The sequence below is a fragment of the Mytilus galloprovincialis genome, chromosome 7 (assembly GCF_965363235.1).
Source record: "Mytilus galloprovincialis chromosome 7, xbMytGall1.hap1.1, whole genome shotgun sequence".
Classification (NCBI taxonomy): domain Eukaryota; kingdom Metazoa; phylum Mollusca; class Bivalvia; order Mytilida; family Mytilidae; genus Mytilus; species Mytilus galloprovincialis.
In genome coordinates this window covers 89,108,843-89,180,931 of record NC_134844.1, presented here as the reverse complement: position 1 = coordinate 89,180,931, position 72,089 = coordinate 89,108,843, and the positions used below count along the sequence as shown (strand labels likewise).

General features: G+C 32.5%; 2 protein-coding genes and 1 long non-coding RNA gene across 3 annotated transcripts; 1 reads left to right on the top strand and 2 right to left on the bottom strand.

Moving 5' to 3' along the window:
- Positions 1–17,709: 17,709 nt before the first annotated feature.
- LOC143083951 (uncharacterized) lies at positions 17,710–23,715 on the bottom strand. Its single transcript, XM_076260371.1, has 2 exons — positions 23,486–23,715; positions 17,710–20,973 (listed from the first exon to the last, which is right to left on the bottom strand). The coding sequence occupies exons 1-2, from the start codon at positions 23,495–23,497 to the stop codon at positions 19,459–19,461; spliced, it is 1,527 nt and encodes a 508-aa protein (XP_076116486.1). The 5' UTR covers positions 23,498–23,715; the 3' UTR covers positions 17,710–19,458.
- A 14,964-nt stretch (positions 23,716–38,679) lies between these two features.
- On the bottom strand, positions 38,680–52,327 carry LOC143084308 (uncharacterized). Its single transcript, XM_076260720.1, has 6 exons — positions 51,607–52,327; positions 44,006–44,422; positions 43,417–43,505; positions 41,910–42,041; positions 40,774–40,893; positions 38,680–39,687 (listed from the first exon to the last, which is right to left on the bottom strand). The coding sequence occupies exons 1-6, from the start codon at positions 51,620–51,622 to the stop codon at positions 38,680–38,682; spliced, it is 1,782 nt and encodes a 593-aa protein (XP_076116835.1). The 5' UTR covers positions 51,623–52,327.
- Positions 52,328–53,604: 1,277 nt separating this feature from the next.
- LOC143083950 (uncharacterized) lies at positions 53,605–55,412 on the top strand. The gene is made up of 3 exons (XR_012980951.1): positions 53,605–53,708; positions 54,861–54,976; positions 55,281–55,412. It is a non-coding gene; the product is annotated as an uncharacterized LOC143083950 (long non-coding RNA).
- The last annotated feature ends 16,677 nt before the right edge of the window (positions 55,413–72,089 follow it).

Genomic DNA, 72,089 nt, shown 5'->3' with positions numbered 1-72,089 from the left:
TGTCCCAACTAGCTGCTCAACCCGTAAAAAAACTTCCTGTCTTCACTTTCATAAGATATAACGGACGAAAATGGATTTTTAATAATATCAGAAAAATTATACATGTCCCAAAGAAGCTATCTGAAGTCATCATTATGTAACTGCGGTCTTATTTTAAAAACATCGTCATTTTTCCCGTGTCCAATAAAATGTCCCGATGGACAAAATAACACAAAGAATAATTGAGAGGCTTTTTATCAAACGAAATTCTACTACATCTCAAATTTTTAACACCTGTTAACTGATATGAATGGAAAATACATTTAATTTACTTTAAAATGATATATGTACATTTGTTTGAGTTGCTGGTAGAAAATCCCAAACGCAATGACATGTCCCCGTAACCGTAATTTGACGTTCGCGTTATAATAACGTTAAACTGTATACGACTTTTTTTGCATATTTGGCATAACATAATTTCATGAAATGGTCTGATCTATATAAAATAAAGTTCCCGTTTATATGCATTAAAATATAGATCTGCATTGTTTCAAGGATATAAGATGTCGAAATATTTAACTCGGAAACTTCATAAAGACAAGGCCCCGGAGCTATAACAAAGAGAAAACTTACAAATGACCACACTCCCACTTTATAAAAGCAAGATACATTGAAAAAGAAAATACGATCAAAAGTGAGATCTATTTAATAATCCTCCCCAGACAGATAGTATCTGTAATTCCTAGCGTTGCTATTAAAAGATTCGAAGCTATACACACGAATGAAAATCTCACAAAAATCTTATGAGAAAAAGTACTCCTTAGTCGTGAACATTTAAGTAAAACGTGCAATAATTTTTTTTGTCGCATCAACTCATCTGACAAAAAGTTTTATCAGAGAAACACTTTTATGTCATAAACATTTCAGTATAGTTAACGATCATTTTTTTTTATCTACTGTGAGTAGAACAATTCCTAGTCATCTACCTAGCAATATGTGTATGAAAAATAAGGTTATTACATTTAGAAGTAGTGTGGCAGAATGAAGTTTATTTTCTCGAATCTCCAACAGAATTGCCTGGTACATAGGCATGTGATGAAACTAGTATTTTGAAATTGAAACTTTTCTTTTACAAAGAACGAGAGAGAGAGAGAGAGAGTAGTTGTCCGACATATATGATGGATGGCACACAAGCATGTAGCAGCTAGATCTAAGGTATTAATTTACAGACACTCCCAACTCTTTCGAGGAAAAAAAATCAACCAATCAATCTGCTGTGTGCAGATTATTTTTTTTGTGTGTAAAGTAGACCTTTTTTTTATCTTCGCAGAACGCCACAAAACTTACTAGCTTGAATATTGATTTTTACATCGCGATGACCGTGAGGGCATTCCGATGTAGTGTTGCCATAGAGATTTGACTTTCGTCTTTGACTGGTAACCGATCGCATAAATACGCAGATATCATCGAGTGCAAAAAAATAAAAAAATAAATTTCTTGTTATAAATTCAAAAATTAATAATACGAAAATATTTTGTCGTTAGAAATATTTATATGCATTAGAATATATGCACACGTACAGAAAAATTGTGTTAACGCATGTGGAAGAATATCGCAAGAAAGTTTTGTGGGAAAATATGAATGTCTACTCAAATCCAATCTATTGGAAAAATCGAATTGTTATAGAAGAGTGTCCACCATGCACTTACTTGTACAACACTTTTATTAGAATCGTAGAATAGAATGATATACAATGGATGAAAATAATACATACATGTAACTGCTAAATACAAATATTAATATAATATGTAACAACAAACCAGAGTATACTGATTTGTATCACATCAATATAATAGATAATAAAGCAGTGAGGTTGAATTCCCTGTCATTTATTCATCATCCACGCACGAACTTGTCTCAGAAAAAAAACATATCTCTGTACATAAACCTCAGTTTCAGGTATACAAATGTGATTTCTTTTTCTGAGACAAGTGCTTGTGACCATCCACAAGAACTTGCGGTCATCCGATGTTCAGAACTTCAGTACTTTGATTATTCTTGTTAAAACAATTTTAAAAACGAAACCAAAAAGATTGAAACCGAAAACATAAAAATAATCAGTTTGGAAACGGTTTTAAAAAAATTGTCAAAGAAGATGTAGTGTAAACCGATACTCAGTTATATGTTAAAAATGAAGGCGCTGAACCAAAAATAATGTATAGTAAAGTTGAAGTGCATGAAAAAACACTGATCCATGTGAACATGCACAGATAGCAGATACTTAAAAATCACATCTAGTCAAATAAAAATAATTGTATTATTCAAAATCGCATTTCGACCTGCTGGTAATCTGTGAGGTAGGTATTGGTCTGTGTAAGAGTTTGCCATACTTTGCAAAATTCTATAATTTCAAAGATTATTAAAAAGTATTGATCACCGACCCTTTTTGCTTGAGTTTGTGAAAAAATATCAGATGAAAGAATAGCTCGTAAAATATGTTTCCGAAAGCAAAAACAAAACAATAATACATAATCTCCGTTCTCATTTTCATAATAAAGTAGAAGATGCGGCCGTATAAGACCAATTAATAATTTCTATATGCAATCAACAATGAGCAAAACCATTACCTTATAGTCAGCTATAAAAGACCCCGATATGACAAATGTAAAACAATTCAAACGAGAAAACTAAGGGCCTGATTTATGTACGAAATGTGAAAAATCCTACATAACATGAATTTTCTTATTTTTTGTGCCTTGGAAAACAATCCTGATTTAAAAATTGTAATCAAAGACAACATTTTCTTTTTAAAAAAATATTTTAGACCCCAACAAACTTTAACCATTGAAATTTGGCAACAGCAGCATAAGAGCACGTATTTCTTTTGCAAACTTGATGCACATTTTATAAAGTTTTTTGTGAGAGATTTTTGAAAATATGCTATTTATAACATTTTCCATAAAATTGGGATTGATGTTAAGATTGTGGACCTACTTATACATTAAAATAAATAATATGAATTATAATGTAAGTATAAGTCACTGTTTAAGAAAAATAAAAATAAAACCAAATTCTGGGACTATTATATTAACGTTAGTAGAATAGTCCCAGGATTTATAAAGTGTTGATAAAATAAGATTATGAAAAGAAAAATAGTTGGCGATATGCTAACTACATCTTTCACAAAATCAAAGACAAATCAAGAAGCATTTGAACATTAACGTAAATTGAGGGAGCGAATTACAAATTACAACAAACATATATAAACGTGTATTTGGGGAAAAGAGACAGAAACAAGAACGCGGGTATGTTAATGCTGTATTTTCGAAAAAATGAAAAAGTGTGACTTAAATTTCAACTTTTAATAAAAAGACTTTTTGACTCATTTATAGTGTAATTTGTTATATTTTTTTGTCTTGCTAGTATATTGACAATATAAATTTTCGTTTTCACAAATTACATTCTCAAATTATCACGTGGTTATCACGTGACACTCAAAATCTATTTATAAATGTGAAAACAGTAAACTCAAAAGTGCTAGCGTGTAGACACTCTTGTTTTTCTAAATATTGTTATCTGTGGATAGCTTATATACTAAAGTATTAGAAAAGTGCTACTCGCCTCTTTGAATAAAAAGATTTATTAAATAAACGGAGATTTTCGACTGAATTGCGCCAAAAATACTATGACCTTCAGATATTACAACGTCTAACACTTAAACGGTATAAACAACATGAACCGAGTAGCAGTTTTCGTTAAATATTAATATTCAGCTTTCTGTACGTTAACTTGAATCGAAAATTCATCATTTCTACACGCTAGCACTTTTGAGTCAAAAGTAACGTGTTTCACAAGTTTTCAGGTCCGTCATTGTTTACAAACGCACAAGTGACTTTCAAAGGGAAGTAATTCTGTAATACGAAATAAAATTCAGTCATCGGGAAATTGTTGAGCGCTGATCTTTATTTAAATGTAATTTTGTTGCATCTTCTCCATAACCAACTTATTTAAAAGAAACAAACTATTCAAATATATATTTTACTCGGTTTATTTATGATTATAATTACACATCGGCTTCAGCCTTGGGGTACCGTATGATGAAGCCCCTTGTCTTTCTGTTTGGTATTTTTTCTACGGACACTGTAGCCTTATCTACCAATAAAACATGACCTCCGTGTATTCGTACAACAGTGTGGGAAGTGTTGTTATTAAAACACCATTCAATCAATCAGATAGTTCTTTGTTCTATTTTATCAGATGAAGTGCCTCTCATGTTTGGGTTTGCCTCTTGTAACAGTGTAAACTGTCAGAGTGTACAATAAAATCTTGAATCTTGCTCATTCTTCATAAATCATGCAGACCCATACACTACATCATTCAGTAGTTGGTCACAGTGGCAATCACGGCATATGTATAATTATGGCAGCTTGGAATATATATTGCTATATTCAATGTCCTGCTTATTTTTTTCTCTCAATAAATTTAATTACCACATACTGATAGAAAACATAGTATAAAGATAGATGTTGATTTCATAAAAAAAAATAAACATGATGGTCATTAATATGGGACTATTAAATCAATTTATACCAAATATGATAGCCCAAAAGCTAATGGAAATTTAATCATTTTCAAATCATGCAACATTTTTTTCACTCATACCCTTACACCATGTACACATTCAATGAACATTCTGTGTCTCATTCAAGCATACTTAAAACTCCAGAATATGTATTTATTCTACATTGTTCTATGTATGTTTATATGTACCATTATCTCTGTAACTAAAATTTGTATTTAGTTTATGAGAATAAAATATTCTAAAACTGCAGAATATTTTCTTTTACAGCTAATTTCCTACAGCTTGCAGAGTAAAACTTTGGTTGGCTTGCTTGTTTTGTTTGTATAAACATTTACCCAAGCTTAAAGCACTTAAGATTGTCATATATTCAAACAATAAATATAGGCAGACTTAAACCTGTAAATATTATAGTAAAATTCAATTGGATGTTATTTAAATTATTATTGTACTATATACAAACAAAGCAAGCAAGGTAACCAAAGTCTTGCTCTACATGCATTAGGAAATTAGCTGTAATCTGTGCCTTTTTACTTTGTAAGGTACAGGAAACATAAATATAGGTATATCTTTATAGGGTGTAAAGTTTTTGAAAGAATATATAATAATAATTTTGCAGGGTAAAGAAAAGATGCTATTTGAATAAAAATAATAGATAAAAATTATCTTAACAACTAATTGACCCCCCCCCCCCCCCCAAAGTACAGACCCCCCAATTTATGTATATGTGGCCTACATCTGTATATTAAAATTAAAAAATCATGAACTTGAACAACTGTTTTAATTATCTATTTTTTATTTATATCAATATAATATCATCTATTATAATTGCAATGCTAACCACCAAATTGAATGAGGTCTTTATTTTTTAAGGATAAACAGCATAAAACTAGCAGACATCAGTTGAAAAGTTAAAGTTATAATATTTATCATCTTTCTAAGCTTCATGTAATTAGATAATTGAGTTAATATTGATAATTGCTCTTCAATTTAAAGCATTATTTGGTACTTTCTGAAAAGGGGGAGTGAATGTTTTTGTAGGGGAATATATGATTAGTGTCTGACAGAAAACACTACAGGGCAATCTCAAAGTTGTTTCATTTAAGCCAAGTAATTTAAAAATATACATTCACTGATTGATTGATTTTAAATTGTGTTTTAAATGTGCCATTGAACATGACTTATTTTACTTCATATGGTATGTTTTCCAATGTGTCACAACTTACCATCATAACCAAATAACATAGAATTTTTTGTTTTTGTTATTAAACATGTTTCACAATCATTGAAATTAGGGAATGGGTGATCCTTTTGATGAATCTATTTGCTAATTTGTATGTGAAAACATTTCATCATTCCAAACACTTTTGCTTTTGTTTTACATTATTATTAATAAACAATATTAATAATTTTGATTTTAATATTCCATGGAGCACAGCTAAATATATACTTTATCTGCTGAATGAAATCACAATTTGTACACAGTGACACATTTATGAAGTAAAAGTTCTGTGAAACATCCTCTCCTCAGTGATCATAATTAGGACACAATATCACATACTATATATTCCACTTTCTTATAAATTTTTCCTTTGTTTGATCATGAACTAACACATGTTCCAGAATCATTGCAGTTAGTTATTCATTCTTTCAACATATTTCCTCAAAATTTTCCTGTTGTTGAACCTGCTTTTTCATACAGTAATTTTTTTCTCACTTTTTTTCAAGACAGACAATTAACTTCTAATTTGTATTCCTTTTAGCACAGTTAAAACACTCTTGATAGCATTCATTTTGTCACACATATGTATCAGTAAAGAGTTGTCTTTTCAGGAAAATTTAGTTAATCTCATGTACAGCCTTCTAATATAAAATAATATCCTTGTTTGGGTTTCATTTGTTGAAATTCCTCAGAATGACAAGTGCAGTCCTTGTGGTTTATTCAATTGAACAAATGTGCTATTGTATTTGAAATAGCCATTGTTTCTCATTCTTCTTAGAATCCTGCAAAAAAATGATATTATTATACACAATATAATTAATTTATAAGTCCCATTGCTATATATATATAATGCATAATATCTATTACTTCAATCATTGTACTTGATTTATATATGCTCTTTATGTGCCCTGTTATTAATATTTTGAACATAAAAATTATCTTATTTTTATTATGATACAAAAAGAGAACTTCAATATAATCAAATTTTAGTAAGCTTTATATCCTAATTTAAGCCCTGAGTATAAGCAGTGGTTGGTAAAACCAATAGTAAACTAACATGTTTGTAATAAAATAATTGCCATGTTTGTTTACTTTCTTAACACATAAAGATAATAGACAGATTAATCTAAACTCATAAGCAATTAATCTTAAATAGCTTTCATATCACTTCATGTGACTATAAAATAAGTGTCAGTAACAATATTATAATATTTAAATGCTTGCATGATAATGCAGACTTCCTACATGTCAAGTCACTTGGAAGCAGTAAAAAAACCATTGAATACAAATTCTACAAAAGATAAATATAAAATTGCATAATCAAAATTTTAAAAGCAAAAGTTTTTTTAAAAACATGTAGGAAATAGGCAATAAAGGAGATATTTAAAATAAACAAAACTGTTAGGTATTTAATCTGTATGATATTGAAATATTTACATCAATGTAGATTGACAACTTTTAAAGTCACTTATTTGGATTAAAACATTTTAATAGTTATCAAGCAAATCCTACAAGTAATCAATAGTCTTTAGACTATGTCAATTGAATGAAAGTGGTGATCAATTAAACATTTTCATATCTATTACTAAAAATTAAATTGGATAATATATTAACTGAGATGAGCAAATTCTCTCATTTTGTAAAATCTCAGTAGCCTGTTAACTGAAATATGACTTAATAGTACATTTTATTTGTTTGTACATGCATTTATAAATTCTTTGTCTTTGTGTGACTGGTATTTTCTCATAAACTTAGAAATGACAATGGATACATAAATACTTTTTGTGAAACAAATCCAAGTTTTATATTTATAAAATTCATGCTTAAATCACAATGAAAAAAAAATGATTCTGAATTGAAACAATGTCATTCTCTGTTTTTAAAACATTTAAAAAACAGCAACACTGTTCATTTGTGTGGATGGTGTATAAAAGAATAAAAAATGACTTAAGCCTAAGGAGAGGTAGACTGGGTATATATATATATATATGATAATTTAGGGGGTGCACCCCATACTGCCAAAGTTAAGGAGCTATGTATACATAAATGAATAGTTTTAATTCATTGCATAAACCAAGGGTGAATAAAAAAAAAGGGGGGGGGGTAATTATCATGTAACAGTTAGGTTGGAAAAATCAAGTCTAATATAATTAATATTAAAACAATCTTTCTCCGAGCATCGAATTTTTTTCATTTAGCTAACGTTATTAATTCATTGATTGATTCATAGGTCATCGGTTTTCGTCGTCGGTTATCGATAATAAATGACGAATTATGAATGTTTTGATTCATTTCAACAAATTCAATAAGAAGAAATGGGTACCGGTGATAAAGAGTTACAATTCTATGTCAAGGTGCTCAACAGCTGATGATAATGAGTGTGACGTGACAAGCTAAACATTGACGTTGATGGATCTTAGTTTTTGGCGTTTTTCTTACTTAAAACTGTAAGTGTTCAAGGGAACAATGGTCATGTATAAAGATATTGTTAATGTCGCAAAGCTCTTGTCGAAAATCAACAAGTTGATAAATCTTTGACTTCGGTGTAGCCAAAAAATCACCACTCCATAGCAAATTCTCCCAACGTCCGATTTAGCCAATCAAAATTCGTATAGTTTCGAAAATGACGTAATAGATGAGATTTCGATGCAATCACCAAAAATCGTCAAAAATGATTTGAAACCGCATTAACCTACCCGCGAAACGAAATATTTACAATTTTACTAGCAATGATAGGAGACGTCTTCTGGCAGAGAGAACATTGCGTAATTTTAAGAAATAGAAGAAACTGATAATATACACAAATAGTAAAAAAAGAGAAGAAAATAAGACATATATATAAGCACGCTCGTCCTAAGAGTAAAGAGGTTAGCCTCAGATTTGTCCTGCATTTGTTTCACTCATAGTATCAAACTAAGTTTTAAAGTTTTAAAACATTTTGAAGATAAAAAAAAAAGCCAAAAAGTATACAAAACAGACTTTTTCGTTCATTTTTTAACATAAATTAGGCAGTTAGTTTTTTCGGCTGATTTTTTTTTACGTTGTCATTTCGGGCTTTTTATAGCAGATTATGCGGTATGGGCTTTGCTCATTGTTGAAGGCCGTACAGTTGTTAATTTCTGTGTCATTTTGGTCTCTTGTGGAGAGTTGTCTCATTGGCAATCATACCACAATCTTCTTTTTATATATTTAAATCCTTTTTACATGACAACAAATTGTTATTTTGTGTTATTGTTGCATGTATTTAAAATTTTGTTTTAATTCAATGGAATTTTGCAATTGCACCGGCTTGAAAAAATAAAACCATATAAAGAAGCAACTTCGAAAATCTCTTTACTTTAAGCGGCTTTTTCACATGAGTAGAATATAAGTTCAACGTTTGAAACTTTCCGTGGAACAACGTCAAAATCGTCGTTTTATTAGGAACGTCGTGTAACGCTAAGTGGCACCAATACCGTGCGTAACGTCTATATATTTAGAGAATTACAGGATGAGAGTTGCTGGATAACTTGACATTAGAATCTAGAGGCTGACAAATGTCTTCACAGGAAAAAAAGGAGAAAGAAATTGAGATGTGGTCACAATCTGCCACTAAATATTTTCCAACTACTAGTCCGCTGACCAATATTCCGACATTCTGCTTATGTGTAAACAATTTTGTTGCAAATACTTACTTATTTGAATATGATTTTACTAGTCTGGGGCATCGGACTAGTGGCTAACGTGCAGACAGTTGTCATCAAGTTAGTTATATATTATTGTTACATGGCAGTCATAACAAGTTTCATATTTGTTGTAACATTGTGTTATGGTATACAAATGTAGTTACATATTTTTGTGACCGCGTAAATTTACATTTTTATTACAGAGTAGTTACATATGTTTGTGACATGGTGCATTTATATATGTAGATCTGTGATAGGGTTGATGAGTTCTGTGACAGCTTAAAGTTACATATTTCTGTGATAGCGGAAAGTTACATATTTCTGTGACAGCGTAAAGTTACATTTTTCTGTGACAGCGTAAAGTTACATATTTCTGTGACAGTGTAAAATTACATATTTCTGTGACAGGGTAAAGTTACATATTTCTGTGACAGTGTAAAGTTACATATTTCTGTGACAGCGTAAAGTTACATATTTCTGTGACAGCGGAAAGTTGCATATTTCTGTGACAGCGTAAAGTTACATATTTCTGTGACAGTGTAAAGTTACATATTTCTGTGACAGTGTAAAGTTACATATTTCCGTGACAGCGGTAAGTTACATATTTCTGTGACAGAGTAAAATTACACATTTCTGTGACAGCGTAAAGTTACATATTTCTGTCACAGCGTAAAATTACACATTTCTGTGATAGCGTAAACTTACATATTTCTGTGACAGCGGTAAGTTACATATTTCTGTGACAGTGTAAAGTTACATATTTCTGTAACAGCGTAAAGTTACATATTTCTGTGACAACGTAAAGTTACATATTTCTGTGACAGCGTAAATCTACATATTTATGTGACAGCAGAAAGTTACATATTTCTGTGACAGTGTTAAGTTACATATTTCCGTGACAGTGTTAAGTTACATATTTCCGAGACAGCGTAAAATTACATATTTATGTTACAGCAGAAAGTTACATATTTCTGTGACAGTGTAAAGTTACATATTTCCGAGACAGTGTTAAGTTACATATTTCTGTGACAGCGTAAAGTTACATATTTCTGTGACAACGTAAAGTTACATATTTCTGTGACAGCGTAAAACTACATATTTATGTGACAGCAGAAAGTTACATATTTCTGTGACAGTGTAAAGTTACATATTTCCGTGACAGTGTTAAGTTACATATTTCCGAGACAGCGTAAAATTACATATTTATGTTACAGCAGAAAGTTACATATTTCTGTGACAGTGTAAAGTTACATATTTCCGAGACAGTGTTAAGTTACATATTTCTGTGACAGCGTAAAGTTACATATTTCTGTGACAAGGTAAGTTACTTATTTCTGTGACAGGGTAAAGTTACATATTTTTGTGACAGCGTAAAGTTACATATTTCTGAGACAGCGGACAATTACATATTTATGTGACAGCAGAAAGTTACATATTTCTGTGACAGTGTAAAGTTACATATTTCCGTGACAGTGTTAAGTTACATATTTCCGAGACAGCGTAAAATTACATATTTATGTTACAGCAGAAAGTTACATATTTCTGTGACAGTGTAAAGTTACATATTTCCGAGACAGTGTTAAGTTACATATTTCTGTGACAGCGTAAAGTTACATATTTCTGTGACAGCGTAAAGTTACATATTTCTGTGACAACGTAAAGTTACACATTTCTGTGACAGCGTAAAGTTACATATTTCTGAGACAGCGGACAATTACATATTTCTGAGACAGCGGAAAGTTACATATTTCCGTGACAGTGTTAAGATACATATTTCTGTGACAGCGTAAAATTACACATTTCTGTGACAGCGTAATGTTACATAAATTATTCATGTGACAGCGTAAAGTTACATATTTCTGTGACAGGGTAAAGTTACATATTTCTGTGACAGGGTAAGTTTCTTGTGACATTGTTTTTTACTGTGTTAAACACCGTAGAATTTACTTACCTGTGCTGAAGCCTGGTCAAGTAACTGTGATGTTTTTGATTTGTTTATCTGTGTCATTATATGAGGGTGTTGATTGGGATCCCGGTTCATTTCTGTATTCTTTAATATTTTCGCTCTTTATTCTTTATCTTTTAAAAATAATGGCTATTCTGCAACTACTTCTGGATTCTGGACATTTTTCTTTTCTGTAATCATTATATTTTTACCCAATTTATCCATTTGAATGCCTTGAAAAAAATTGCTCGGTGACCCCCATTTTTCTTTTAGTAAATCTTTTACATGTATACTGATATGCCAACTGTAAAAGTCTTATAAAACTTTAATTACTTTTTAACAGAACTTTAACTTGTCAATGATAAAGCTATGAAAAGTCAAGAGAGAATATTTTCCTGCCAAAATGTCAATGGCTAATATCGCGAAAACAAGCAAGGTGACCTATATATACTTGTTTTGCTCTTTGGATTCCTTTATTAACCCCCTATCTATATAAACTAGTGTTTTGAAAAGTTAATTACTTTGAAACTGAGAAGCGAGCTCCCTTAACGAAGCTTTTACCAGGGGATAACTTCTTAGCAAACAGAGGATTTGACATATCAGAAAGTGTTAAGACTTTTGTGTTCGGAAGTGTAAATCCTGCATTTACCAAAGGAACAGGTCAATTATATTTTTCTTGAAATAAAGCCAACAAGAAAAGTACACATGACTGTGTTCGCATAAAAGTTGAAATTGTGCAAAACAAATATACTATTCTACAAAAAACATAGCCAATTGACATCTGAAACTACATGTGTCACTGAGGTGACGAAGAAAAATGTGACTTTCTGTAATTACATATGTCACTGATGTGACGAAGGAAAATGTGACTTTCTGTAATTACATATGTCACTGATTGGTCAGTTGTTCAACGACTCCCCCCCCTCTTCTTCTTCTATTCAACTTTCTTCTCTTCTTCCGCTTCAGAAAACCATAAAAAAAACTGATGTTTACTTTCCGGCGCATGTCTGGTAAATGTTTCCAAATTTATAATTTATTAAGTATTAGTAATTTTGTTTTGTTTTCCATAATAAATAATTTTGTTATGTTATATATTTGTTATATATAATATAAATTTTTACAATTTTTCTTCGTTTTTAGATTTTTCTTTGTTTTTATTTAATTTTTCTAATATATTTTTTCTATATAAAGGTTTCTATAGTGGTGTTTTTAGTTATGTCGGAGGATAATTAGTTCCAGTCTTTGATGGTTTGAAGCTTGATGCAGTCGTTTTGAGATTAAATTTGTCTGTAAATTATCCTGTCATCTGCGAAGAGTCTGATGTTGATATTTTGGATGTATTCTGGAAGGTCATTTAGGTAAATAAGGAAAAGTATAGGTCCTACCACTGTACCCTGTGGGACACCCGATATGACTGGTATTTTTGAAGATGACAAAGTCATGTTTTCTAAAAGTACTGTTCGAGTTCTGTTTGAAAGTAAGGATTCGACCAAGTATTGATTTGTTCTGATATGCCAAAGTATTTCATTTTGTAAATTAATCTTTTGTGTGGTACCCAGTTGTCAAAAGCTTTAGCAAAATCCATGATTATGAGATCTGTTTGTATGTTCTTGTCATTTTTTGTGATAGTTCATGAATCAGAGAGATAACTTGGACTCACATGATCGCTTTGCCCTAAATCTATGTTGTACTGAATTCATAAAGTGTGTTATTGATTTATAGATGTTGCATCATGCTGCTTGCAAGAATATGTTCAAGTGATTTGCAAGCTATGCATGTTAAGGATATAGGTCTGTAGTCATGTTTATTCCCTTTTATAATACAGGTGTGACGCGGTTTGTGTGGTTCCAGTCAGATGATACCGTTTGCCTGTTTCTAATGATCCCCCAATTCCAGACCCTCACTCACGGAGGTGGCAAAGTAAAAGATGCTCCTGTTGGGGGAATTGCAGCAATCAGTCAATATTCATTGTCAAATTTATGTGAATCAATGGTTCCGTTTGACATATCTTTTTATAATACTGATTAATAATATAATAATTAATAATAATAATTTATGTACATGTAATAAATGAAATGAGTGGAGATACACGATTCTGACTGATTTAACTCGTTTGTTCTCATTTCATTCCATTCGCGTGTTCGTTCCGTGTTCGTTCCGTGTAAGAGGGAACGTTGAGTAGTTTAGTAGCTGTATAGACATTTATGTATAAAGCATTGACAGTCTTTCAAAATCATTTTAAGACAAGTCGGATTATTTCTTTTAAGACCAATCACACTAAAGTCTTGTTTAAAAGACGGATCGGATCAATGAAACGATGTGCCGGGTCGTACGTACCGGGTGTTGCTAAACGGTGGAAACGGAAAACGGAACGGAATACGGAACGGAAAACGGAAACAGGAAGAATTAACATCTTTTCTTTTTGGTTATTTTATCTACATAGTCATGTTTTATATAGTATACACATGTTCAAAAGGAGAAAAAAAAAAGGAATAAATTTAAAATAAAAGATTTTAAAGCAAAAAGTATTGAAATAATTACCAGATGAGGAGACTATATACACTGTAGTATGTTTTTGAAATATTTGATAAGATCATGTGTAATCGTTCGTGCGATTCAGGATAGTCTGTTCGACTTTTCTTTTTTTTTATAAGTTTGATCAATGTCAATAGCAACCCAACAACACAAAAAAAAAATATATAGGCCTTAACAAAGATTTACATCGGCCTCAATTCTTATAGGTTGTAAAGTAATAAACTATAGGCCTAAAAACATTGACATCGGCCTCGATTCTTATAGGTTGTGAAGTAATAAACTTTTAATAAATAAGTAATAAACTTTTAAGAAATAAGTAATAAACTTTTAAGAAATAAGTAATAAACTTTTAAGAAATAAGAAATAAACTTTTAATAAATAAGCCTAATAAATCCTTTGCATCTTTTTTTTTGTGCTTCTTTTTTAATTGCCTTGATTCAAGATTAGTGATGTGGTGTATCTTGTTGCGTTGTTCTGCAAGTGGCTGCTAACTTGAGCTGGGTTGTTCTGTACTGATGATTTTCGTTGTATCTTTTCTTGTATAATGCGGGAAAGAAAACATAAAAGAAACAGGACAATGTTGTATGGAAAAAATGCAATATGGAAACCAGGGAACTAGAATAGAAACTTGTATGTACTTTATTTTTATAAGAAGAAAAAATGACAAAATCTCTCACTACACAAACTCTTTCTCGCTCTTTTACAATACTCAAGGATTTGTATAGTAAATCCTTGCAATACTGAAGTATGCTGTTTGGGATTTACATAGGAAAAGTATTATATCTTCTTGAATTTAAATCAATAAATACGAATTAATGTGCAAAAAGTGGCTAACAATTAAAAGCCTACATGGATATTTACGATTTGCACAGTGCCCTCACCAAGTTAGTCGTAGTAATATCCTAAAGTTTTCAAAATCAAATTGTCCACGCTGCTTTAAATATCATGCCGCTTAATTCTACTCTGAAAATTCAGTTCCTCTCAAGCAGCCGTGACTTTTGTTTCATAATATTACAATTGTAAATAGTGTCCCTTATTCGGTATGCTGTTCTACTATAGTAGAAAACATACACAGATAGGCGAAAAATACCAAAGGGTTATTCAAACTCAGAAGTCGAAAACAAACCGTCAAAGCCATGACTAAAAAAGAAAAAAGGTCAAAAAGACCAAAAGGCAAACAGACAAACAATTAATTGTATACAAAATGCAACACATAAACTAAAGGCTGAGCAACATGAACCCCACCAAAAACTTGGGGTGATCTCAGCTGCTCCGGAAGGGTAAATAGATCCAGCTCCACATGTGACACCCGTTAACATAGACATGTATTCATATACATTCACACAAAAGGAATATTGAAATTTGAAAAGAACTTTTATTACATCGAGATGACCTTGGGGTCATTTCGATGTATTGCCATCGCCTAAATTTCCATTAATGCATAAATTATGCAAATTAGTTTTGGGATTTTAACTGATGTATAAACATGATAACTACGCGAACATAAACTAGTGCAAAATAACATTCCTTATCGTTTGATATAAATACATCTCTTCAATAAATACTGATAAAAATATTTTTGTTAATTAATGATATGCATTATATGAATATATACATGTATATAAGTAAAAAATCATTGATTATATCAATGCACACGTACCGATAGTCTGGGAACCTGACAGAATATTCTCAATATCGTAATCGTACCGGTTCGAATAAATATAATTTGCGGGGAAATATGAATGGTTACTCGTATCCAAACTTTTAGGAAAATCGATTTTTTACAGAAAAGTGTCCGCCATGCACTTGCATTGCACTATATTAAGTAGAATAGTAGAATAAAATGATATACAAATGTATGGAAATCATATATATATATATGTAACTGTTATTTTAATATAATATATAACAACAAATTAGTGTATACTGATTTGTGTCACTGAGTGACTACTGTAACAACATAATAGTTATTACGGCGAAGTTGATTTTCCTGTCATTTATTCGTCATCCACAGACGAACTTTTCTAAGAAAAAAATAAATCTCTGTACATTAATCTCAGGTTCAGGTAAAGAAAAATGTGATTTTTTTTAGACAAATGCTTTAGACCATCCACAAGAACTTGTGGTCATCCGATGTTCAGTACTTCAGTACTTTGATTTATATTGGTAGTCTTTAGTGATTTTGGTGCTATGTCAAGAAAACTGAAAACTCATTCTGCTCTGTTCTATTTTTATGACGGAAATGATACTTTATTTCACGCTACGCATCTGATCGTTTGGATGTTTCTACTGGCCATACACACGATTTCCCAAGATATCACTGATATCATTTACTAAATAACACCTGACCCGATTTTCCAAGATACCACTGATAGCATTACTAAATAAGACCTGACCTAGGACAGTTCCTTGAGATCCCCAAGAATCAACGGCATGTTGGACCTGTTTGAGGTTGTTCAATTTACCACGACTCTTTGCTTGCGTACGGCCTTCAACAATGAGCAAAACCCATACCACATAGTCAGCTATAAAAGGTCCCGAAATGACAATTTTTAACAATTCAAACGAGAAAACTAACGGCCTTATTTATGTACAAAAGACAGGCAGCCTGCAGTAATTCAGTGGTTGTCGTTTGTTTATGCGTTACATATTTGTTTTTCGATTTTTTTTATGCTAAGTGAGCTTTTCTCGTCACTTGGCGTTCGTCGTCCGATTTTGCTTTGTTAACTTTTACAAAACTTCGCAGTCTCTGAAACTACTGGGCCAAATGTTATTGCCGCGTCTTTTAGGGAGTCGCCTGATAGTTTCGGTTAAACTTTGCAACAATTACCATTGGTGTATCTAGTTTAAAAACTGTATTGGATAACCCTGCCTGTCGGCCAAGTTAGCCGACATAGCTAAAATTAAAACACAGGGATAACATGCAAGTGCTGTCTTTTAAAAAACGCTATGAATAACGAAAACCTGATGTGAAAAACATGTTTAATCTGACATCGGACTCGGACTTCTTTTAAAATGAGTTTTACTGTGTGTATTGCTTCATATGTAGTTTATTCTACATTGGCTAGAGGTATAGGGGAGGTTGGAACCACACAAAACATGTTCAACGCCGCTGCATTTTGCGCCTGTCCCAAGTCAGAAACCTCTGGCCTTTGTTAGTCTTTTGTGTGTTTTTTTTTTTAATTTTTATCTCATTTGTATGTTTTGGAGTTTAGTGTGACGCCCATTTTCACTGAACTAGTACACAATTTTATTTAGGGGCCAGCTGATACCACCTCCGGGTGCAGGATTTTCTCGCTGCATTAAAGACCCATCGGTGGCCTTCGGATGTTGTCTGCTCTTTGGTCGGGTTGTTGCCTCTTTGCCAAATTCCCCGTTTTCATTCTCATGACTTCTTATAAATAGGAGTTATCGACCTTCTATGACGAATTTTCTCACTCGCATGTTCGCCTGTTATATTGAAATAGAGTGCCCTAATGATAAATAGATAGAAACTTTAAAAGCAAAAATTACCATCAAGACAAGATCTATTGATTTTCATAGTTCTTTATTCAGTTCAGTTTTCCGTTTCCGCCGTTTAGCAACCCCCCCCCCCCCCCCCTGAATCAACCACTCAGAAGCGTTTAGCCTTCTCAAAATGGACCCAATCAGTGTTTACCATTACTTCTAGTTGTTTTAGAAAAGGTTGGGACATGAATCATTGAGCTAAGGTTGGAAAGTGATATTTTTTTATTTTCATAAAAATGATGATAAATGCTCAGCTGAAACAAGAATAACACATAAATAAAGTTTTTTTCAATTTTTATCAAATTTGATGGTTTCCATAGCAACTAAATACAATACACTTTATACGGACTAAAAATGCAATAATTTAAACAAAATATACAGCTTTTTCAGCTTTGAAAAGAACAAAAAGCTGAAGCATATGGTATCTTATAAGTTATCATTGCTTAATCATTTATTTTATAAATAAAAAAAAAAAAATTAAGTGAACAATTATTTTTTCTGTTGCTATGGTTACATAAAACTTACAACTTTTTGATAATAATAATAAATGCGAAAAACACCATTTTTCCTATGCCAATTAAAAAAAAATCGCAACAGTTAATTTGAAGTTCTTTCTTATTCCCTGTTCATTTATAGTATAATAATTTATTAAAAAAAAAAAAATGGGTAGCAAATGATTAAAATTTTTTTTTTAGCATTGGTGAAAATTTTAAAAAATCAAAAAAAAATAATCTTATTTTCCAGAATAGACTTAAAAATACTGGTGTTTTATTATACCACGAGAATTAACATATATATAAACAACACTTAATATGTTTCACACATAATCAGATTCAAAATATCAATATTTTGAAGAAAAATGTTGCATAGCAACCAAATAAAGGCCATAGCAACGTATTTCATTATTACTTTTTATCAAGTGTTGAGAACAGAATATCTTTTTTTATGATTAAAGATGGGTATATAATTGTTTACCAATGTCAATTATTGCTGGCTGTACCTTATTCATGAAACATTTTTTTAAAAGTGCTAAAAAGGTTAAAAAAAATCTTGGAGCGATAAAATTTAATAAAAAGTAAGAAGAATTTTGAATTTTGCAACACAAAGCTAAGCCAGATCATTTATATTTCTATCATTCTAACCAAGACAACTTTGATATAGGTTAAAAAATCAAATGGTATTAACAACCTTATATGACAAATTAGAAAAGTGAGGATTTTTCAGCTTACAACAGTTGTAATAATTTACTGAATGATAAACACATACTCATAATCCCATTTCTCCATTCCAGAACATAACCATTGTGAGAAACATATGTATGTTTCATGCAAGATGCAAGTCACGCTTACCCTTCCTGAGCACCATAGATGCCTAACTTTAACTTTGAACTTAAAAAGTCAATGAACCATGTCTGAAGGTGTCGGGTCATATAGTTTCATGGATACTATAGTATATATATACATGTCAATGGTTATTCAACTACATACCAAACATCATAACTTTTCTTACAATATAAACTTATCATAAACTTAAACCATGGACATAATTCAGTCAGTAAGCCATGACTGAGAGTTTTTTAACATAAAATTAACATAGAATATTTATGATGTACCTTATCAAAAGACATGAATTCATAACAATGAATACATTTACATTTTAAGCAAGATTTGAATTGCAGCAGATCAAGTTTACGAGCCTATTCCATCTACGCCAGTGACTTACAACCTTACGACTTTTCACAGTGCGCCAGAGGGTTGCATCCTGTTCTGCAAATCATGTTTTGCTTATTGAATGATTTTTCCCCCAAAAGTTAAAGACACCAAAATAATAATGATGGAAAGACAGAGAGGGATCTAACAATAAATATCATCTTTTTTATCTTATAATAATACAGAAATATTTAAAAACAGGCTATTTTCTATAGACCAATTGGAACCCAAAAGAGTTTAAGAAAGACAATTAAACAGAAATACCATAATTGAGCATAGACTACAAATTGAATAATATAACAAAGTTAGTGGTAAAGTTAGTTCCTGGCCAACACTTGTAACTCTTCCAATGTCTCTGCAGCTATTCCAGCTTCCATATCTTCTTCATCATAAGAATTGCATGCTGTTTTTCTTTTCTCGAAAACAAGTCTACTAAAATATGAAGCAATCTGAGTAGCTGATAAAAATTCATCTTTGGAAAAAAATCTTTTTCCAAGACTGCTTTTAGCACTTCTCATTTCTAGGGAAACCTCTTCTGGGTCACACTTGTGTCCAGTTCTTTCTCCCTTTGAAAATTTTTCCTTCAAGAAAGAAATTTGTGTGGTCGTGAATTTTTTTACAGTTCGTCTTTGTTTTAGACCCCATCCTTCACACAATTTGCAGGAATTTTCACGTTCTGTAGTTTCGTGGCAACAGCTAGGTAAAACAACCAATTTCTGTTCAATTTTACTAGCATATTGTATCTTAGACTTATCAATTAAAGATGAAACCATTGGTTTTATTCTATGAGAACCAACATCCAAATGTCTGACCAAATTACCATACTTGCTAAACGTTGATAGACAATTTGGTTCTGAACAGGTAAACAGGTTGCTCCCAATATCATCAATCTCTTCCTCAATATCAACATCTGATTGATCTACTGCAATATTTGATGCTTCATTTCTGCATTCTTGAACTATAACACCTTGCCTGGCTGTTCTGGATGGAATTGAACTAAGGTGGCCAGCAAAAGCTTCTACGACAGTAATATTACTGCAACTCAACAACTGCAGCTTTAGTGATGAATTGGTAAGAAACTTTCCTTCCCCTACGCCATACTGTCTGAACACCCTTATACCTGTTTGTTGGTAGGCAAAGTTGTTTAGGGTTGTAATATTATTAATTTGAGATTTGATCTCTTTCTTGTTACAGCTCTCTGGAGGAAGTGCAACAACCACAGCTACATTTCTTAAACTGCATACCTGAAGTGCTTTCTTAAAATCAGCTGCAGTGCACACATCATGTCCTTCATTCACATATTTTCTAATTGCTGATTTTATGTGTGCAGCCCTCCTGTCACAGATAGATTTTCCTCCCTGAGGATCAGCAAAATCCATTTGCACAACTTTAATGTTTTCTTCTTCGTTGATAAGTGCTATTTCACTGACTGCCAAAAAACCATGGAAACATCCAGCATTGTCTGACCTTATGTAAGCCTTTTTGAGGGAAGGATTCATTTGTTGAAATTGTTGGAGAGTGTTTCTTAGTACAGCATTTGATGTTCTTGCATCTTGGGAAGCATTATCAAAGACATGGATAATAGTTTGCATTTTTAGGTCATCCGTATCAGAAGTATGATATGATCCTACACTAACATGCCAATTTAACCCTCTTTTGCCAAACCATTTAGACTGAGACTCTCTATAGCGCATGGGCAGGAATTTCATAGCCCAGTCTCTCTCTACCAAAACTTCATCTTTTGATAATTTATGCAGAATTTTGCTTCTTGCTGTGTCCTGGTTATAGGATCTCAGGAGGTGTTTCTTCCACTCTTGGACGGCCTTTATACTCTGAAATATAAAATATTATACAGGTACATGAATATTACCGGTAGTAAATATGTGAAATGGTGCATTTATTTATATAAGTTAAAGTTGGGTTTAGAGCTGTAATTTCAAAAGGAGTTTATTATTTATAATGCTCTTTTATTGTAAAATAAGAACACTATTTGATGGTTCTCACATAGGTGTAAGAAAAATGCTTGCTTGTAGCTAATTTGAAATTAGATTCATTTATATTTCTAGTGATTGACATTATTACTTTCTTTCTTTTTGTAATGAATGTATCATTTTGTAATTCACTGTGTTTCATGGGGATATTAAGGTATATGTATTACACAAAAAAATGTTGATGATAGATAACCTAATTTGTTTGATCTCTTGCACTATGTGAATTCAGTATTTCCCTTTACTTGACGTGTAATACAGTATGTTTTCATTTAATACAGTTACTCAGTTCTTTTTTTTGGAATTTGACTTTTAGATGAAGATAAACAATGATATCGCAGCATCATTTCATACCAGTTTTATCTTATCCTGGTATTAAGATTTCTTGCTACATTGAAGACCTGTTGGTGACCTTCTGCTATTGTTTTTTTCTATGGTCGGGTTGTTGTCTCTTTGACACATTCCCCATTTCCATTCTCAATTTTATTAAGATGGACTTTTGTGTAATAAACATTTACCCTCATTCATATTTTTTTTTCATTATGATATATGCAGTATAGATATACATATACAGATGAATACTCTGCCAAATATTATTAATGAACAAGTGTGGACACAAACCAGCATGAATAGTATCCACCATTCTAAGACTATAACATGGCAATAAATAGTTCCTAAGGATTGACAATTTATTCTACCAAAACAAAATTGGAACTTGATGTATCAGTTGTCATATTTAAACTATATTATATACCAAATATAAAATCAAAATCTTTAAACATCATGAAAAAAAGTGTCAAAGACTGATTACGTTTTTTAGTTCAAGAACCATAACTTTGCAAAAATCATCAGACCACAACAGAATTGGAACTTTATCTGTAATTTGTCATGGTTAAACTATACACCAACTATAAAATCAATATATTCAAGAATGACATAAAACTAGAGGCTCTAAAGAGCCTGTGTCGCTCACCTTGGTCTATGTGAATATTCAACAAAGGACACAGATGGATTCATGACAAAATTGTGTTTATAGTGATTGTGATGTTTTTGTAGATCTTACTTTACTGAACATTCTTGCTGTGTACAATTATCTCTATCTATAATGATTGGATTCAGTGGAAAATGTTAGTAAAAATTTACAAATTTTATGAAAATTGTTAAAAATTGACTATAAAGGGCAATAACTCCTTAGGGGGTCAATCGACAATTTTGGTCATGTTGACTTATTTTTAGATCTTACTTTGCTGTAAATTATTGCTGTTTACAGTTTAACTCTATCTATAATAATATTCAAGATAATAACAAAAACCAGCAAAATTTCCTTAAAATTACCAATTCAGGGACAGCAACCTAACAACCAGTTGTCCACTTCATCTGAAAATGTTACAGCAGATAGATCTTGACCTGATAAACAATATCAACCCCTATCAGATTTGCTCTTAAAGCTTCGGTTTTTGAGTTATAAGCCAAAAACTGCATTTTACCCCTATGTTCTATTTTTAGCCATGGCAGCCATGGCGGTCGGTTGGCCGGGTCACTGGACAAATTTTAATCTAAATACCCCAATGAGGATTGTGGCCAAGTAAAGTTTAATTTGGCCCCGTAGTTTTAGAGGAGAAGATTTTTGTAAAAGATAACTAAGATTTACGAAAAATGGTTAAAAGTTGACTATAAAGGGAAATAACTCCTAAAGGGATCATCTGACCATTTTGGTCCTGTTGACTTATTTGTGAATCTTACTTTGCTGAACATTTTTGCAGTTTACAGTGTATCTCTATCTATAATAATATTCAAGATAATAACCAAAAACAGCAAAATTTCCTTAAAATTACCAATTCAGGGGCAACAACCTAACAACCAGTTGTCCAATTCATCTGAAAATTTCAGAGCAGATAGATCTTGAACTGATAATCAATTAAACTATGTCAGATTTGCTCTAAATGCTTTGGTTTTTGAGTTATAAACCAAAAACTGCGTTTTACCCCTATGTTCTATTTTTAGCCATGGCGGCCATCTTGGTTCGATTGCTGGGGTTCGATGGCCGGGGTTCGATGGCCGGGTCACCGGACACAATTTTTTAAAATAAATACCCCAATGATGATTGTGGCCAAGTTTGGTTTTATTTGGCTCAGTAGTTTCAGAGAAGATTTTTGTAAAAGTTAACGCAGACGGACGACATACGCCAAGTGATGAGAAAAGCTCACTTGGCCCTTCAGGCCAGGTGAGCTAAAAATGTGGAAAACTGATTTATCAGACAGACAGGATGAAATCCCTAAGTCTACTTCAGCTTCAACGGTAAGGGGCTTTATGGGTAATTGGAAGATATCAGCAAATATACAATGGGATTTTTTACCTGTTCAACCATGTATATGGTGTCATCTTCTTGATCAGCTGACTCATATAATACTTCATCTGATGATTTCTCTATTTTTACCAGGGTTTCTGTTAAGTCATCACATTTCTTACACACTTGGTTGTGCTCATGTTGACAAGAAGCAGTATATTCTTTTGATTGATCTGATAAGGCAAAGTTACAACAATGGTCTGCAGTTTCAGATTCTTTGGAAATATGCAACTGAAAAGAATAAAAAAGTTCATGTTATAATTATCTTCATTTTTGTTGCAACTGAGAGGAAAGTCTGGAAGTTAAGAAAGAGTTTCTTGAATGTGTAGCTACTCGGTATTAATTGTTAGCACAGTTGTGTTTAACAGTTGCTGGTCTACAATGTCCTCAAATATTGGAGAATTTTTTTTCTATGGAATTCAGAAATTCATTTTTATTAATGGAAAATTTAGATGTGCATAATATTCTCATTTTGTTTTTACATTGATACAGTCCGTGTAACGTAAAAGTTAACAATACGAACGATGCCCGAACCATGTACGGACGATGCCCGAACGATGTACGTACGCTTCCCGAACGATGTACGAATGCAAACGAAACGCTGACCGAACGTTGTACGGACGCTGAACGAATGATGTACGAACGAAACCATGTACCATAAACCATACCATAAACGATAACATAAGCGCCCTTCTGTCGTACATCCTATGATTTTGCGTACATCGTTTCATTTAGCGTATACCGTATCGTTTAGCGTACATCGTTTCGTTTAGCGTATATCGTATCGTTTAAGCGTACATCGTTTCTTGGCGTGCATAGTTTAGCGTACATGTTTTTTTTTTAAATATAAAACAAAAATTGTGTTCTGTTTAATCTTTTGATATAAGTGATAATATGTGTAAAATTTAGATTGGATACATGTTTTAGTTTTTAATAAATAATTTAATAGATAATAATTTAATCTGACTCGATCTTGATCCAACATTATTTACATAAAAAGTTTGAAAAATAAACACTGAAATAAATTTAAACAAATTAAAAGATACAATTATGATTTGTTTTAGCCGTAGAAATACGTACTTGATGAATGTGCGAGTAAACTACAGTCTGCAGAGAATTCAGTCATTTTTTTTTAAATAGCCTAAGGAATCACCATTTTTTTTTCTTTAAATGAACAATGTATTTTAGATGGAATTCGGAATTAATCTGATGTTCTTACAAAAGTATATTCGGGGTCTTAAGGTTGACTTTTTGTTTAAATTTGTTAAGTATTTTTATGTATTCTCTTTTATAGCATGTATTTTAAAATCGATTGAATAGCAGTTTTATCTATATGTCGTAATTAAACCATATGTTTTTAGATTAAAGATATTTTTTATTCATTTTAAAATCAGACGAGGAAAAAAACTATTATTCGAAAAATTTCAAATAAAAACAATTTCTCATATGTGCCTCATCAACTCTAAACATAAATCCCTACCAATGTACAAACGATTGTGTATTATTTATCCTATAAATGCACTTGACTTTAAATAATCATCAACATTTGTCCGGCAAAAAACTAGACCACTCACTCCCTCTATTCTTTAATTTTCTTATACCATTTTCCTCTGATCTTTATTTTGCCCGTTATACACTATTCTAAATTTTTATTTTTTTTCTTTATTTTCCTGTATCTATATCTACTTTATTCGGAGCAACCCACCCTAAATATACATATGATATACACGGTCTATAGGTGATCTCTTGTGCCGTGATACACATGTTTGCTTAACACAGGATGTCCTTGTTTATATTTATTTATTGAATGCTTCTCTTTGTAACTTCATTGGGGTGTAAAAGCGTTGACTGAAGTACATTTTGTATGAAGCGCGGAAGCGCTTCATTCTAAAAATTGCGCACGGTAAACGCTTTTACAACCCTATGAAGTTACAAAAAGAAGCATTCAATACTTATAAATACATTGTTTAGCTAGGATCATGAAAACACGATTTCTACCAAGTTTTTATTTACCTCTGCACTATATTGTGGGACCTCGTGTCATCATGAATGGTAGATTTTATTGTGTAATGAAATTGATTAAGGAATAAGGCAATATTGCAGTGTAGCCAATCAGAATAACGTATTATAATGAGACACACATCTAATTTTATAATATTAACATTGTAAATGTCCTCCTAATGATACATGTAATAGTTGCCACTGGACATTAAACAGCTAACTATAAATTCATCCGTTATATTCTCAGTTTTGTTATAATGTGAAAATCAAACAACTTGATGATACAAAAATTATTGCAGATTTGCACTAGGGAAATAATGGGAAATAATTGTAAACAAAACCACTCAGTCACATCCCTACGGCAAAAAATAAAGTCTAGCCTTTTCACATTAGAATACGTTATTTCCATCTATTTCAATCTATTCTAAATAATTTTAAACAATTTTAAATCAAACGGTCATTTTTCTTATTTGCCATAAAAAAAAAACAATTATTTTCATTTCTTATTTTAACCAGATCGATTGTTTTTCAATGGTCGGTGCCTGTGAGCATTTATAAAACCGTGTTTGCCAGAAAGAAAGCTACATAGTAGTTATCAAAAGGTACCAGGATTATAATTTAGTACGCCAGACGCGCGTTTCGTCTACATAAGGCTCATCAGTGACGCTCAAATCGAAATATTTATAAAGCCAACAGGAACATAACAATGTCTGAGAAATACTTCGAGGCTGTATTTTCTAATTTCCGTTGTAATGTGATGTAATGAAAAGTGGTAATTCCTGAATACTGATTTGAACCCATCAAGCATCTGGGGTTAATAACAAATCTATGGTAGTGTCTTTTTCTTTACTCGCAAAGTATTCACCTCAATCATGTTTTATATATGAAAATTGCTCATTGCTGGCGAATGTTAACATTGATATCTAGGTTTTCAATTGTTTAGTTGTTAGGTTACTGTCTGATCTCGCAAACCTGACATTTTATGGTCATTATTGTTTGCATCTAATAGCACCAATGCATTAAAAAGATATAATAAACGCGACACCGTACGAGTCGTTATTTTACATAAACTATTAGTATTTTTTTTTCTTTAACTAAAACGAAATACGAAACCACTTCTCGCAATTCGCTTTGAAGTTATTGTGCTTGTCTTTGGACAAAATATAGCCTTGTTTCAAAAACAAAACGTATGAGAGTAATATATAAAACTGAACTAGAGTGAAGATTTGCAATCTAATTAAAAACCGATCTCTCATCGCTCCTGTTTCTGATATGTCGCGTGGGAGATCTAACGAAAACGGCTTTGAGGTCACATGTGAGTGAACTAAAAGTTATGAATTTATAAAGATATGCAAATGACTTGACGACCTATTAATAAGCCAATCAAAAAAGTTTATGAATTATTTTGACTGACTATTTCGTCGTAAATAAAATGAGTTACATCCCTTTGCCTTACGTTAAACTTCCAAGATCGTGGAAGACTCAATTTCATTGGTCGAAAAAGAAACACCTACGAGGTCACTCACATGTGACCTCAAAGCGGGTTTCGTTAGATCTCCCACGCGACATATCAGAAACAGGAGCGATGAGAGATCGGTTTTTAATTAGATTGGAAGAGTTGGGAAGTAGGAATTCCGAATTTTAATTGAATGTTCTAAATCTTAGTGTATTTCTGATATTATACAAATATAGCCTTTGTATGAGGTCGATACAAGGATATATTGACCTGAAAGAAGTATATTGACTGAGGACGAAGTCCGAGGTCGATATACTTCTTTGGGTCGATATATCCTGTATTGACCTCATACAAAGGCTATATTTGTTATATTATTAATTTCAGCTCATGATGTATATTTGTATCAAAATCGCCATTTGATTTTGTTTGAATTTTATACATCATGTTGTCTCCTTGACAATAACAACATATTAGTTGTTATTTAATTATTTTGTTTGTTTGTTTGACATCTTAGGTATTTGAAGACTTTTTTCGTCAAATAATCGATCACAGATATCATTTGTTTCAAAACGTTTAACGATATCATGAAATTCATTACATGACGTCACAAAGTAAATCGGTTTTTAGATATTCTAAAAATAACCGTGCAATATGCTCTGTGCAATATGCTTTTTGCTATCCGCCGTTTTCTCTCTACCTTCGAAAATATAGTTTAACATGTGACTATCCCTAAACGAATCAAATTTGTTAAAATATACGAATTAATAATATACGATTGTACAGACTCAAAAATGTCTTTATTTTGCTGAAATGAAAAGTCACCGTCACCAGCCAATAAAAGCAAAATGGATATAGTAGATCTTTCTAATTTTGAAAACAATATTTCTCGTGCTTCGTTGATAAAAGGGCACTTACAAATAGTGAATACTATCCTCAACAGAATGACCACAGCTGCTTGCGGGATTGGGTTTAATATTGATAAGGTTTACATCTGCATTTGAATAACTGCACCATATTTCTCAACTGCACTGGTATTAAACTGATAACCGTAACTGGAATTACGACTATCCCAATATGGCAACGGCAGATATAGGTAAAATCTTAACAGCCATTTTTCTAAAATGTAGCATGTCTTTGTCAACAGTTACAAAACTGCAAGGTTTTTCTATACCATTACATCATATTTGAATCGTAACGGTGCACTGGAATTGTCTAAGCACTTTGAAAATTGCCGTTGGAAAATTCAGAATATTAAGGTTGTCAAAGTTGAGAAAAACGCTTGGTACTTTTATATACTTTGTGGAAAGATAGAAAAACACTATTATAATAATTTTCGTCAGAACTCAAAGATTCTTCGATATGTCCCATTGTCCTCTGAACATTTTTAAAGATGAATAATTAAAAATTTGTATACCAAACATTTAAAATTTTACTCGGCGTTTATAAATAGCATTGAAAGTACAACAGCTCAAAAACGATAATCATTGATGAAATTAATGTAAATGAGCCTCTCTTTCTCAGGTTGAGATGGAATATGTTCGTTATTTGATTTAACGAGTTTAACAATCGAAACCCCGGAAATTTCGTCTTATGACAAGCACGAAAAATGGCGAAACTGAACTTCCAACAGCGGACAATGGTTTCTAATTATACAATGTTCTTTCAATGGATGTTTTAAATGCAATTTAGAACTTATCAATTAAGACATTTCTTATCCCTTTTGAAATATATATATATATGAAGTCACATGCACGAAGAAGTTTGTCTGACGTATAAAAATTGAAAAGAAAAAAAGGCATGACAGGAGTTAAGAGAAAAAAGGCAGTATGGCCATCTTGCCAAAAAGAAAAGTCATGATGAACAGGATATATTGATAACTAAGAAAGGCAGGACAGAATAGAGTGTAAAATAAAAAAAAAAAAAAAAAAAACCAGAACTACATTTACATTGAGATTACATTGAAAGAAAAATGCAGGACAACATTTTTCATCCTGGCCACAACTCCCCCACCCCTACCCTGTAAAAATTTAATGGTATCTCCCTAGTGTTGATTTCGACAACGATCTTTAATTGTAACTGCAGAGAAATAGTCAATTGTAAGTCGGTGTGACTCTATCCACCACCAACACATAACCGCAAGCTGAGTGAGGAGACTTTCTTGCTATTAGACCTCTAGAACTATTTCCGACCTTGTCTTATTTTTTAAATTACGTCATTGATGATCTGATCACTACAACGTTTTAACAAAATATTCGTTCCCGTGAAAACTAAGATTTGTTTAACTTTCAAATTTCATCGTGGTCTCTTCTCAGGATATAGCGGCTATCTTTATGTTGGCTTTACAGCTGATTTCCTAATGCATGTAAAGCGAGACTTTGGTTAACTTGATTGCTTAGTTTGTATCATTTACAATTGTAATTTGGATAATTTCAAATCAAATTTAAATATAATATATACAGATTAAAAAATGCCTCTACATTGTTTGAAGATGTCAATGTTATTTACAAAGCTTTAATTCATGTTTATACAAACAGAGCAAGCAAGCCTACCAAAGTTTTACTCTACAAGCATTAGGAAATTAGCTGTAAAGTCGACAAGATAACAGGTTAATGTATTCAAGTGAATTTAAGATTTGTTGCAATTCTAAAGTACAATGGTTAAATCAATCTTAACTTTGATGTGCCACATGGGCATCCCTATAAAATAAGACAGTCCATGCGTGACCCATGGCATTCAATATTATGCATGTCAGTGGATATTTTCTTTGTAAAGCTAGCACTAATAACCTATATTGTTTACGTGTCTGAAATATTTTGAAAAGTGAAACTAAACTCTTGAACAGACCATTCATGAACGTCGTTTGTGTGAATTCTGGATTTACACGTATGAAAAACTCTTCACTTTTCGGGATTCGAGGAAAACAAATTTAGCAAACACTGTTGAGGAACACAAATAAAAAAAATAATTCTGTATCATAAATTTAATTTGTTAATATTTGCAACTCTTAAAACCAGCTGATAATTTTTTATTCATCATGTTGAATAACCTAACAAATGGGGATACATGTAAACACGACTTCCCAAATTTAATCTAAAATTCAACTACGTTACCCAACACTTTTAATATTGAAACAATATAAGATATAAATATTTTTTTTTATCGAATTCGAATACTGGGAGCTATCTGAAGATTGTTCATAGGATCTCATTTTTTAATATAGGCGTGGCAATCCATCACTTTAATCCAATCAACTGTCCTTAATAATAAAGATTGACGTGCAATTTGTTCATTATTTACAAGTATCAGTACCCCTTCCGTTAGTCTAAGTCTCCAAAGTCAGGGAAAAAAAGAGATAAAGCCGCATGTTTTTTTCTCGATTTTCAGATATATATTCCAACAAGTAAAAGGTGTATGCAAAATTTAAGAAAATCTGTGACATAACCCATTTATAACGGAGTTTATAGATATAGGAAGATGTGGTGTGAGTGCCAATGAGACAACTCTTCATCCAAATAACAATTTAAAAAAGTAAACCATTATAGGTCAATGTACGGCCTTCAACACGGAGGCCTGATTTTAGAATTCAATATGAATAATACATAACTTGAACTTACAAACTATTTTCAAAATTAATAATTAATAATTGATAATCATATCCGTTTTGAAAATACAAAAAAAAGTATAGTCATTTATAATTTAATATAATTTTTATTTATATTTTTACCTGAGATTACCTGTAAAATGAATGCGCGCAAATGTAATCAAAAGCTGCGCGCAAACGTAAAACATTTTAATCCCAACATGTGCGCAAACGTAGTGCGCCCGTCTGTGTCAAGTTAGATAAATATATTCATATTTCTGGACGTACATATGTCAGGGTTTAGGCTATTTCATTCGATATTATATGAAAAAAAAGGATTTTCTGATATTCTATCTTTAACTGAAAAAAAATGGCATTAAATCGTAGATAGTTATCAAAAGTACCAGGATTATAATTGTATACGCCGACGCGCGTTTCGTCTACATAAGACTCATCAGTGACGCTCAGATCAAAATAGTTAAAAAGCCAAATAAATACAAAGTTGAAGAGGCAGTCCCACTTTATGTGAAGAATAGAACATATTGAGCTTTTTTGGATTTTCTTTGTCCACTAGCAAATGTCTGCCTGTACCACTGATTATATATATAACTTCCGGACTAGCAAAGACAGGCAACCCAGTTACTAATCTTCCTGCTTATAACTGAACGACATGTGCCAGATTGTTTAGTACAGTCATTCCATAACTCACGTGCATATTACACAATTGATCTTATAATTGTATGCGAATAAGATAATTCCTAGTCAATACATATTTCAATTATTTTAGAAATTTAATCTTGTGCTTGCACACTTTAAAACGTTGTCTATATTGTATAGAATTTACCATTGGAATCAAAAGTAATACTTAAATGTTTATGACAGGAGACAATTCTACCGGTGTGTAGAAATACCGCAAAGGACTTCTTAGTGCACTAAGAAGAAAGCTTTTGCACTAAGGACATTAAAACGATGTTTTGAGACCCCAAAGAACATGGATATAAGAGGATATGAGTATATAACTCATATTTATAAAGTTTGGTATCAAAATATATTGTAATTTTGAAGTAAAATGCTTTTTAATCGGCGCGTGCCACTCGGGAATCATCATGTTCAATAAACCTTATCCAATAAACAATTGTCTTGCCACCCACCAATCATCATGTTCAATCAACCTTATCCAATAAAAAAAACTGTCTTTTGATCGTTACTAATTGATTAATTAATGGTTGTTGTTGAATGCACCTAACGGTTTAGCATGGTATAATTTCAAGTTGATGAAAGAAAAATTAAAAATTGAATTTTGTGTTACTTTGCCTTTGTTAAAATTTGTTTTTAAGGAAACTGAATATGTAAGCTTCTTTTTTTTTTTAAAGAGGCCAATTTTGAGATACAAATTGAGAAAAAAACATGCTTCTGAGCTTTCATTTCCTAAACATACTTTCATTATACCTTGAAAGACATATGAAAGTATGTGGCGTCCGTAGGGTTCTCCAAAACCCGATTACAAAAGTATTATAGAAATTTTAAAACTGCAAGCGGTAAATACTATTTTATGTTTTAAAAAGAGAATATAAATCATAAGTGTCTTCTTTGAACGATTAATTTATTACTGAATAAACAAATTTTCATCTTTATTTTAACAATTGAAGATGAATACCATTTTCATTTATACTGTAATAAGCATAGTGATGTAAGAAATATAATGCACAATGTGGGAGAACTTAATAATTTAGTTAACTTAATCATATGACTCTAGAGCCCGTTCTGCCATGATTATTAATTGATGAGACGATAAAGAACTGGACATATGTGGAAATAAATGATTTTAAGATTTGGAAATAAATGAAAGTGGTGTATGAATATATGAATATACAACAAAAATAAGCGAAAGGAGATGTGGTATGGTTTTCCATAAAAGTTAAAATGAAGTAGATGGAAATAAATAAGTCATATTTACACTCTTAAAATGTGTTTAGGGCCTAAACATCAAGCTATACATATTTTTACTTGTAATGTATTTGTAAATAAGTTATTATCCTTAATATGTTCCTCTCCTAAACACGTGAAGGAAAGTGTTTAAATTTAAACATGTTTAACCCTATATGAATTTAACCTGACAACATGTTAAAGATAAACATGTTTTGGTGCTGCCTCTTATCAACAGAAATGATACATTCTCAGTAAATCACATCAGAAATTAGATTAGACTAAAACCTCATTAAAACTGAATATATTTGTTTTTGTAGAACATGAGTTTAGTCTCCCTTAAAACATAATAAATCATCATATAGAGACCAAAGCAGCAAAGATAGTCAAAATAATCTTTCTGCATTTGCCAGTATTCTCTCCTTTTACAATCCTTGCTGAGAGGTTTGGTTGACATCAGAAAAATGAATGAAATATTGGCCATTGGACCTTAAGCAACCAAATATCATCCTCACCTTTCCGTGAAGAGTTCACAATTATTTGTCTTTTTAAAATTAAAAGGATAAAAAAAATATATGAGTTGAAAATACGCCATTACATTAGAAGTAAACAAATATAACAGACAGAAATACAGAATAAACACGGCAGGAACAAACAAACGGAAAAAAAAACCAGAATAATTTGAAATACCATATACATGTTTAATCAGTATACAAGCGGATTATAAACGGGTCAAGGTTGGGCGAACATGAACTTCTACCGATTACACAGGTGACAATCAACTGATTGAGGCACTTGTCGATAAAACCTTAAATAACTGTCTCAAGCTGGGGTCACACATTCACGATTTTTACTGCCGTCCTTGACAGGACCATTCCCGATTAAAATTTATCAAAAGTCTGATCAAGATCCTATGAATCGTGGATGTAAATTCAAACTTTAAAAATTTAATCACGACAACAATCAGATATTGTTCAGGAAGCGCCGATATTCAACCGTTTCCAAGCGAATTTATCCCGATAATCCCGTTCTAAATCCGCTTCTAATCCGATTTTTATCTTTCGCCAGGTAAAATTCGACCGAGTCTGTCACGACTGCGTCCCGATTCTACCGAATGTAATCCGACAGAGATCAGATAGTGACAAGACAGTGAACCGACGCTGACGGAAGTTATCCGTTCGAACAAATTTCTCCAGATCATTCCCGTTCCACAGGACACCGTCCCGAATACACAGAACATTGTTAGGAATTCGATCCGATACAGCAGAATCTGTCACGACATAGGCACGATTGTAATACGACTAGACAAAATCGGCTGAGTTTCCCCGAATGTTACGGGACGCACCTAACTGTCGGGGTGCTTTGCCGAACTATTCGGACCCTTCCCGACCAGTAGGAATCTGTTACGAACTTAAACGACTGCGTTCAGACAATAATAGGACATTCCAGATAATTGAGGATACTAATCCGACTTTTTCACTTTTCGTGTCGTATCGCTGTCTGATCTCAAACGGGAGTAATAATCGGCAATGTGTGAACCCCGCATAATAAAAAAAGATATAATTATGAAATTTTTACAAAGTCTATTTCTTGATGCCATGTCCCTTGTGACAATTGTATCATTCCATCAGGTCCTTAATGCACATTTTTGTTCTTAGTGCACTAAGGAGGTTCTTTGCGGTATTTCTACCGACCCCAATTCTACTACTTGATTTTGAAGTTCTTATTTTAATATCATTTGGAGAAGAATTACAGGAGAATAGCATAGTAATTGTCTTGTTCCGATTAAAATCAATAAACCAATCCTTAGACCATGCTAAAATTTGTTCTAAATCGCTATTTAAGACATTCGCTATTGTGTTAGGACTAGTTCTTGAATAAGAAAGGGATGTTTCATCAGCACACAATCGAGTTAGACTTATCAAATTACCAGCTATGTCATATACATGAATAAGGAATGGTAGGGAACCTAATAGAGAGCCTTGTGGAACTCCTGCATTAGTATTCTCAAAAGGCAAATATGAAACAGAAACGCATTTTGTATATTTGAAATATAACTAATTAAGTGATTAAATACATTTTTAAATACAATTTCTTTTCAAATACTTTGCCCACTGCTGAAAATAATGAGATTGGTCTAAAATTGAGAAATCAGTGATTTGTCCCTGGTTTTGAAAATAAACATATACTCAAAGTCAACTCATTTTAAAGAAGTTTTGAAAATAAAATGGCTAAATGCATTTTTTTTTACATAAAGCACAAATAAATTTACATGTTACATTATGAGATCAAAATATCTTAAATTTCCCAGTCCAGAGATACCATGTATATTCGCCTGAATATACCATATCGAGAATTTTACATTCATACTTGTTACGTAATAAGATATTTGCCCAGGTAAAAAGATCCAGCAGGTGGTGTATATTCTAAAGTGTTTATCGCCTTCCATTATACATGCTGACGATGACATTTAGCTTTAGGGCCGTTTTGTTTTCGCAGAGAAAAACAAAAATTAAACAGTTTTATACATATAATATTCTGTTGAAAAATCATTTTTAAAATTAAAGGTAAACAGATAAGCATAATGCCATTACGTCTTCGCAATTTCTTGTTTAGATCCATGGACACAGATGTCAGAATGAATAAGAAAACACTAAACTCTTAAACAATATATTGTTAAATGGACACCAAACACATTTTGATAGAATAGTGTACTGATAGATTTTCTTGTGTATTTTCCACGTTCTGAAAACTTCAACATCCCATCAACAATACTTAGATTAAAGTCCTAAGTTTTATAAAGTAAATATATTTTTTTTAAATATCATTTGCAAGGCTGCATGTACATTGAACTATCGTTTTCATATATTTCTTTTCCGCCATGCATAAGTTTAATCTTTACTTTGACTTAATTCTCATGATATAATTTTTTTATGTATAATTTGTTTCAGAGATCGATTTATAAACGTTATGCTTAAAATAATTAACCCAGACAGAGCGATACCACAGACAGATGTAGTAGTCTCAGCCGAAAACAATACATAATATTGATAATATAAGCAAGTGTGACAAACCAATCACAAATTTGTTGTTTTGGATTATTTATGGTTGACTAGTTCTATATTAACCAGTGACACGTGTCCTAATTTTTAAGAAAAGGGACAGAAAAAGTATTTAACAAAAATAACCGGTTTTTCAAAACTATATTTTCAAAATGCACTGCATAATTTAAACAGTTTTAAAGTGTTTCATTTTATTTTATGTTTATGTCAATGCTCATGACTTACGAGTATTATATTTCTTGTGAAATTGATAGATGAGCGTTTTTTTACAACTACCGAACAAAAGAATATAGCGTAAACGTCAATTAATGGACAAGCAACCCAACGAGAAAAATGAAATTTGAGAGGCATCTACATGTACATGTATAACTAGTTTGGAGTTAGAGAAATCATTCAATGCCATATGATTCTATTCAGATTTGTGCGTTTTTCGATTTACGAATAAGTCAATAAGATAAAAAAGTAATTGAAGCCAAAAAAAAAGGTACATGAAATAACGTAATAACATAAGTTTACATATACATATGTACCTAGTAGCATTTAATAAAACAACATTTGAACTTATTATTACCATTTTTTTTCAATTGTAATTTTATGTTTATAAAATTGAGAATGGAAATGGGGAATGTGTCAAAGAGACAACAACCCGCCCAAATAAAAAACAACAGCAGAGGGTCACCAACAGGTCTTCAATGTAGCGAGAAATTCCCGCACCCGGAGGCGTCCTTCAGCTGGCCCCTAAACAAATATATACTAGTCCAGTGATAATGAACGCCATACTAATTTCCAAATTGTACACAAGAAACTAAAATTAAAATAATACAAGACTAACAAAGGCCAGAGGCTCCTGACTTGGGACAGGCGCAAAAATGCGGCGGGGTTAAACATGTTTGTGAGATCTCAACCCTCCCCCTATACCTCTAACCAATGTAGTAAAGTAAACGCATAACAATACGCACATTATGTATATTTAATGTTACCCGATATGGAGTTCTTCTAAAAATAAAAATCATTTGAATGGGTATTTCTGGTGTATATACATGTATCACACGTGTTATCTACATGTACAATATACGGAAATGACACGGCTGGGTATTGTAAAGTTACTGAAGGAAGATTAATGTCAGGTGTATATCCCGGATGAAGAATTAACTGGTGTGTCAAAACGTTTAAGTGTAATTTGTCATATTGTAAAGGTTTGAATCTCGCTCGTCTCTTCTTTTTTTTTATAATATGAATTGCGCCAATAAATGTAATTTGACACATTCCCCATTTCCATTCTCTATTTTATTAATTGTGTTATAATAACCTCGAAACGATTAACCTATTTACACCTTCATGTAACATTAGAATACTGACTTCAACTGTTAAATAACTTTATAATTACTAAAATTACTAAAATTTGAAATTTTGTACTTTAAGAAAGTCTCCTTCTGTATGCCATGTTTTTTGTGTCAATTATATCATTCCATCAGGTCCTTAATGCACTATTTTGTTCTAAGTGCATGCACTAAGGAGGCGCTTTGCGGTATTTCTTCTTGTACTTTTAAATACCGGAAAGGACCTCCTCGGTGCACTAAGAACAAACATTGGAAAACAAGTATATAGTATTTGCGCAATTAAATGATTGTTTTATTGGCGCAAATGAATGCTGCAGTTTTTACAATAAAGTGATGCAAAAAAAGAATTGGCGTAATTAAGTTGTGGCGCAAATTAATTCTTTTTTTTATCGAAACTGGATATCGACCTTCAAAACATTGTGTGTACACAAACGAAACAGTATTTATCTTTTACGCAATCTAGCCGGAGAATAAAAGTTTTTGCAATTTGTGTAGGATTTTAATTTTAGAATGTAATGAACAAGTAAGAAGATCGTTAGAAACCTTAAGCGAATCGGAAAATGAGCTATGCACGATGAAAGGGAAAAGTTTGGTGCGTCGATAAAAAATTTCATAGATGCATGTGATAATTGTAAAATTTCAAGTCTTTAAATAACATCCATTTGTAGAACTGATTATTTCGATCCTTCAAATATGTGTAAAATAATAATACAAAAATATATAATTTAGTCTCTTTCATGTAAATACTGTAGATTTGTATTTGATCATCGATTGCAAACATAACGCCCAGTGACAAATATTTCATGTATCCGTACAAAGAACAATTCAACTTCTTTTAGAATACAATTGATTGGTTATTTAAGGTAAATGATTTGCGACAGAATAAGTGAAACTTGGCCAGAAGCTTACCTCTATGATAAAGAAATATGAAAAAGGTAGAGTTATTTTTTAATTCTGTATTTTACTCATACATGGACTTAAGCACTTTTAACAGTTAAAAAAAACCAGTTTTAACACCGACAGCAGGAATCACAAGCGACGCTGGTTCCATAGATATCCTCAACGAATTTTTATATATCCCTGGCAGTTTTCGGTATATATCAGACTCTGACATTGAGGAGAACAAATAACATGGATGTGTTGTCTTTTTTTCTAATACATTTACATTTAGATATAAAACGTTTACTTCATATAAAGCCTCATTTATATAACATTATATATAATTTATTGTGTCAAGGAAGTATTTGGATCAGAGAAATATTTGGCGGAGGAGAGAGAGAGACATATAGACTTATATCGCGGTATTTGGTCTCTTGTTGTTCATGTCAAAATGTGATGGGAGGAAACGTTTCCCTTTCGTTTTATATATATTCCATAATGATATTAGTTAGAGATTTAATCCAATCCAAACTAATAATTGTTTTTTTTTATCTCGCATCTTTTTATATTAAATCATTTTAACTCAAAACTATATTTATTGAAATAACTTTCTGAAATAAAACCCTAACATACTTGTATATCAGACGCTTAACAAAACGATATACCATACGATTGATGAAACGCTAAACGATATTACATACCATACGATAAACGAAACGCTAAACGCTAAACGATACCATAAACCATACGACCAATAAAACGATTAACGATACCATGAAGCATACGTTATACAAAACTCTCAACGGTGACATTTACCATACGATGAACGAACGATGAACGAACGCTGACCGATTGTTGTACGGACGCTATACGAACGATGTACGGACGATGACCGATCTCTATACGAACGATTACCGAACGCTGTACGTACGATTCCCGAACGAAAAAAGTGTTAACTTTTACGTTACAGGGACTGTACACAACATGACATTTCTTACAAATAATAAGTTAATTACCTTGTATTCTATTTTGAGGTACTGCTTCCCCAAGGTTAAGGATTTCTGGATAGACTCTTGCCATAGTGCTCCCTTCCCCAGTTTTCCAAGTAATTCTGCAACTTTTTTTAGATCTTCAAATGCTTTGGCTCCATCAGCAGCATAGTTGTCCAACCCCTTCATGCACTTTCTAATGTTTGGTTCAACTGCCTCCATTATTCTCAAATAGGATCTTGAACTTGCTGTGGCATCAAAATGTGTGTCTTTACAATAGGATTCATATTGTTCAATAACACGGGTTCTTACACTGTTCAATATTATTTTTGGCACATGAAACACTTCCCCTGATGAAATCTTGAGATGTGTCTCTCCATATGGTGCATCTGTCATTATGGATGGACTCATAATGAAGTCCATGAAATGGCTTATCTGCTCATCTGTCAAACCCTCTCGACTATATGATGTTTTACTAACAGGTTGTCCAGTACCAATCATTGAAGAATGTTTTCTGGCTGTGGTGTACTTGTATTTTGACAAGTCAGGAATAAATTCCTTAATTGCTTTCAAGGAGTAATTTCCCCCAAACAGAGATAAAATCTGTCTTTGTGTTCCCCAATCTGTGGCTTGGTTATATGCAGCAGATAAAACTTCAAGCATATTATTGTCATCTGATTGTGTTGAAGACAATCTTCGTAGCACAGCATTTGATAAAGAAGACACTTGTCCAGGAGCAATAACATTCAAAACTTCTTGAAAGATTGAAGTTGCTGTATTTGTGTGATTTCTTCTAGTGCGCTCAGACGCTTCCTCCCAATTACACTGTAGCTGGCTGACTGGATCTAGACCACAAACAGTCAAAAAATAATCCAGGGCTTTTCTTTTTAAGTCATTTTCAGGCACAGACTCTTGGCTGTCAAGCCGCCAAACACTATCCTGAGATTCATCATCTGTAAAATCTGTCTGGGAAAATTCCTACAAAGAATATGTTTATATCAAATTTAATAAAAAATCTTGCACTGATTATAAATATTTATTATTTATTATAACATTTAGTGCTGAACTTAAAATTTGATCGAGGTATAGCCAATATACACATTTAATGAATTTATACCTATGAGAGTGTTAACGAGGTAATTTTCCATAATATTAATATTTCCAAGCAGGCAACTCTTTTTAAAAAAAAGTTCATTTTAGAACTTGTCGGAGATATTGCTGATATTAACCTTTAGTACTAGTATAAGTTATATACAAAAAACCTCACAGGAATTCCTCCTTTGGGAGCACTTACAAAACTGGACATCCAGTATTTCTATGTCCCCGCAAAAGTGCAAGGAGGATTAAAAATAACATTAGATGTGAGTTTCCATCTGATGATTTAAGCCTTTTTCAACTGACTTTTATAGTTCGTTCTTATGTTGTATGTTGTACTAGGGGAAGGTTGGGATCCAGCTAACATGTTTAACCCCGCCACATTATTTATGTATGTGCCTGTCCCAAGTCAGGAGCCTGTAATTCAGTGGTTGTCGTTTGTTTATGTGTTACATTTATTTGTTTCTCGTTCCTTTTTTTTCATAAAAATTTAGTTTTATCGTTTGAATTGTTTTAAATTGTCTTATCGAGGCCTTTTATAGTTGACTATGCGTTATGGGCTTTGCTCATTGTTGAAGGCCGTATGGCTACCTATAGTTGTTAATGTCTGTGTCATTTTGGTCTTTTGTGGATAATTGTCTCATTGGCAATCATACCACATCTTTCTTTTTTTATATTTCCATGGAAAACATATGTTGCCAAGAAGTGACAAGTTTCAACAGGAAGTTGAAAGGCAATGAAATAAATACACACACTATAACACAATGTTAAAGCTTTAAGCCATATATAAAGATTGTGCCCAATGTTATGTTGATGAGAAAAGTGTGACAAAAGTTTTTGCGACTCCACCGATGAAGACACTGACGCAGGCAGTATATAAATCACTAACAACGGATGATAGAGTAAATAAGTCATATATTATCTTGAATATAATGTAACAATATCAATGTGTTTTAGTTTTAAACTTACTGTAATTTCAGTTGTCTCACTTTCTTTTACTGATTCATTTTCTACAAATTTGTTAAATTCTGCAAGGTAACCAGGACTGCTGTATTCCACTTTCTGCTTGTTTTTCACATACATTTCATTCTATAAAAAAAGAGATTTGTTGTTATTTTATTTTATTCTTAAACTAAAAACAAATAGAAACAAGAATAACACAATGAGGGTAATTAAACCAGTCTTGTTTTTTCTTTTTTTGTGTCACACCATTTTTTAATCTATAACCATGACAGTGGAATTTGCTAATATCAAACTTTTCCTTCATTGTTCCATCAGTAACAATATGTTAAATTCAAAAAGCTTTTATAAAAAAAATAAGCAACAGTTCAAAGGTTATCATTATACATAGACACTGGACCAGAGCTGCTGGCTTACCAACTAACCTGCCTGTGTGCCATACAATACATACAACCAAAATATAAATTGTATGATCTTTTTTTGAAAATCTAGTTAAAAAATTAAAGATTCTATAAGATATTATTTTTTTTAATGAGCTCTATGCAAAATATTTGCCATTTTTAATTTTCTGCAAAACAATCTCAACACTTCCATACCAGAATTTAAATGACAGCAAAGTTGACAAAATAATTAATCAAATTTAAACTAAAGTCAGAGAATGGAAGCCAATTTTTGGATATTCATAAGAACATATACATACAGACAGACATGGGTAAAACATAATGCCCCATTAACATAGTGGCGGAGGCATACCAATCAGATTTGAAATAGAAAGTTTCACAACAGGTGCTGACCTTTTGTACCCCACTTTATATAATAAATGGAGACTGTGACACAGATGATGCCCTCGTTCAGATATAATACCATTGAGAGGCATACAATTAAGAATTGGTAAAGGTAACACCAACCAAATTGGAACTTGATCTATGTTTTGAGGTTATAAGCATTATGTATAAGTTCTATAATTTTTGTTTGAGGAAAATTTAAGTAAGAGAATGGAAATCATTTGGGGAATGACATACAAATGTACAGACAGATAAGGCTTATGCATATTACCTGTTTATCAACAAGTGTTGCATAAAAACATAAAAGCTCTGTCAAATATGACTTGATATATACATGTACATTATAAACAGCTGACTTACTGTAATTTCATATCTCTCACTTTCTTCTACTGATTGTGATTCTTCCATAAGATAGTCTAGTTGATCTGCTAGGTAAAACTGACTGTGCAACTCCATATTTGTCTCTAGATCTCTTTCAATACAAGTTTCATTCTGGAAAAAAAAATCAATCAATTCTAATCTGGCTGCATCATTTAAATATGTATATATATAGAAAATAACTGAATCTACTATGTTTTTGGAAATCATATAAAAATGAGGATACCCAGTAACCCTATCAATATTTATATCATGATAAAAGGACCAAAACTAGAAGGTATTGTACTAGACAGCTCATCCATAATTTTTTTTTCTTCTTCGTTTTGGCCTTTTGGCCAAGTTGGAGTTTGAACACCGCCAATATAAGGATTTCCTGATGTGGCTTGATTGTAGATCAATTGTTATGATGAAGTCTCAATAATAATAATTTGGTAAAGAATAGAAAACATTTAGTTTATATATATAATTTGAAAGCAATTTGTAAGGGATTTGCTTCTTTAAAATCAGTAAATGGTTTCAGAAATTTTTTTGTGATTTTAACTTGAACTAGCTGGCATGATCAGTAACTGCTGCGAGTACTCTCAGATCTGTACTAATTCTTTTTGTTGTTGGGATATACAAGTACCCAGCCACGTCCACTGTGTGTTTTTTTTTAGATTTATTTCTATTTGTATTCATCTGATGAGTTAAGCTTTTTCCAACTGATTTATTATAGTTCGTTCCTATGTTGTACTGCTACACCCCTGTGTCTCAAGTCAGGGGTTGGGTTGGGATCCACCTAACATATTTAACCCCACCACATTATGTATGTATGTGCATATCCCAAGTCAGGAGCCTGAAATTCAGTGGTTGCTGTTTGCTGTGTTACATATTTAATTTTCGTTAATGTTTTTGGTAGATTAATTAGGACGTTAGTTTTCTCGTTTTAATTGTTTTACATTTGTCATTTCAGGGCCTTTTACAGCTGACTATGCAGTATGGGCTTCTCTTGAACTGAATTTTAATGTGCGTATTGTTATTCTTTTACTTTTCTACATTGGCTAGAGGTATAGGGGGAGGGTTGAGATCTCATAAACATGTTTAACCCCGCCGCAATTTTGCGCCTGTCCCAAGTCAGGAGCCTCTGGCCTTTGTTAGTCTTGTATGATTTTAAATTTTAGTTTCTTGTGTATAATTCGGAGTTTAGTATGACGTCCATTATCACTGTACTATTATGCATATTTTAGGGGCCAGCTGAAGGACACCTACGGGTGCGGGAATTCTCGCTACATTGAAGACCCATTGGTTGCCTTCGGCTGTTGTTTGCTCTATGGTCGGGTGGTTGTCGCTTTGACATATTCACCATTTCCTTTCTCAATTTTATTTGCTTATTGTTAAAGACTGTATGGGGACCTTTAGTTGTTAATTTCTGTGTCATTTGATCTCTTTTGAAGAGTCATTGGCAATCACACCATATCTTCTTTTTTATATTTTTATAATTGATTCTTACATTCAGCTGGCATTCATAATCTTTAGTATCCTTTGTTTCATGGTCCTTTAATTCTTTCACTATTTCTTTCCGACAAAAAGTACACACCCCTGTAAGCAAAATGTAAAAAAAAAACTTTACTTTATATTGAAGTGGAGGATGTCATAACTGTTCATGACTAAAAATCATTCAAAGCATGATAGGTCAAAAACATACAAATAATGTACAGCATGGGTTACATGTAGTTACAATTTATTATGTTGTTCGGATTTGGAAGAACTAGTTATTTGGTTTATATGATTGATTGATGTTGTTTTAATGTATTATCAGGGAAAGTAAATCCTGACATGATTACAGAGTGAAAAGTGAGGCCCCACATGGGGGGGGGGGGGGGGTTCCCATAATCACATTCATCATTAACTATTTCTTTAAACTCAAGAGTCTGTAATCAAAAAATCATGTAAAATTTGGTTTAGTAATCAAATAATCAGTAACAAATGGCAAAATAATCACATTTTTAATCAATAACCCCATGAGGAGGTTCAAAGGTTTGTTATTCATAGTTTGAATATTGGTTCATTGGACTTATTCTTTTAAAATAGATTGCTACCTGATCCAATCTGTATTAACTGGTGTCTTTGTTTCCACAGATAAAGGGACTGACACAAAGCAATAGTTCCTTTCAAAAGAGGTTTCTTTCTTTTTTGTGTTTCCTTTCCCCTTGAACAATATTTCAGCATGCATAATTGACTGCTTCTCCATCCTAAGCCTAATCTGTACCTATGGTTTGGACAAATTGTGCATTGCTCTGTTGGTATATCAAACAATCCTCCACGATATTTTAATAAGTCAGCTTCACTATTGACATCTTTAAAGTTTATATGAAAACGTCTGCAGTGAGATTCAATGGATTTGTTGCATGATATAAGAGGTAGAACTTTGTTACAATCAGCTTTAGCATTTGACTCACAAAATATATTATTTACACTAGTAAATTCTCCAAAGCTACAGCATAAAGGATTTCCACCTGCAAAAAAATAGAATCATTTAACAATAAAGTTAGAAAAAATCAATAGTGAAATATCGCTTTTACAGCAAACATATCTAACACATGTCTTAGGCCTAAATCAATTTATTGTTTGTTTTCCCAATCCTGACCCTGCCAAGCCAGGTGTGGGTAGGTAGGTAGGTAGGTAAAATTTTTTATTTTTTTTCAAAAAGCCTGAATATTATTGGATGATCTTGCAGGCCCGAAAATCAGAAATGAATAAAATAATATTTGACTTCCCGTATGAGAATATTAGGAGGATTCCGCTTAAAAATAGCAGGAACCCAGGCGGAATCCACCTAAAAATTAAGACTTTTAGACGGAATTAAGGCGGACATGGAATATTGAAAAAAATCCGCCTGAAGTATCAAAGACCTTAGGCGAAATATTTACTACTTTCCTGTTGAGTTAACAGGATTTCTTTAGTAAAAGAAATATCATAGACGGAATGCTGGACTTAGTATATTTGTTCAAGTTTGTTAGGAGGAAATTGGACTTAAAAGATTTTGTTCAAATTTATCAGGCGGGAATTGTACTTAGAAATTTTTTCTAACTTTTGAGGCAGAATTGTTCTTTTAATTTTTTTTTCAAATGAAAATGTATCATTACTGATGAGAGAGTGCATGCATGGTGATTATTTGGGCCATAAAGCCAGTATTTGTACCCCCCTGAAATCTAACATATTGAATATTTTTATATTTAAAGAGTCTTATAAAGATGGCATATTAAATTCAATTAAATTTAAATTGTGATAGCATTGTTAGGTAATTTATAACTTTATGTTATGTGTTGCTATTTATTTACATTTAAACATATAAAAAGTGACTAGAATTATAATACTTATTTCACTAACAGTGATAACAATAACTTGTTTTTGAATTTTCCAACATAGGAATTGCAGGTTAAATTAATTTATTTTCAAGTACAATTAATTATTAAGTGTATCTCTATTTAATTAAGTAATAATCATGATAATACACAAATAGTATTTCCATGCAGTCTCTTTCTTATCAGTTAGTGATAGAAATGTTATGTAGGTCCCCCATCTGTTTTCCATTTGCCTCTGTGAAATGGACAGGAAATGATATGTACACACTCAAGAGTTGGGGCCTTATGAAGGAGACCACATTGCTTTGTACATTTCTCTTAAATTGCTACAGTCCAAAATATAAAAATAATAGATAAAAATTGGTGAATATTATTTATTTATTATTATAAATCAAATATTTAAGATTTAGGTAATTAATAGTATGATTAGGGAAACATTTCAAGGAATCAAACAACTCCAAAAATAACCCCAACACTCAGGTCAGATTCAAAAAATGAACTTGCAGACATTACAAGAAAAGATGTCTTAAATATTTATCTTGACCAAAATATGAATTTTACCATGGATGTAGAGTTGTGGACTAAAAAGAGCCAAAGTATTCTATTAACATTAAAAAGTGCAGATTTATATATTCTTATGATGACATGACTATTGGATTTGTGAAGATTGATGTTTTCATATATTTTGGATTGAATCTTCTGGTAAGTTGAAATTATGAATATAAGTATTTCAACCTTTTTGAATATTATGAAGCTGCTATTTCCTTCAAATAACTTGTGACATATATATATATAAGTACCATGTAGGATCAAGAAAATAACTATATAAGACCATTCAATTTTTGCATAATTACATCATGTACATAATTACTGTGGTATTTGTGTATGACACAAGACTTATATCTTTAAGAAAATCTCTTTTATATGATATTATTTAATAGTTAAGTTTTGGCAAAATTGGAGATCTGTTGTATGACTGTAATAATTAAATATATATAATAGACATCTATTCCTAAAAATCATAAAGTGTTATCTTTTAAAATTTAGTACATATGTACTCAATTATCATGATTATGGATCAAATTTAAGATTTTTAAAATGGCAAGACAAACATTTTGTACATGTAAATGCGGGCCTATGATGTTAAAGTAAAATAAAAGACCAATACTACATGTACTAATCAAAGTAAAGAATAACCTATACACTTCATGCACAGTATAATTATGTAATAATTATTTTGTTTAATTGTAATAAGACAATTTTTTTTTATATTTCAGAACTCATGGTGAAACAAAAGAAATTGTTTTCTGATAGGACTGAAGAATGGACACATTCAATCAGACTTGGAGTAAGTAGTTTTATATGAAAGAAATCCTTATGAATGCTTTTTAAGTAACTTTTGCACATATTGGACTTTTAAAACAATTTGAAAAAAATCAAAAGTTGTAAAACCATCTGTAATATTTTTTTGATATAAACATGATATATATCTTTAAAATTAGCAAATTGAAAACAGGGGTTACAGCCCACAGGTCTTATTTTATTGAGAAAATCCCCAAAACAGGTCATACTAAATTCATTATAATTATCTGCCCTTGATTTTACAAGGATTTTTTTCTTAAATATAATTACTCTTTAAAACATGCTTAACATCTTATTTTTCATAGTTTAATCTTATAATTTCAAGTTTTAGATGTTTCTGTTGTACAATGTATATTGAATGATATATGGTAAAAATAGTAAATTCAAGTCAATATGTCAAAATGAAGGAAAACCCCACCTACTTAGGCAGCTCACAATTTACCTGTATAACATAGAGAAATTTGTCAAATTCCTTTTAGTTAAACCAATAATGCATGGTAATTTTAATTTATGTCCTCTTTTTTTCAGGTTATGTTACTGCTTGTTACACAAAACACAACAGATCCATGCAAGATGGTCATATCAATGATGCTGTTACAGAGCAAATCAGTTATGCACGAAATAAATTCAGGAACTTGTGATAATGGTTTATATTCAAAGAACACTGAAAAAACCTTAAAAATATGACTAATAACTGAAAATGAAGAAATTGTGAAGAACTAAAAATGTCAAAATTATACATACATGTATAGTAATTTGTAGTTGCTTAAATAAATTCGATCAAGTTTGATAACATTTTTTGCATTTTATTGTATGAAGGCCTAGTTTTTCTTCGCAAGAAGGCATGACAGTGGGAAAAACCTGGATCTTTGGAATGAAAAAATTCTTTCATTGAAGACAGAATTTTTTCATATTCTTAAGGCAGATTTTTTTTCATATTCTAAGGCGGATTTTTTTTTCGAAGGTGGATATATTTTCCGTTTCATTAGGCGGATATATTTTCCGTCTCTTTAGGCGGATATATTTTCCGTCTCTTTAGGCGGATATATTTTTGAGAAAAACATTTTTCCTTTTAATTAGACGGAAATTTTTCCTCCTAAGACAGGCGGATAAATTTGCATATTTCGGCTCTATTCCGCCCGTAACCCGCCTGGAATCCATGTAAGAAAGATTCTTCGTGTAAAAGTGGACTTTAAACGGATTCCCTCTAAAATATCCGCCTGGAATCCGTGTAAAAGACGCCTGGATTTTTTCGTACAGGTTATTTTTGACAATAAAATTTCATGAGTAGGATCACTTTTGAAGGGTCGGTAGGGATTGGGGAAACAAACAATATTTTGTTTTAGGCCTTATATCAAAAGTTTAATTTATTTTCCAAAACCAAAAAAATATTTCTGACCTCAAAATTGAAATGACTGTAAAAGGTCTATTATCATAAATAACATACAAAAAATAAAATAATTCCCATGACCATATTTTTAAGTTATTGGATGGATAATTGTTTAAAAACGGTACAGTGGCAGGTTAATTAAATGCATATTCAGGAAAAGAAAATGATATTATGCCAGATATTCAGTGACTCTTATTTGCACAAAACTCTAACATTGAACTGGACTTGTTAGAGCCAAAACTTTAAAATTGGGAAATTTAAGCAAGAATGTCCAAAATCGAACCTTTTTCTGGAAATTCAAGCATCAAATTCAAAGTTGAAGTTATATTGAATAGCTGCCCCTCCCCCTTTTTGTATGTATGCGCCTGTACCAAGTCAAGAGCCATTAATTCAGTGGTTGTTGTTTGTTTATGTGTTACATATTTGTTTTTCGCTCATTTTTTTATATAAATATAAGGCCATTAGTTGTCTCGTTTGAATTGTTTTACATTGTCATATAGGGGCCTTATATAACTGACTAGTCACTACGTGGTATGTGCTTTGCTCATTGTTGAAGACCCTATGGTTACCTGTTATTGTAATTTCTATTTCATTTTGGTCTCTTAAAGAAAGTAATGTCTCATTGGCAATCATACCACATCTTCTTTTTTATACATGTAGGACTCAGAGGTGTGATGGGGAAGCATAGTGCAATGGTGTTGCTGTTGTGCTTTGGTCTGACGTTTTCAAATACAACATTAAATAACACTTTCAAAAACAATTTTAATAACTTCACCTTCTTGAAATACAACTAAAGGATTGGTAGGTAGGAACAGAAGATTTTTTGATTAAGGAAAGAATTCAAATAAATGTTTTGTAAAAAGATTAGACCGTTGATTTTCTGGTTTGAATTGTGTTCCACTGGTCATTTAGGGATCCTCATATAGCACGCTTTTTGGTGTGAGCTAATTCTCAGTGTCAAAGGCCGATCTATAATTGTTTCCTTTTTATACATTGCGACTTGGGTGGAGCTAAACGATGAATTTACACAGACCTTCAAAACAAAAATTGTTTACTGTTTATCTAAATATTCAAGTCAATATTTTTTGCGCCTGTCCCAAGTCAGGAGCCTCTGGCCTTTGTTAGTCTTGTATTATTTTAATTTTAGTTTCTTGTGTACAATTTGGAAATTAGTATGGCGTTCATTTAATATCACTGAACTAGTATATTTTTGTTTAGGGGCCAGCCAAAGGATGCCTCTGGGTGCAGGAATTTGAATTTCTCGCTACATTGAAGACCTGTTGGAGACCTTCCGCTGTTGTTTTTTCTATGGTCAGGTTGTTGTCTCTATGACACATTCCCCATTTCCATTCTCAATTTCAAATATGCTCCATTTAAACTTTTAAATAAAAATTGGTATACTTTTTTTTACTTAATAATTTTGCGTCCAAAACAAATTAAAATTTTAAAGTTCATAATTTGACCCTAATAAAATATTCCATAGATTTCCCGAATGCATGACTAGCATGCTAACCATGCACTGCACCATCAAATTAAATGTTGTTTTTTTTACATGATTGACTATTGCATTTTACATTTGTATATCTGATGGACACAGTCAAATTTAGGTTTAACTGATATTTTATGTTTACATATCCTTTTGAATATATATGCGGTATGTATAAATATGCAGCAACTTTTGATTTAATATATTATTAAAGGATGTGATTTAAACATGTTGGCTCAGGACTGTAGAAATTGTGACGCACACTGAACATATAATAAACCATTGCAAGAACACTTTGAGTTTGATGGGTCTGTAGGTGACATGTTTCAAGGGGAAATATTGTTCCTATTGAACATGATAACAACATATATATCACATTTTTTTTCAGTAGAAGTATAAAATGCCGAGGACCCTTTCAACTGCAGTCCAGCCCTTTTAAGGAATTAACTTTTCCGTTTCAGTTCTAAATAATAACTTGCATGATGCCAACCCTACAGGAACGTACGCACACAGCTTATATTGCCAGTGTATAGTTTACACTTTGATTTGAAATTTCTGCCTCTGTTGAAACTATATATATAATATTCAACATGTTCAAATATTAGATATATATATATATCAACGTGTGTTGTGTTTTATATTTATAAAAATGGCCAAATTATGGATGATTTTTTATAGGCATGTGTTGTGTTTTAAATTAAAAATTGCCAAATATGAATACTTTATTAAACAGTATACATGTATTGTAGTATGTGTTTTATGCCGTGTCCACAAATGAAGACAATGTTTAAAGACTGCAAACTGAATATACATGTACACCATGTACACTCCAAGTGGGATTGCAGTACCTGTTACATACAACATGTACAATAACACCGTTAGTGTCTCTTAAAGTATTTGTTAATGCTTTGTAAAGGGACAAACATTTGATATTCTAGGGGGAAGGAGAGAGAGGGGACAGAAATTATTAAAACAAGAAAGTGTCCTCAGTACAGGAATGCCCCACTCGCACTCTCATTTTCTATGTTCATTGGACCGTGAAATTGGAGTAAAATCTCTAATTTGGCATTAAAATTAGAAAGATCATATCACAGGGAACATTTGTACCAAGTTTGAAGTCGATTGGACTTCAACTTCATCAAAAACTACCTTGACCAAAAACTTTAACCTGAGGTGGGACAGACGGACGGACGAACGGACGCACAAACCAGAAAACATAATGCCCCTCTACTATCGTAGGTGGGGCATAATGACTTGTCCTGGAAAAAGCTGAAAATAAGTAACTCAGCCCGGCTCAGGAAAAAATAAATAATGTTATTAATCTTTTCTCTATAGATACTACAGGAAAACTCTGGATTAAGTTGTATAAGGGGTTGAAAATGGGAAAGCAGATTTGGAGGGTTTTTCAGGGGCCCAGGCCCCCTATTGAGGAAAAAAATTGGCTGATTAAATATAATAATATAGCGAATCATTGAAGCATGACTGGAGTGGCCCCCTTTTAGTCAGTCAGTGGGCCCCCTCTTATGAAAGTTCCTGGATCAGCCACTGAAATGAATAGTTGCACATCAAAAAAAACCAAAAAAACTGCTTGAAAGCAAAAGTGATATTATACACATCCAGAAAAATTCTGCCCTGCATTTGTACTCATATTGCGAGAAAATGTAAACGAGTCTGACTAAATTAATGGCCAAATGAATAAGAAAACTTAAAAAAATTCTACATCTGTTGGTAATTATTTTATAGAACTGGGTCATGACCACAGGAAGGTAGACTATCCATATTTATATATTCTATGGATAGAAACAAGTGCCTGTGGTCTTGACTTGAAGTAACATTTTTGTATTTGCAATATTTTTTTCAAGAATGTCAATTTCAGTTGAAAATGACAGGACAATTTATGGTTGGGAACTTACTGTACTATCTTTATCTCTATGGAAATTGAAAAGTAATTTTTATCCTCCAGTCAACCCAGTAAGGCAGTATATATCCAGAAATTTTATGGCAAAACAGCTTTTGATTTGGACAGTGCTCATATTTTTTATTTGTACCTAGAAAACTGAATGGTTGCAGTGTGGTGGTTAATATTTTTCAAATTACCTGATTGTTGTGTCATAATTGTTGTTCATATTGTATGTACAGTATCTAATTGCTGCAAAAATCTTGTAAATCGTCTGCAATCCTCAAATCAATGTTGTTGTCTGCTGTACAGGAAGTGTGTAAGGGAGATAATCGAGTATCTCAGTTGTCAGGGGAGATAATCAAAACATGTTCCAACTGCATTTCATTCAAATTTTCAGCTTTCCGTAACTGTCCTTTTAGTCATTTGCTACCCGATTTTCTTTTATTTATTTTTCAACTAGCATGTCTGCTTGTTGTTAAATGTATAACTTCAATGATAATATGTTGCGCTTTTGAAAAAATGAATGTTGAACATTAATTAAATTTATCGATCAAAAGGGGCAATATATTACACAAACCACTCAAATATCCTTTTACAAAATGTTATAATTATTATTTCTATAATTTTTCCTTGATTTATTAACTTTTTACTTAAGTATAAACATTTTCTTTAATTTTTAAGCGTTTATTACGTTGTAAAATGTGTATAATATGTCAAAGTACAAAACAGTCATTGGTTATATATGGGTCCCAGGTATAAGGGTCCTAATACAAACAATAAAAACGGATTTCAACAACAAAACATTTTTTTTTGCCTTATACACGATGGATGCATGAAAATATCACCATTTGAAGAAATTCTATTTTTTTCTATTTTCCATTTTTTTGCTGAAAAGCTCAATGATTCATGTCCCAGCCTCTTAAGACGTGGGTCTCATTGGGGTCTAAGCATGACGTGGGATTGTCTATTTTTTGTAAGCCTGACACCTGAAAGTCAAACTATTGTGTTGTGAAAATGGGAAATGAAGTCTAGCGGGACCCGGGAAATGACAACAAAATAAGAATTGCTTACGTACAGTGTAAGCGGGATACAGGAATCTGACAAAACAATGTGGGATCCAGGATCGGAACCCCATAATGAGACCCCTATGACTTCTGGCTAGGCTATTTCATTTTTTTTCTGGGACGCCTTTCTACGACGTCATAACGCTGAAGTCATTTTTTACGTCTGGAGTCTGAGAGCAAATTTTGGGGGGGAACTTTGACACCCAATTTTGACAAGAAATTTCATTGCTGGTTAGAAATTTTTACGTAGTTACAAAGTCCTACCTTTTTTAGCTCACCTGGCCCCAAGGGCCAAGTGAGCTTTTCCAATCACTTTGAGTCCCGCTTCCGTCGTCGTCCGTCGTTTACAAAAATTTTCTCCTCTGAAACTACTGGGCCAAATTAAATCAAACTTGACCACAATCATCATTGGGGTATCTAGTTTAAAAAAGTTGTCCGGTGACCCGGCCAACCAACCAAGATGGCCGCCATGGCTAGAAATAGAACATAGGGGTAAAATAGAGTTTTTGGCTTATAAATAACTCAAAAATCAAAGCATTAAGAGCAAATCTGACATGGGGTAAAATTGTTTATCAGGTCAAGATGAATTGGACAACTAGTTGTTTGGTTGCTGCCCCTAAATTGGTAATTTTAAGGAAATTTTACTGTTTTTGGTTATTATTTTGAATATTACCCAGCAGGCACACAACGTTGAATCAACGTTGAAAATATGTTGAAATATGGTTGTTGCGTTGATCAACGTAAAATCAACGTTGTAACAACGTCAATCCTATCAACGTTTAAAATACGTTGTTGAATCAACGTTGATTTGTGGTTAACAATTTCAACGTTGAACTGTCAACGTTGATTCAACATTGAATTTGAGTTGATGCTTTCAATGCTTTAATTGGTTGAAAATATAACGTTGATAAAAGGTTAAATTAAGGTTGATGACTTTAAGTGTCGACCAAGATTTCAGTCAAGATGCGTTTGAACAAACTTTGTATAGTCCTTTTTGCTGAAATAATCAATCTTTATTATACTGGTGAACTGATGGTTTTTAATAAATTCAATGATTACTGTTGCATATATAAATTAATCTTTAAAAATACAAATATGAGAATTTCTCGAAACGGATATATCTTTTTTCTAAATTGCGCATGCGTATGAGGCAAACATTTCGAATTTATTTGCGCCAATTTTGATCACCACATCAAGTCAGTTGTCAAGTGAACAGTTGCTATATGCAGTGCAAAGTAAGTATATTTTTCATTTATTGTTTGATTTAATAATAGTGATATGAAAATTTAATGTTAACAATACTCTATAGCTGTAATTTTATGAGTAAAGTGATTTAGGCAGCTCAGATATAATGTACAATTATACACGTAGTTGTTATATTCCATTAGATAAAATACACACAATGTTTTTAAATCTCGGAGGAACAACAAAGTTGACCTTAAGATATATTTGTACATTTATTGGTTGAGGCAAACTAGTATGTAAAGACTTGAAAACGGGGGAGTATGTGTGTTTTAATTAACAATGATTTGGTAATTTAAAGCGTTGAAAAGCGGTAATACTTTGGCAAAGAATTATTGCAGATATTGGGAGGGTGGAGTCATAAAATATCATGGAACTTTGGATAGAATTAAAGAATTTATTCGTCTGGCAAATAAAAGTAATCAATTGAAGTTCACAAATGTGATCGCATACTAGTTCTTTTGCATGCTTTATGTGTTGATATAATTAAAAGTCAAAGATTTACAACACATGGCATTCTTGACCTTGCTACACATTTAAAACAAACAAATTCTTTTCTCTGGGTCAGAATAGATGTCACTCACAGCATGTATTCCTAGGATTTATTAATGAAGAAATACCGCAGATAAGAAACATGTGTGACCATAACAAATTAATACACAATGATCTAACCAATTTTTAAGTGGTTTATATGATAACGTCTAAAAAGATGCTTTATCAATTAACCATAGTGAATTATTACAGCACAAAAAATTCAAGGTAATAAAAATATTCCTATAGTATAATTTACTTTTAATATCTAAGCTTAATCCATGATGATATACATGTAAGATTAAATATGACGTATCACGAAAGATCAGAATTTATTGCAATTTGAAGAAAAATGTAAACACAGGTTCAAAGTTAAACAATAGCTTCTTGCGTTTATCAAGTCCATGCCGAAATATCTTTTGATAAAGAATTTAGATGTAACGTATGACATATATCAATATAATTAATTTTATGTGAATAATATATTCATTTGGAATTTTACACAAATTTTGTAAGCGTTTCGCACATATGAAACTTTTATTTTCAAGTAAAAGAGGGATTTGACAGTTTGGAAATGCTGCAATTATAATATTTATAATATTTCTTTTTTGTAGATGTCTAACCAATGAGATGTCTAACCAATAAACCTCTGTCGGAAATTACAAATACAAAACGGGTATAAAGAATAAACATGCCTTTGGTGATTCCAACTAGATTGAAATAATAAGAGGTGAGTATTAAAATATATTTCATTGTTTTTCCACATTAAAAGTGTGCGACATTTTGTCACAATTCCTTTTAAATGTGCTCTAGGATCTTTGTCTACTAAAATCTATAGGGTTTTCTTTTATATTAAAATTATAAATTATTTTCTATCTGAACTCATGTTTAAAAGTACATGGTACCTCTCAATGGATATTAAAAGAAAATAAAATAATAGCATTGCAGTGATTATTTGTTCACATATGACACTAGTGTTCTTTACAAAATTAGCCAAGTTATGTTAATACAATATGGTTTTTTTTCTGTTGTAGATGCTGTAAACGAATGTTCAATGAAGACTACAATATGGAACAACAGTGCAAGATGCCTAGAATATGTCTCTGAAATATCTGGGAATATACCTAGCAGAAGGACTTATTTTTCAAAATAAAATTAAGTATTCAGATTGTGTTTGTTTGAAATTGTGAGATGCATAAGTGGGCAACTTGTTGTATAATTACTGTTTTATGTAACAAATATTTTTTTTAGTGTGAACAGAATAGATGAAGGTACAACATGTACAATTTCTATCAATAAAAATGAAGGCACAAAAATGTATGCTAACTGAACAACATACTACATGTACACCACTCACCAACACATGACTATCCAACTTAATAGAACATATACTTTTGCGAAACTTTTACTACACATTAAATGGCATTTATGGATATAATAAAGGGTAACGATTTCAGCTGTTAACAAACCTCAATTCAACCAGTGTTCAACATCATATTCTCAACATTTACCGTATTAACAGTCTACCTGGCCACAATTCCCACCTATTTTCAACATACACTGACCACAGTTCAACCAACATTCGACATGTTATCAGCATACACTGACCACAGTTCAACCAACATTCGACCTTATTTAAACATACACTGACCACAGTTCAACCGAAATTCGACCGGATTTCAACATACTCTGACCACAGTTCAACCAACATTCGACCTGATTTTAACACGCAACAACCACAAATCAACCAACATTCGACTTGTTTTCAACCTACATTGACCACATTTCAACCTGAAATCGACTTGTTTTCAACATACCTCCACCAAATTTAGACCAATATTCAACCTAATTTCAACGTTGGACGCTGACGTTGAATCAACGTTGTATTTTCAACGTCATATCAATTTTCAATCCAACACTACTTTTCAACATTGATTCAACGTTGAAATCTGACGTGTATTCAATGTTGATTCAACGTTGTTGTGCCTGCTGGGATGCAGTTTTAACTCCTCCCACTTAGGAGTATCCCATTAAGAAGTTGTGTATTAAAAACCTGTGTATGCTGCCTTGAGTATTCATTTATTTAAATGCAGATTAAGCAGTTATAAGAATAATATTGGCTCTAATAGTGTTTTAGCTAAAAACTTGCCTCCCACCGACCCCTCCTTTCGCCTTCAATATTGCCATGACAGGGGAATCAATCTCAGCACGGTTTATAGATTTCATTTATGAAATTTTATCACTGGTTGTTTCAAAAATTTCACTCATCCCCCAAGAATTTCTGGGGATAAACTGTCAAATTTCATACAAATTCATTCCAACACCAATTCAACATCAACACTACTAGGCTTCCTCATAGCCTCCTATAGGCTTCCTCATTGTCTCATTATAGGCTTCCTCATAGCCTCATAGGCATGATAGCCTCTAGGAATGATAGCCTCATAGGCTTCCTGATAGCCTCATGCATTTATTTTGAACCATCGTTCCAATTGGATTGGTGTGATGTCAAGCCAGGGGTCTATACTTTGCTACTTTCAGTATGCACATAGCTAGGCTCTTGGTTTAGGCATGGAGCAAAAAATTAAATTTTTTAGCTGAGTCGTTTCCCCAAGGGCCTATAGGCTTAAATTAAAATATTGTTTGTTTGCCCTTTACAGACCGACCCTATAAATTCGTTCCGCCTAAAAATCTTTTATTTGTGTTTACAAACACGAAAATTTAAACACTCTAGGGACTTTTCTACTAGTAATCAGAGATGCAACTAATTGTCGGACCTAAGGGGCAGAATTTATGCAGGTCCGGCAAAACTCGTAGCTGTGCAGGACCTGATGGCCGGCAATATTTAAGTCTGCTTGGGTCCGCCAAAACTGAAATCCCCGTCGGCCCTGGCAGAGTATTTGTTTATAAAATTGCGATCATCTTTAATAAAAGTAAATGTCCTGTTCCCCCGCATTTTCTAACTCCGGGAACCAGTATTTCCGCCCAGTAATTTAGTCTTTCGTACCTTGTCCATCTCGCCCCGAACAATTCTCCGTATTTCCGTCATGTTTTTTGTTTTAGAAATTCGCTCTCTAGGAAGGAGGTCTATTAAGCATAGTTGATAAGTTCAGGAAATATGTCATGGCCGATAAAATTTGTAAGTGGGTCGAAACCCGTTAAAAGATTTTGAATTTGAACAGAATGAAACTACCAATGACTATCTTGTTTCCAAGTACTCTTGTGAAGAATAACTTTTAATCAGATCAATATTATGTAATGTATATTATTCAATAAACTACAATTGTTATGAATCACAGGTTATTTTAAAATAATAATAATATCAACAAAATCAAAATTAACGTTTGTTCAATAGCATAATTTCATTTGATTTTTGAGTGAAAATATGGGTCTGGCAGAAATTTGATGGGTCTGGCAAAACTTGGTACCTATCATCATTGGGGTATCTAGTTTTAAAAGTGTGTCCAACCAAGATGGCCGCCATGGTTAAAAATAGAACATAGGGGTATAAAACAAAGTAGTATTCTTATCACATGATTGGGGTATAAAACAACGTAAAATTGAGAATGGAAATGGGGAATGAGAAATGGAAATGGTAGTATTCTTATCACATGATTGGGGTTTAAAACAACATAGTATTCTTATCACATGATTGGAGTATAAATCAACGTAGTATTCTGATCACATGATTGACATGATTGGGGTATAAAACAATGTAGTATTCTTATCACATGATTGGGGTATAAAACAACGTAGAATTCTTATCACATGATTGGGGTTAAAAAATGTAGTATTCTTATCACATGATTGGGGTATAACAGTCAGGGGTATTACTTGTACAAGTGTATTTTATTTACTTGAAGAAGTAAAAAAAAATATACACATAAATAAAGTAAATAAAATACACTTGTACAAGTAGTACCCCTGACTGTATAAAGCAACCTAGTATTCTCGTGATTCTTATCACATGATTGGAGTATCAGGGGTTAAGAAATTTTGTTAAAGCTCACTAGCCCAGGGATTATTGTTAGCAGGATTTCACTAGCCCTGTTGGAAGAACTATTAGCCAGGGATCTCCATGACCTGTTTAACGATGGCGCCCCGCCATCGTTCAAATGTCTTGCGCCATCGTCAAATGACTTGCACCATCGTTCAAATGTCTTGCGCCATCGTTCAAAACTGTGATCGTTTTTTATAGCCTGACGCCATTTTTTTAGCAATTATAATCAAATGCATTTAATTGCATAACCTTCAGGCTTTCTTTATAGTGTAATCCAGTTCTATCGCCTGAGGGATATCCGGATTAAGATCGCTAATCACTTGTACCTGAGCTTGTACAGGTAGATCAACAAAGCAGACAGGAGAATATTATCTGAAGATAGACGATTCATTTGCCGAATTATTTAATTACAAATGCTTATGATAATTCAGATTAAATAAATAAATTAATAGTCCAGTTACAAAGTTTTACAAGTATAACACGTGTTTTTATTTTGACTTACGCAATCAGCATCCCCCTTTTTAAGAAGTACAAAATAAGACGTAAAACAGTAATTATTATTTCATCGCAAATAACTCGAGTACTGCTGTATTGTAACGATAATATAGAATTACTTTAAAAGTTAAAAAGTAAAAACTTTTAATATTTCCTGTAAATAAATATCGTATCGTAATTCCGAATTCATAAATTCGTAGTTTACAATCAAATCATTTGCAAATTGATACATCCGCGTTTCTGGTTTCTATTCAGACTCGAAAGATGCATGTTGCATATGGCTAAGTATTCAGTGAAGTGCTGTTTCAATGGGTGTCCCAGAAAAATGCATTTTTTTCATATTTTAAATTATTTTGAGTTTTAATGCAGTTAGCTAATCAATCCACTGTATGATGAAGCGATAATATAAACAGTTTCATACGAAAAAGTTTATCATGTTTATTGTTGAATAAAGTTTTTTATAAATGAAGTGTTGAATTCCCTGTTTTTTGCATGCTTATTTTGTGACATGGTCGAATGACCCAAAATCAATATTGTTTTATAAACCTTTTTTAGCTCACCTGGCCGAAAGGCCAAGTGAGCTTTTCTCATCACTTGGCGTCCGGTGTCCATCGTCGTCATCGTCGTCCGTCGTCGTCCTGCGTTAACTTTTACAAAAATCTTCTCCTCTGAAACTACTGGGCCAAATTTAACCAAACTTGGCCACAATCATCATTGGGGTATCTTGTTTAAAAAATGTGTCCGGTGACCTGGCCAACCAACCAAGATGGCCGCCATGGCTAAAAATAGAACATAGGGGTAAAATGCAGTTTTTGGCTTATAACTCAAAAACCAAAGCATTTAGAGCAAATCTGACATGGGGTAATATTGTTCAACAGGTCGAGATCTATCTGCCCTGAAATTTTCAGATGAATCCGACATTTCGTTGTTGGGTTGCTGCCCCTGAAATGGTAATTTTAAGGAAATTTTGCTGTTTTTGGTTATTATCTTGAATATTATTATAGATAGAGATAAACTGTAAACAGCAATAATGTTCAGCAAAGTAAGATCTACAAATAAATAAGTCTACATGACCAAAATGGTCAGTTGACCACTTTAGGAGTTATTGCCCTTTATAGTCAATTTTTAACCATTTTTCGTAAATCTTAGTAATCTTTTAGAAAAATCTTCTCCTCTGAAACTACTGGCAAACTTGGCCATAATCATCATTGGGGTATCTAGTTAAAAAAATGTGTCCGATGCCCCGCCCAACCAACCAAGATGGCCGCCATGGCTAAAAATAGAACATAGGGGTAAAATGCAGTTTTTGGCTTATAACTCAAAAACCAAAGCATTTAGAGCAAATATGACATGGGTTAATATTGTTCATCAGGTCGAGATCTATCTGCCCTGAAATTTTCAGATGAATCCGACATTTCGTTGTTGGGTTGCTGCCCCTGAAATGGTAATTTTAAGGAAATTTTGCTGTTTTTGGTTATTATCTTGAATATTATTATAGATAGAGATAAACTGTAAACAGCAATAATGTTCAGCAAAGTAAGATCTACAAATAAATAAGTCTACATGACCAAAATGGTCAGTTGACCACTTTAGGAGTTATTGCCCTTTATAGTCAATTTTTAACCATTTTTCGTAAATCTTAGTAATCTTTTAGAAAAATCTTCTCCTCTGGAACTACTGGGCCAAATTTAACCAAACTTGGCCATAATCATCATTGGGGTATCTAGTTTAAAAAATGTGTCCGATGCCCCGCCCAACCAACCAAGATGGCCGCCATGGCTAAAAATAGAACATAGGGGTAAAATGCAGTTTTTGGCTTATAACTCAAAAACCAAAGCATTTAGAGCAAATCTGACATGGGGTAATATTGTTCATCAGGTCGAGATCTATCTGCCCTGAAATTTTCAGATGAATCTGACATTTCGTTGTTGGGTTGCTGCCCCTGAAATGGTAATTTTAAGGAAATTTTGCTGTTTTTGGTTATTATCTTGAATATTATTATAGATAGAGATAAACTGTAAACAGCAATAATGTTCAGCAAAGTAAGATCTACAAATAAATAAGTCTACATGACCAAAATGGTCAGTTGACCACTTTAGGAGTTATTGCCCTTTATTGTCAATTTTTAACCATTTTTCGTAAATCTTAGTAATCTTTTAGAAAAATCTTCTCCTCTGAAACTACTGGGCCAAATTTAACCAAACTTGGCCATAATCATCATTGGGGTATCTAGTTAAAAAAATGTGTCCGATGCCCCGCCCAACCAACCAAGATGGCCGCCATGGCTAAAAATAGAACATAGGGGTAAAATGCAGTTTTTGGCTTATAACTCAAAAACCAAAGCATTTAGAGCAAATCTGACGGAGGTAAAATTGTTCATCAGGTCAAGATCTATCTGCCCTGAAATTTTCAGATGAATCGGACATTCCGTTGTTGGGTTGCTGCCCCTGAAATGGTGATTTTAAGGAAATTTTGCTGTTTTTGGTTATTATCTTGAATATTATTATAGATAGAGATAAACTGTGAACAGCAATAATGTTCAGCAAAGTAATATCTGCAAATTTAGTCCCATGACCAAAATGGTCAGTTGACCACTTTAGGAGTTATTGCCCTTTATAGTCAATTTTTAACCATTTTTCGTAAATCTTAGTAATCTTTTAGAAAAATCTTCTCTTCTGAAACTACTGGGCCAAATTTAACCAAACTTGGCAACAATCATCAGGCCAAAATAAATAAATAGTGTGTTTCCTATTTCACCCCGAAAAAAATTAGGTAGGGTAGGTAGGTAAAACATTTTATATTATGAAAACTTTTTATTTTTTTCTATCGATGACAGCAGAAAAAGATTCAAAATGAAATCATTTGATGTGCCTGCATGCTTCTTTGATATTTATTAGTACTTAATTAAATCTACATGTTTTTTTAGTTTTCTGTAAAAAATATAAGAAATATGAAAATAAACTTACGAATTTCATGGGCCGTAATAGGAATATGTTCTTGCCAATTAATTATCTTAAAGCAAAAATGGCAGTGAAAAATCTGGCATGGTATTATTGTTTGGCCTCGTTGAACCTAACAATGTAAATGACACACAGGGTATGCATGTACATGTGAGAACAGACTCCTACCCCCTTTTTTTAGTAGTAGAATCACTGTAAATTGATGCTAAGCAGCGGCTTATGATTTTTTTTGGGGTAATACTCTTCCACCCTCTTCATTTAATAAATACATGTAGATGTGTTTTGATGTTTGACAGAATTTAATCTTGAGGAGTGGGGTTCTGACAATATTAAAATTTCAGGTTTTGAGAAAAGTGAGAATCTTTGTCTTTATATTTAATACATGGAAAAAAAATTGTAGATATTAATAGGGCATGATTTTTTTTCCTTCTCTGGTATAAATTGTTGTGGGCCAGCCAGAGAAAATTTAAAAAAATAAAAGTAGACATGGTGCAGGGGCAGATTCATTTATAAATGAACATGAATCATACACCATGTCTGCCTACTGGGGAAAGCTTTCTATTTCTCGGTACACATTGTCTGCCTCTTGTCATCATTAACTCCAACTGTCAAATCCACAAAATCATTAACAGCCGTTATGTTGCGTCTGAGAACAATTTTTTACAACATTCGTAAGAGCATTTTTTACAACAAAAGTTAGATTGATTTTAGCAGTAAATTAATCTCATTTTACTCTTAAAATTATTTGTCAATTATCGTCTTGTCATATGTTTTCGTATGTCATAAAACTTATTTTTCGTCTATAGGTCCATCATGTTGTTCTTTAAAAAGATTCATCACATTGTAATTATCCGGAATTTATGTCATTATATTTGCAAACATGTGATCACATTTTGCTTATTTTTCAGCTAAGAAATACGCTGCACGGTTGTCGAAAAGCCATGCTTGTTTATTTAAAATCTTGGTTTTTGAAAGGCTTGACTTATCCATATTGGTCGTTGCTATCAAACGTTTTGAAGATCTGTAGTTTTCTAAACAAATAGTCGGATCCGGACAGACCGAAAAATCCGGATTTTTCATATTTTTTTTATTTTTGTCAATAAAATGTTTAGGGTCGGCGTCAGAAACGGAGGTAGGGTCGGGAAACCGGAAACACACTATTAATTTATTTTGGCCTCATTGGGGTATCTTGTTTAAAAAATGTGTCTGGTGACTAGCCCAACCAACCAAAATGGCCGCCATGGCTAAAAATAGAACATAGGGGTAAAATGCAGTTTTTGGCTTATAACTTAAAAACCAAAGCATTTAGAGCAAATCTGACAGGAATGGGACATTCCGATGTTGGGTTGCTGCCCCTGAAATGGTAATTTTAAGGAAATTTTGCTGTTTTTGGTTATTATCTTGAATATTATTATAGATAGAGATAAACTGTAAACAGCAATAATGTTCAGCAAAGTAAGATCTACAAATAAGTTAACATGACCAAAATGGTCAGTTGACCACTTTAGGAGTTATTGCCCTTTATAGTCAATTTTTAACCATTTTTCGTAAATCTTAGTAATCTTTTAGAAAAATCTTCTCCTCTGAAACTACTGGGCCAAACAACCAAACTTAGCCATTATCATCATCATGATCATTGGGGTATCTAGTTAAAAAAATGTGTCCGGTAACTTGGCCAACAAGCCAAAATGGCCGCCATGGCTAACAATAGAACATGGGGGTAAAATGAAGTTTTTGGCTTATAACTCAAAAACCAAAGCATTAAGAGAAAATCTTACAGGAAGTAAAATTGTTGATCAGGTCACGATCTATCTGCCCTTGAATTTTCAGATGAATCGGATAATTGGTTGTTAGGTTGCTGCCCCTGAATTGGTGATTTTGAGGAAATTTTGCTGTTTTTAGCTCACCTGGCCTAAAAGGCCATTTGAGCTTTTCTCATCACTTGGCGTCCGTCGTCGTTGTCGTCGTCGTCTGTCGTCGTTAACAATTTTTCAAACATCTTCTCCTCTGAAACTACTGAATGGATTTGAATGAAACTTAGCATGATTGTTCCTTAGATTATCCTGCACAAAGTGTGTGCTTCGATTTTTGATCCGTCAAAAAACATGGCCGCCGTTACTTAAAATAGAACATAGGGGTCAAATGCAGTTTTTGGCTTATATCTCAAAAACGAAAGCATTTAGAGCAAATCTGACGTGGGGTAAAAATGTTGATTAGGTCAAGATCTATCAGCCCTGAAATTTTCAGATGAATCAAACAAACCTTTGTTGGGTTGCTGCCACTTAATTGGTAATTTTAAGGAAATTTTGCAGTTTTTGGTCATTATCTTGAATATTATTATAGATAAAGATAAACTGTAAACAGCAAAAATGATCAGCAAAGTGAGATCTACAAATAAGTCAATATGACCAAAATTGTCAATTGACCCCTTAAGGGGTTATTGTCCTTTAATGACAATTTTTCACAATTTGTTCATCATATTTGCTAACTTTAAAAAATCTTCTCCTCTGAAACTGCTGAATGGATTTGGATGAAACTTAGCATGATTGTTCCTTAGATTATCCTGCACAAAGTGTGTGCTTCGATTTTTGATCCGTCAAAAAACATGGCCGCCGTTACTTAAAATAGAACATAGGGGTCAAATGCAGTTTTTGGCTTATATCTCAAAAACGAAAGCATTTAGAGCAAATCTGACGTGGGGTAAAAATGTTCATTAGGTCAAGATCTATCAGCCCTGAAATTTTCAGATGAATCAAACAAACCATTGTTGGGTTGCTGCCACTTAATTGGTAATTTTAAGGAAATTTTGCAGTTTTTGGTCATTATCTAGAATATTATTATAGATACAGATAAACTGTTAATAGCAAAAATGTTAAGCAAAGTAAGATCTACAAATAAGTCAATTTGACCAAAATTGTCAATTGACCTCTTAAGGAGTTATTGCCCTTTAAAGACTTTTTTCACAATTTGTTCATCATCTTGACTTACTTTAAAAAATCTTCTCCTTTGAAACTGCTGTATCAATTTCAGCCAAACTTAGGCTAAATGAGTTTTAGAGTTTCAGAGTATCTAGTATAAATTTTATATTTCATTTCCTTGTATGTGAAGAAACATAGCTCCTATGGCTAAAATAGAACATAGGAGAAAATGATTTTTTTTTTGCTTTTGAAGAAAATAGGACGATTCAAAGAAGCCTCTTGTTTTGTTATTATCTTGAATATTATTATAGATAGAGATAAACTGTAAACAGCAATAATGTACAGCAAAGTAAGAACTAAAACTAACTCAGTATGACCAAAATAGTCAATTGACCCCCTAAGGAGTTATTGCCCTTCATAGTCAATTTTTAACAATTTTCTTAAAATTTGAAGATTTTCAATAACATTTTCCACAGAAAGTACTGTTATAGATAGAGATAATTGTAAGCAGCAAGAATGTTTAGTAAAGTAAGATCTACAAACACATCACCATCACCAAAACACAATTTTGTCATGAATTCATCTGTGTCCATTGTTTAATATTCACATAGACCAAGGTGAGCGACACAGGCTCTTTAGAGCCTCTAGTTCATTAGTATGATCTCAGTTTAACAGTGTTTTTCCATAGATTTTTAGCTCACCTGGCCTAAAAGGCCAGGTGAGCTTTTCTCATCACTTGGTGTCCGTCGTCCGTCGTCCGTCGTCGTAGTCCTTCGTCGTTAACTTTTACAAAAATCTTCTCCTCTGAAACTACTGGGCCAAATCAAACCAAACTTGGCCACAATCATCATTGGGGTATTTAGTTAAGAAAATGTGTCCGGTGACCCGGCCAACCAACCAAGATGGCTGCAATGGCTAAAAATAGAACATAGGGGTAAAATGCAGTTTTTGGCTTATAACTCAAAAACCAAAGCATTTAGAGCAAATCTGACAGGAGTAAAAATGTTCATCAGGTCAAGATATATCTGCCCTGAAAATTTCAGATGAATCAGACATTCTGTTGTTGGGTTGCTGCCCCTGAAATGGTAATTTTAAGGAAATTTTGCTGTTTTTATACGACCTCAAAAATTTCATTATACGACAGCAAAAATTTTAATTTTTCGTGGTATATTGCTATCACGTTGGCGTCGTCGTCGTCGTTGTTGTCGTCGTCGTCGTCGTCTGAATACTTTTAGTTTTCGCACTCTTACTTTAGTAAAAGTGAATAGAAATCAATGAAATTTTAACACAAGGTTTATGACCAGAAAAGGAAGGTTGGGATTGATTTTGGGAGTTTTGGTCCCAATATTTTAGGAATTAGGGGCCAAAAAGGGCCCAAATAAGCATTTTCTTGGTTTTCGCACTATAACTTTAGTTTAAGTGAATAGAAATCTATGAAATTTTGACACAAGGTTTATGACCACAAAAGGAAGGTTGGGATCGATTTTGGGAGTTTTGGTTCCTACAGTTTAGGAATTAGGGGCCAAAAAAGGGCCCAAATTGGCATTATTCTTGGTTTTCGCACAATAACTTTAGTATAAGTAAATAGAAATCTATGAAATTTAAACACAAGGTTTATGACCATAAAGGGAAGGTTGAGTTTGATTTTGGGAGTTTTGGTCCCAACAGTTTAGGAATAAGGGGCCCAAAGGGTCCAAAATTGAACTTTGTTTGATTTCATCAAACATTGAATAATTGGGGTTCTTTGATATGCCGAATCTAACTGTGTATGTAGATTCTTAATTTTTGGTCCCGTTTTCAAATTGGTCTACATTAAGGTCCAAAGGGTCCAAAATTAAACTTAGTTTGATTTTAACAAAAATTGAATCCTTGGGGTTCTTTGATATGCTGAATCTAAAAATGTACTCAGATTTTTGATTATTGGCCCAGTTTTCATGTTGGTCCAAATCGGGGTCCAAAACTAAACTTTGTTTGATTTCATCAAAAATTGAATAATTGGGGTTCTTTGATATGCCAAATCTAACTGTGTATGTAGATTCTTAATTTTTGGTCCCGTTATCAAATTGGTCTACATTAAAGTCCAAAAGGTCCAAAATTAAACTAAGTTTGATTTTATCAAAAATTGAATTCTTGGGTTTTTTTGATATGCTGAATCTAAACATGTACTTAGATTTTTGATTATGGGCCCAGTTTTCAAGTTGGTTCAAATCAGGATCCAAAATAATTATATTAAGTTTTGTGCAATAGCAAGAAATTTTCAATTGCACAATATTCACCAATAGCAAGAAATCTTCAATTGCATAGTATTGTGCAATAGCAAGAAATTTTCAATTGCACAGTATTGCGCAATAGCAAGAAATCTTCAATTGCACAGTATTGTGCAATAGCAAGAAATCTTCAATTGCACAGTATTGTGCAATAGCAAATATTTTCAAATGCTCAGTATTGCGCAATAGCAAGAAATATCTAATTGCAATTTCAATTGGAGTTATCTTTCTTTGTCTAGATTAGTAGTTGAATCAACTTAAATCTTTGTTTTATACAATACAGATATATAATTAATATTTCAATTGGAGTTATCTTTCTTTGTCCAGAATAGTAGTTGAATCAACGTAAATCATTGTTTTATACAATATACAATTTATATTCACTTTTTCTACCAACTGATAAATTAAAACAATCTTTACCATTCAGTGATAACAAGCACTTTATTTTACATTTTAATATTTTATGATGTATTTAAATGAGTAGTTATTGTTGCAAACTCCATTAGTAATTTGAATTGAGATCAGTTTTGGAAAAAGGGAAAGGGGGATGTGAAAACAAATGGGGGTGGGGGTTAAATTTTTTTCATTTCAGATTTCATAAATAAAAAGAAAATTTCTTCAAATATTTTTTTGAGAGGATTAATATTCAACAGCATAGTGAATTGCTCAAAGGCAAAAAAAATATTTTAAGTTCATTAGACCACATTCATTCTGTGTCAGAAACCTATGCTGTGTCAACTATTTAATCGCAATCCAAATTTAGAGCTGAATCCAGCTTGAATGTTGTGTCCATACTTGCCCCAACCGTTCAGGGTTCAACCTCTGTGGTCGTATAAAGCTGCGCCCTGCGGAGCATCTGGTTGGTTATTATCTTGAATATTATTATAGATAGAGATAAACTATAAACAGCAATAATGTTCACTAAAGTAAGATTTACAAATAAGTCAACATGACTGAAATGGTCAGTTGACCCCTTTAGGAGTTATTGCCCTTTATAGTCAATTTTTAACCATTTTTCGTAAATCTTAGTTATCTTTTACAAAAATCTTCTCCTCTGAAACTACTTGGCCAAATTAATCCAAACTTGGCCACAATCATCTTTTGGGTTAGTAGTTTTAAAAATGTGTCCGGTGACCCGGCCATCCAACCAAGATTGCCGCCATGGCTAAAAATAAAACATGGGGTCAAATGCAGTTTTTGGCTTATAACTCAAAACCCAAAGCATTTAGAGCAAATCTGACATGGGGTAAAATTGTTTATCAGGTCAACATTTATCTGCTCACAATCAGATCAGACACAAATATGATCAGTATAGTGACAATAAATTACCAGATATATCTGAGATTCCAGATATTCCGATTCCAGTCGTATCTGACAATCAAGCAGATGTAGAAACACCGTCTGGTTCTAGTGACATATTAAGTGACAATTCAAAATCTGTTATAAAACCTACCGTTGAGACTCCGAGACTAACCAGAACACGGAAACCGCCAAATAGATATGGAGATTTTGTGTATAATTAAAATTGAACGAACTTTGGTTAAGGCAATGGTTAAAATGTTAAAGGGCAGAATAATCCCTTATAACCATTTTATGCAAAGAAATAAGGCAGTCTACCTATTCTTTGTTTTGCATGCAAAAATAGATTTACATATTGCTTATTTTCAATTTTTAGTAGGATTTAGGAAATACACTATAATTGTAAAAGTTCATTCAGTTTAAAATTCTATATATAAATATATGTGCAGAATTTCATTCATAAATTTAAAGTAAAAGCAGCTGATTGTGTTTTCATTCATTCAGTGATAAATGAACTATAAACATTAAGGTTATGTGAAATCTAAGGATGGAGGTGTGTAGTGACATTAATATAAACAGTTACATCCGCTGATAATTGATACTAGTTTCTATGTATCTATCATTTCGACCACACACAGGTTCATTATCTGCACATAGTTTAATAAGGCTTTTATTAGGATTATAATCATTCTGTAACTGTAGTTCGATCGTTTGAGTTGTATAATAAATATTAGTATTTACTTGGATTCTACTTTATATATATGTAGCATAAGATGCCACAATTTGAATTTTATATTTTTATGATTTAATCTTTTTCACCCATTAAACATATATATAAGGAATAATTTTGAATGGTGACAAATAAGGGGAAGTAACTCTAGTTCAGTTTGTAAACCAAATTATGGTGCAATTTATTTACGACCTAAAGCTAAGGTAATTGGTGTTAATTAACAGTGTGTTTGACACCCAAAAGCTGTCAAGTGAAGCCATGCACTTAATGGGTCACTTAATTTGACAGTTTACATAGCTAGATGAACTTCCTGTTCATGGAAGAATTACGAATTTGCCGGTATTTCAAAGGAATATTACTTATGAAATCAATCTCAAGGCTAAGAAATACGGGTGAAATCGGGTCATTTTCGGAATTCCCGGGTTATTTCAATGACCCGGCGGGTGTTCCGGATGATCCCTCAGAATTGTGAAAATCTCGGGTCACACCCCCAGAATACGGGTCAGTTGACAGGTATGTAAGACAGCCAGTTTAAATATTGGCAGAGTTAACCAAAGTACCCAGAAAAAAACACAGAACTGAGGCAGGAAACTGACAAATTAACCATATAAAATGTATGACGTGAAAATTGAACTTTTATTGTGGGACTGCCCATTGAACAGAGGCCTAATGTCACATTTGAAGTTGTGGTCACAGTTTGGTAAAATTACCACAAGTTAAATGGCTCAACCACTACGGCTCCTTGTATAAATGGACAAAGATTTAAAACTTTGATTGTTTGCTTTGGTTTTATAAACATCACTTTCTACACCATATGGGTAATTTCTTGGCAGTCAGTTTTAGTGGCGTACTAAACCGTAGTACTTGAAGGAAAACGCCAACCTGCGGGAGGAAACTAACTTATCACATATGACATGAAAATCAAACCTTAATTTTGTAACTGCCCAACTAGGGCTCAAACCAATACCTAGAGGCTAGTAATCATACATGTAAGGTGTGACGAACTACCATACAAATAAGCATACTGCCCCTGATAAGTTTTGAGGATAAACATGATAAAGGATCTGAACCAAATTAGGATAGCAAAATATTAAATATTTGGAAGGTTGGCACAAATAGACATGGTGTTTATACTAATAATATATTATCTAAGTGCAAGGTTTTTCAGGGCTAGGTTTAAAACGTATGATAAATTCAAAATGGAAATATGCAGCAGGACAGACAATCTTTACAGATAAATAAATAATGGGTTGTAATGCTTGTTTGATTAACAGAAATCTGGACATGCATTACATGAATACAGATAAATTAATGAGCCCTTAGAATTGTGGAAAAGGAGGGGATTTTATTCATCACTAGTACACTAGATACATTTATAAATATGTTTCTGTCAGTATCTTTTATGTTTTAAGAATTATCTTATTCATGTTAAGAAGAAAGGCAAGAAAAGGGGGAAGTACTTCAAAAGACACAAGATTCTAGTCTTTAAAATATGTATGTTTTGTACCAGGCTAGCATCTACTGGTACAAAACTACTATAAACCTGTAAATCTGGGACCATTTTGGTCTTTAAGCTTTGGTGCTTACAGCCATAATTATCTTGAATGCTGCATGATTGTGGTTCTGACAATAGTAGATACTTTGTTCTCTGGTTCAAGGGAAAATGTGTCAATGATAAATTTCAAATATTTAATAAGTTCAAAACATGTAAGAGCCACACATATTTGTTCTGTGATGTCCTGGTGAAAAACTTCTATCTCATGAAGCGACAAAGCCAAGCAGAAATCATCTGTTTCTGCTTTACAAAAGATAAAATTTGAGTCCTCTACAAGGTCTCTCAGAACGTTTCTTTCAAAGAATAGCTTAAAGTTTTATTTTTGATAAAATCCATCTCCCTTAACCAATGCATTGCAGCATAGGGAGATGCTTTCCCCTGCCGGCCTCTTTGACATTAGGAATAGGATCCCAGTTAGGGCAACCAGTCCGGTACCCACGAATGTAGTTCTTAAAAAAAATATATAACTTTTGTTATAAATTGTGTAGTGTTATTATTTCACTAGTTCTGTAACTGACTGTAGATTTATTTTAAAGGGTCTGCTTTCTAGTTTAAATTTCTGTAAAAATTTTGATTGATTTCAATGTAATCTGGCGTCAGTACATAGAGTAAATTGCCTAAATTCTAGCCTTTATTCTTCCCTGGAAGTAGACAGACTGACCCTGTTGTCAATAAAACAAATTTTTGCAACGGAATGACGGTCATGAGGTACTGAGATTGTGCTTAGATACTGCAAAATGAATGCCTAACATGAACCAGAAGTCCCAAGGTGGCTATCAAAATTATTTATTGAACAGGACCCTATGTATTTACTATGATTTTCAATGCGTTCCAATAGGGCAAATAATTGGGTCCCCGTTCCATTACTTTTGGCAGACTTTTTCTATCCCATGTCATTTAAATGTTTGCTCCCAACACACATGAATACAGTGTAAGGCAAGCGCTTTTAAGATTGTGATTTGAAATAAGTAAAGCCAGGAACAAACTCGGTGGATACGATCAAATTCCGGCACAATTTCGATTTTTTTTTAAATAGAAAAATAAATAATTCTGAAACGCAAATAAAATTATTTGGGGCGGCAAGTTTTTTAGTGGGTCGGGCGGCAATGCCAAACAAATGAAATTTTATTTTAGGCCTTGTTTACAGGTTTTCATCTGTGTATTTATTTAACATTTTTTATAAAACTTTATTTGCAGTTTCTTATCACGTTAATTGACTGTTGGCAGAAGGGGTATGTAATATAAAGTGGCATAAAGGCCATGAAGACAGACTTAACATAACATACTGAAGTTGAAATTAGAGTTTAACGAAGGCCCACGTGTAATCCTTTATTGACAGTTGCAGAACTTGGACCAACAGATTTCACTTGGGTATTTAATAAAATTGATAATTAGCTTAAGACAGGGGCTTTAATACTTTACTTTAAGTTTTTTTTTTAATGATTTATGCTGAAATTGAAGATGTTTTAACAATATAAAAATACTGAGATGCGGTATGATTGCAAATGAAACAACTCTCCACCAGACAAAAGTGACAGAACTAATTTAGACAAATGGTTGCTACAAAGACTTTTTCTGATTAAGGGCTATTGTCCTTAATTGATTGAAAAATAACTAATTAT

Excerpts from the sequence above, each read along its gene's own strand:
- LOC143084308 (XM_076260720.1), bottom strand. Across the intron at positions 42,042-43,416 it reads ATTATGAATGCCAGCTGAAT|AATGAAACTTGTATTGAAAG; the intron begins GTAAGAATCAAT and ends TTTTTTTTCCAG. Across the intron at positions 39,688-40,773 it reads GTGAGACAACTGAAATTACA|GAATTTTCCCAGACAGATTT; the intron begins GTAAGTTTAAAA and ends TATTCTTTGTAG.